General features: G+C 38.4%; 1 protein-coding gene across 1 annotated transcript; it reads right to left on the bottom strand.

The window, feature by feature from the left end:
* Positions 1–13,409: 13,409 nt before the first annotated feature.
* On the bottom strand, positions 13,410–42,103 carry NUF2 (NUF2 component of NDC80 kinetochore complex). The gene is made up of 14 exons (XM_037506601.2): positions 41,956–42,103; positions 38,186–38,327; positions 36,909–36,983; positions 35,968–36,044; positions 35,412–35,473; positions 31,532–31,629; positions 30,240–30,313; positions 28,853–28,949; positions 28,000–28,062; positions 27,036–27,173; positions 24,095–24,235; positions 22,701–22,876; positions 21,717–21,852; positions 13,410–14,064 (listed from the first exon to the last, which is right to left on the bottom strand). Exons 2-14 carry the CDS (start codon positions 38,306–38,308, stop codon positions 13,936–13,938), a joined length of 1,389 nt encoding a protein of 462 aa, XP_037362498.1. The 5' UTR covers positions 38,309–38,327; positions 41,956–42,103; the 3' UTR covers positions 13,410–13,935.
* Positions 42,104–72,089: the final 29,986 nt, after the last annotated feature.

Genomic DNA, 72,089 nt, shown 5'->3' with positions numbered 1-72,089 from the left:
AAGGGGTGATAAGGGTCAATGATGATGCCAGGGGGAAAATTTATCAATCATTTGGAATTCAGGGGCTAACAGCAGTGTTTGTCTCTGCAGAGAAGGGGATCTCCAGTAACTTTTTTTTTTAAAAGATTTATTTTATGTATCCAAGAGCTAGGGTACAGGCCAGATGAGCGGGAGGGGGAGAGGATTCACCAGAGACAGAGCAGGGAACAGAACAGGCAGACTGACGAAATACACTGCTGAGGGGAGCAGTGGGCGAGACAGGAAACGTCTGCTCGCCATGTGGGTTGCTCCGAGGCTGGTGGGGATCAAACTGGCACTGCAGAGGCTGCGGACAGCTTCACAGCACTGCGCTCAACAGCCTGTGCTACCAGGGAGGCCCCACCTGTAACTTTTTAAGCAAATGGAGCTCAGTTCTTCCCGACCTGCCCTGTGGAGGGAAAGTGGAGTTCAAGGTGTCTAAGAGTCTTTCCCACTGTCCAGCTCCTTTGACACTGTATGATGGATTTCTCTGATAGAAAGGTTATTTCAATAAAAATACTAATTCTGGGTAATACCCTCAATTTTCATTCTTCTAGATAGTTAAAGGAGTGGTAAAATGCTCATGACCCTGCAGGATCTCAATTGCCCTCAGTTTGAAAAAAATCCCTATGTGCAGGTGACACATGTTGGGGAGGGTACTACAGAGTAAATAATGAGTGTCAGGTACCATCACCTAATTTAAAAAGAGAATACTTTTTCACAATACAACCCAAACCCTTTCTAGTCTTGTCATGATGACAAGCCCCTCACTGCTTTCCTGAAATTGAAGTTTAAAACGTGAAGAGGGTACAGGCCCCGCTGAGGCTCAGACAAGGTTTGAGAACTTTATGGCAGATAGAGTGCAAGGGCTGCCTCCTTGGAGCCCAGGCCCTCTGCGGGCCAGTGGGGTTCCCTCCCACCACTACGCAAAATCCCTGTTGCCAAGTAATGCCAATGAAACTTCAAAAATCTGGAACAAGCAAGTGTAGTTTAGTACATTTTTTAAAATTCAAATTCATTACCATAAAAATGAGCCTCTTCTCTGTCACAGCTTGCAATTCTCTCTGACATTCAATTGACTGATCGGCAGACCTGTGCTTTATAGTAGGAGACTTTTTGCATTCCTCTTTGATCTGATTTCCCCCTATTTAATAGACAATTATAGGCTCTTTAAATCCCAAAGGTTCAGAGACAGCAAATAATTACCAGTAGCAATTTTAGAATAAAGCCAATCTAAATGAGTTCAGTTAAATTATGCAATACTAAGTAGTGGCGTTTTTTATTTTAAACAAGGACAGCAAACCAAAACCCCAAACAATCGTTACACTCCCTCAAATTCCTCCTGACAGCTGCCTGTTAAACTTCTGACCTGTTTGTAAAAATCTGCACACCATCTACCAAAGGGATACACACATGATTGCAAACTTCTGTTCTAAGGACATTAAATAAATTATTTCTTTAAGATCATATGGCAGATCTATAATTAATTAAACCCACCATGATATTACGGCAAAATAATTTAGCTTTTCTAAAAAGGTAAATGTAATTTGCCGATCTGGTATTTGGAAGAATGCTTTGCCCAAAATCAATTCCTTTAGTTTCTAGAGAATAGAAACTAGAGGCAATCTCATTTTAATTATATCTCTTTATTGCTAACAAAGGAATGATTTATGCAATTAAATTAACTGGCTAGAAAATTATTCTCAGCTGGGCTGTCCTAATTCTTTGCTTTCTGAATTGCAGGCTCTTACACTTTCCTATGTAGATTAATTTTTCTGATATGCAAACAATGCCTCTTGTGTTCGTCTCTTCCATTTTTTTTTTTTAATTCAAAAGTCTCCTTTTCTTCTTGCCAACGACATGAGTAATATTTGTTGAACTGCTGGGCTTTGACTAGTTGTTTTAAAATGTTAAAAAGATGAAAAAGATCTTTTCTTTCCAATCTCATTATTCTGGAACAGAGCAAGGTTTGAGGGCTTCTTATCTGCGGTACTGGAACAGCAGCAAAGACATGGAAAAATTGCAAAAATGTCAAAGGCTGCACAATTTGAAAGAGGGCTCAGCAGTTCCAGAAGTTGTAAATTAGCAAATGCTTTTAGGATCATCTGTCTTCACTGCTTCCTTCTCTCTCTTTGCCACCCCTGCACCCATCCTAGGCCCTTTCTCTCTGCCCCAATTATTTCCTACAAAGTGCAAGCAGGTAAATAATGTGCTATAAAAGCACCAGTCATTTATGGGGTGACCGAACTCAGTGAGCTGTCACGGGTATGTTACAGGACAACTCCAATTTGAAATGGTTTGGCCTGACTGTGGGTCCTCACCCATGTGCTTAAAAGGAACTTATGCAGGCTCACACAAAAAGTTTAATAAAGGGTTTTTTTTTTTTTTTTTTTTTTTTGCAAAAATGGGGAAATGAAGAAAGGAATGACTCAGGGAGAAAGAGTGAGCGATAAATTGGTAAATGTGTCCTACCAGTTCCTCTGAGCTGGAACCTCAATAGTGCGCTGAAAGCCGGCAAAAATCCAAGCATCCCCAAGGCCCACATGTCTGGTTATATACCAAACCTGGCTTCTTAACTCCACCCTCAATTCCCAGCAATCCTCCCTTGGGTGTGACGACATTATGGGATTTGTAGTCCTTGGTGTCATGGCGCTCTTTGGTCTGGGTGGGGGTGGGGTTTCTAAAACCTGTTTGTGGAGTTCGTTCAGGACATCCTTTTCCCCAAACAGGTACGGGAGGTGGGGATCACAAATGAATTTAAAGGCATCTGTCCTCTGTCTTCAAGTTGATGATCCAGGAAGCAATTTTGTTGCAATTCTGATAAATGAGGTCTATTTCTATATTGGTGGATTAAAGCTAGAATTGATGACATTATTTAGGGTCCGGTGGCATTATTCACTAACTCAGATTGTTTTCACATAATCTATATGTTTTATTATTGATTTTTTTAAGATAGGAGGTGAGAAATTGCAAATCACATAGGTTGACAGTGTAAAGAGTATAACAATGGGCCTCCCTGGTGGCCTAAGGGTTAAGTAGCTACCACTGCTATTGCCTGAGTTTTTGGACCTGTGGGCATTGCAGCCACAGACAGTCTGGAAGTAAATGAGCATGGCTGTGTTCCAATAGAACTTCATTTACAAAACCATAGGTTCAGTTGTGAATGAAACAATTGGTTTTAAGTCCATGGACCATGACTTACCAACGCTGTACTACCATCTACTAAATGCTTTTCCCTTTGTCTGAGTAAAAGAGCTCTTTCCACTTTAAAAACCAAAAATCAAAATCAAAGAGCATTTATTGGGCCCCAATAAGTACAAAGCATAGTACTAAGCCCTCAATTATAAGTGATAGTTCGCCTTCAAGGATCTCATAATTTAATTGATTAAACTTTTTAATGGATTTAATGATGCAGTGGATTTAAAGATTATATTCAGTGGAACAAAAATATAAGGAAAAAATTTTTACAGTTCTGTTGGGAGGAAAATGTGAAAAGACAAATCATAAGTGGAATAAGACATTAGCTACAGCATACAAATAATAAAAGATAGTATCCCAAATTAAATATATATGTACATATATATGCATATTATATATATAATACATATATATATCTTGAAAGTCATAAAGGGAAAAATAATCAAATGGAAAAATGGTCAAAAAATATGAACAAGGTCTTCCCTGGTGGCGCAGCGGTTGAGCGCTGGGCTGCAAAGCTGCCCACAGCCTCTGCAACACCGGTTCGATCCCAGGCCGCCGGCAAGGGTCCCACATGGCGCGCAGACCTCTCCTGCTGCCCGCTGCTCCCCTCAGCAGTGTATTTTGTCGGTCTGCCTATTCTGTTCCCACTTTGGCTCTGGTGAATTCTCTCACCCTCCCGCGCTTCTGACTGTACCCAGTGCTTGTACAAATAAATAAATAAATCTTTTAAAAAAATATGAACCAAAGAGGAAATTCACCAATGAGGAAACATGAATGGTCAATAAACATGTGAAAAGTGTTTATTCTCATTTGTAAACAGGAATATAAGAAACGAAACCCACAGTAAGATGTCATTTCACATTCGTCATCACACTGACAACATTAAGAAGTCTGGTACTGGCGATAGTTGATGACAAAATGAAGTGTCTGGAACACTCCAAAAATGCCACTGATCTTAATGAAGAATGGCAAACCACTTTAGAAACCCTTTGGTGTACATCCCAGAGAAATTTCACCAGATGTGTGTTGTCGTTTTTTGGAGTCTGTGGGTTGGGAGTGCAGGGTCCTTGGGTTCACTCTGGGAAAGGTTTCACCAGAGCTCCCGTTTCAGCGACGCGTGGCAAGTTCCCCAGGCGAGTTTCTCCATGAGACAGAGACATTGCTTATATTTAAAGAACAGGTTTATTAGGGAAAGGGACAGAAGAATAAAGGGCACTTGCATAGACACAAGTGGGCATGAAGAGCTGCCCCAGAAGGGACAAGTTTGCTAAGAGAGGCCTGCCTGGTTGCAGGCGGGCGGACTTGACAGGTCACAGGCAGGCAGGAAGCTGCTGCCCTGCAGAAGGAGAAGAATTGGTGAGAAGAGGCACCTGCATAGTCACAGGTGGGCAGTGGGATTGCTGCCCCGAGCCTATGCAGAGTCTGCACTGATATAGCCTTCTTCTGTTTGGGAGGGCTCACTCCATGTGAGCTGTCAGTTGGTTGCTAATTTTGGATAACTATATAGAATTTGAAAGGGACGCGAGATTCCACAATGGGCTCAATCTCCATATCTTTTTTTTACCTTTGGATGCGCCTGGGATACCTGCTTGGATGTTATGCTTTGTAATCAATGCGTCCCATGCCTAAGGATACTAGTTTCTGCAACTGTGTAAACTGTGTCGTCTGTGCCTGAGGATCTTGGTCTCCATAGCTATGTCAATGTGTAGGGTAAGGTAAAAGGTATCAGGATTTTCTGCCCTCCCGCCATCAGGATAGATGATGGATCCTTTCGGTCCTGAATGCATGCCTGATGGCAGGCACCTGGAATAGGGTGTGGGCCTAGGTAGATGGGATTCACCTGGGCTAAGACTGTGCTTTTAAGGGTGGCGTCACGGGGACACCAGCAGAAGCTGAAAGAGAAGCCGAGAAAGAAGCAGCGGAAGCTGAGAGAGAAAGGCTGGAGAGCCCAGATAGAGTGAAGACTTACTGGGGGCTGGGAGGCCTACGAGTCCCCCAGCACCATTGCCTGCTGTGTACCGGATAAATCCCAATAAAAAGACCTGCAAAAAGCCACTGAGGACTCCGACTCCTCCTTTACCCAGTCTGCATGGGATCCTAGAAAACCTGCCCTGTGTCCAGTCCTGCCTCTACACAATGGCTATGTTAATCTCTTCTATCCCCTCCTCTTTGTGAGCCAGATTTCTGGTCTTGTGGCACACCTCCTTTCCAGTTTTTTTTTTTTCTATTCTTGTCCTCCATCATGTGCACTAAGAAAGATATAAGAAAAAAATTATAATGTGTATCAAAATTTTAAAAAATTAGGAAGCAACTTACACATCCTTCAATAGGAGTATATGATATAGTCATACAATGAACACATACTGTACAGAAGTGAAAATGAAACCAGAAGATCCACACATCTAAACAGGGACCTAGCTCAGAAATATGCTTATTCCTTCACAAATATTTGAATGTCTCCTCAGTATCAGGCAGGCACTGTTCCAGGTGCTGTGGATATAGTTGTGAAGAAAACAAAGTCATTACTCTTAAATGCTTCCATTCAGGAAAAAAAAAAAAGCCACTTGCAGAAGAATATGGAAAAGCATGCCATTGAAAGTTTGAAACATGCAACAATACTACCCATTGTTAGGGCAGATTCATATAGGCGGTAACAGTATAAAGAAATTCATGAAAAAAATGTTTCAATTTCAGGACAATGGTTCTCTAAGTACAGTGAGGGGCTTCTCATCTGGAAAACTCTAGAAAGGGTTTTGATTGTACAACAAATGTTTTCTTTTTTAAGTGTGGTGATGGCACATGCATGCTCATCATTATTCAGTGTAGTAGCCTTGTAGATTTCTAAAATGACATCCCTTTCTTAAAGGGAAACCCGTCTTTGTGTTCAAAAGTCATGTACAGATTTTGATGATTAAATGTTACAATCGAATAAAAAAAAAAAAAAACAGAACGTCTGCTTGACATTCTGAATATCAGAATAGATGCAACCTGCTCAGGACAAATTAATCACATTGCCATTCTGCTTACACTGAAAACAGTGCTCGTGCTGCGATTTGCTAGCGTGCCACAAAAACATAACTTTCATTCATGTTCAGGTTAGGATTTCTGGGCTAGTGTAAGGGCAGGACCTGGCCACAGAGCAGGTTTTCTGATCCCATGCAGACCGGGTAAAGGAGGAGTCAGAGTCCTCAGTGGTTTTGCAGGTTTTTATTGGGGTTCAGCGGGTATGTGGCAGGCGGGGGTGCTAGGGGGCTGGGAGGCTGGCAGTCCTCCCAGCCCCCAGCAAATCTTCACTCTATCTGGGCTCTCTGGCCTTCTCTGCTTCTGCTTCGGGCTTCTTCTCTTTCAGCTTCTGCTGCTGCTGGCGTCCCCGGAACGCCGCCCTTAAAAGCCCAGTCTCAGCCCAAGTGAATCCCATCTACCTATGCCCACACCCTACTCCAGGTGCCCGCCATCAGGCATGCATTCAGGACTGCAAGGATCCATCATCTATCCTGATGGCGGGAGGGCAGAAAAGCCTGACATTTTTCCTTACCCTACCCCCTCAGGGTTTTCTGCCATATAGTCTTCATATGTACAATTTTGTCTCTTAGCAAACACAAACAATGCAGCCATGGCCCACAAAAGCAAATACATCGCAATATAACAAAATACAACAGAACACAAATAAGTCCAGGCAGGGCCCCAACCTAGTTGAAAAGACAATTATTGGTACCAGCAGATGAGCCACCAAATCTGCTGCCGAAGGCACTGCTCATACGAGGGAGGGGAAATCACACACGGCATCTGCTATAACACACCAGGAGCCGTCAGGCTTCCTGGCCTTCTCTGGCTGTAGTCTCGGCTACAAGCCACACACCGCATCCACCCCAAGGATGCACTAGCTCTGGGATTGGCGATTCTATTCTGTTGGGGGTAATCGCCAACCCTCAGGGTTTCTGTCTGCTGTCACTCCAACACTCGGCCTTCATAGCCACCAATGCTACTCGCAGACCCCTGCACTCAGGCCAACCCACTGCACAAGCACATGGGTCGGGGATCCAAACTCTACATTTGGCTTGGGCTCCACCCCCAGCCACGTTCCCCACCCGTCCCCCAAGGACGGGTTCCTCAGATCCTCACTCTCACTCAAGAATGAGCAGGGCATCACCCACAGGTGATTTTACGAGACTCACTGGTCTTCAGCATACCCAGGATGCTTAACAGCCGCTCAGGGCTTCCCAAACTTAGCATCAGCACCAGCTTTTGCCTTCTGAGTTGGCTTTTCTCCTCTGCCTGGCTGCTGGGCATACCCAGGCTGCTTTTGGCCATCAAGGCCCACCGGCCACCCCCAGATTCTCAGAAAAACATAAGCTGCCAAGGTCCTCTGCCTTCTGGCAGGATTGTCAGTCCAGTCCATCAGTCCAAGTCCATTAGGCGTCTCCCTGCCATCAGCACCGGCGAGCTCTGAATCGTGGTCCTCTCTTCCTGACGATTCTTGCTGCCCCAGGAGTCATTGGCTGGTCCTCTCGGGCATCTTCTCCATGTGAAGTCTCATCCTATAGCTTCCGGACCTTGTCCATCTCCTGTGCCGCCGTGGTGCCTCCAGCGTTGTCACAGGGAAACAGTCTGTTACTCCTTAGTCCCTCCACGTCTTCAGAGGGCTCCATACCCATCTGCATGGATCATCCTGCCGACTACACCAATTGTAAAGGCAGGAAGGACCACTGAGCAGGTTTTCTGATCCCATGCAGACCGGGTAAAGGAGGAGTCAGAGTCCTCAGTGGTTTTGCAGGTTTTTATTGGGGTTCAGCGGGTATGTGGCAGGCGGGGGTGCTGGGAGGCTGGCAGTCCTCCCAACCCCCAGCAAATCTTCGCTCTATCTGGGCTCTCTGGCCTTCTCTGCTTCTGCATCGGGCTTCTTCTCTGGGCTTCTTCTCTTTCGGCTTCTGCTGCTGCTAGCGTCCCTGTGACGCCGCCCTTAAAAAGCCCAGTCTCAGCGCAGGTGAATCCCATCTACCTATGCCCACACCCTACTCCAGGTGCCCGCCGTCAGGCATGCATTCAGGACTGCAAGATCCATCATCTATCCTGATGGCGGGAGGGCAGAAAAGCCTGACATTTTTCCTTACCCTACAGCTAGGATCCTAGGTCAGATGTTAATAATTCCTTAATAGACATTCACTTTCAGCCAGGAAAAAGAAAAAACAAAACAACATGGAGACTTTTTGGAAAGTAGCAACAAAGAGTGATTTTAGGTGTGTTTAGGGGAAACTTCACAATTTATACTTACAACCATGATTTCTAGCCCTCTGCCACTGCACCAGTGATGACCAAGCTCAGGTGATGGTCTGTTTAAAGGACTTTGAGGGGACATGTCTGCTGGGGTTGGTGGCAGCAAGACTACCTTGGAGGGCCTTGGGAGGCTCTTGAGAGACAGTCAACTATTTGGGGTGTGCTGTGTAGCTGTCAAATCACTGGTCTCATTCTGTGAGTTACTAAGTGAAGAAGGAAGCCTAACTGTGTGTACAAATAGAGCTGCATGTAGCACATGTGTATAAGGAGAACAGCCAGTCTGTTCCGCTGGGAGCTGAGGGGTTTCCGGGAATGTGGAATATTCTCTGCTGAAGCTGAGATAGAAATGCCTCTAAGAAAAATGGAAAATTAATGAGAGAGCCTACCAAGGGCAGCCTATTACACCTTTGAATATGGTGTCTTCATTTGTTCATCAAATATTCGTTTCCATCTAGTATGTGCTAAGTTCTGTAGCTACCAAATTATGGTTTCTGGCTTGAAAAAAAGCACTTATAGAAAGTTGCCTTGATTACCTAAGGACTGATTTGCTCTCCCTAGTAAAATGCAAGTTCTAAGAACTTTTAAAAAGACATTAATGTTTTTATAAGGTTTTACTTCTTCAAATTGAATCTGAAATGTGGCTTTAAGCATCTCAGTATTTTCTGAGTCCTTGTCTGGTGAAACATCTGATAGCAATAAACAACTAGTATTCTAGTGAGCCGTCATAATCATGGACACAGTGGGGTTTTTTTTTTTTTTTTTCTGGTTACATTCTATTCTTTCAAACTGAAAATTCACCTCAGCCCTGCTGCAGCCATTTTTATCACCTCTATTTCTTGGATTAAACTGCTAATTATAGCCATTTACAAAGAGTCTGAATAGTTTACATTTATTTTCTGGTTTAATCTTGATAACAACTTTGTGAAGTAAAGGCTAATGTAAACCTTTATTTATGAATGAGGAAACTGAGGCTCAGTGCCATTCTGTAATATGCCTGGTTCACACAGTGGGTGAATAGCAAACATGGATTACAAGGTGCGCTCCAAACCTACATTTTAACGACTGCACTAAATACCTCATCATTATAGTTGCTAAGCACAAGTGCTTGACTCTGTGCTCTGCGCCATGCCAAGCATCTTACCTCTGGCATCTCAGGTTTGAAGGGCAAAGAACTTGGTGATGAGAGACAGGAAGGGTTGTCAGCTGCTATTCACAGTCTGGAGTCCAGCAGCATCAGTGTCACTTATGAGCTTTTTGGAAATGCAGGATCTCATATTCCACCAAGAGCAATGAATATGAATTCTTATTTTAACATGATCTCCAGGTGACTTGCAAGCACACTGATGCTTGAGAAGCTGCCATAAACCTGTGGATAAGCCTAGGCCCAGCAGTAGGTGGATGCTGTGGATTCTTCCCCATGTGGAAGCCCCAAGCCAGCTTTACCTGGTGAAGCATCAGCTTCACCTGGAAACTTGACTGACACTTGACTCATCCCAGAGTAAGAAACTGGGGCAGTAATATTTTAATCCTCCCTGTCATTCTGCTGACCCCTGAAGTTTGAGAACCCTCTTGCCAGTGTCCTGCAAGCCTTACACCTGTGCTCCAGCCAAAAGAGGAGCCGGCAGTGACACCCTGTGGAGTCCAGGGAAGCCTACACGTTATTTTGAATACCTGCTTTTTTCCCTGGTAAGAGAAAACCATGATGATCTTTGTTCTTTGCACTAAAAACACAAAGTTGATTTCTTCCCTTTATAAACTATCTGCTTTAGGGTCTAGTGCCCATTTTGTTCAACACTAGATCGTGTAATTCAGCAAACATTTATTCAGTCATCACCAACTAGGTGTAAAGGGTTGCAAAATAGGTAGTGTGCAAGATATAAAGCATATCAAATTGGTCTCCCGAGTAATATACTCACAGTTGTATTTATAATGACACCATCTACGATTTGCGTATGGACTGTGTGACAGGTACTATGTCTTAGAGGTACCGATATATTTATTCCCGTTTTATAAGGAGGAAAACAACGAGGACTGAATCTAATTTATGCTTTTACTCATTCAGCCTCCATTCTTAAAGTGTTCCCCAAGGATCACTTGTCAGTCATTTAGTGGGCTTGTTTCAAGTACAGATTTGCAGAGACCCACCCAAAGAAGGCATGTTTAACAAATATTCCAGGCAAACTGTACACATGCTAGTTTGAGAACTACTGTACTTTGCTATGCTGCCACCATCAAACATTTCAGATCATAAGGCTCTAATCTTGAAGTGGGTTAGTATAAAAGGTTTGTAAAGAGCAAGGAAAAGTGATGATCAAATTTGTTTTAGGAATGTCTATGTAGTGGCAGTTGGAATAGACTAGAGGAGGTGGAGGTAAAGTAAGAAAAAAAAATCATACCTGATGAAAAGAATGGCACAGTGAAATCAAGGTCAGGGGTGTTCCAGGTTTATTCCCTAAGTGACTTGCTCATTGTTGCCTGGGGATCTCAAATTCTTGTCTCAGGAAAATTCAGTAATAAGACTTGCATGGAATATGAGCTAGAAATCCTGAACCTAATACTAGAATAACAGAGAAAATAATCTAAACAAGATAGTAACATAGTCTCAGAATTGGAGTTTTGGGATGAGTCAACCTTTTAGCAAAATATTAAAAAAAATGAAGATATCATTTTGAATCTATTTTGACTCTAAACAGATTGTCTCTAAGTTCTGATGCTTTTTTGTTGTTGTTGTTTGAGTTGTTACTATCACTTTAAAATTTTCAGCTTTGAGGTTCCAAATCTTAAAATGGAGTTATTCTAGCATTTGGTTATGCAGGTTGTGTTATGCCCCCTGGTGGCAATATGGATAGGAAGATGAGACATGTATTTCAATCAGAAGGAGAGAGCCAACTTAATTGAAGTACGTGGCAGGTCCTGAATTTGAAATGCAATTTCATATAAAACTTTTCTGATCTTACTAAAAATAGGAAATACCCTGTTAAACTAAAATCAGATGTATTAACTTAGCCTGCAAGGTGCATATTTCAATTTCCCTTGCTTTGTCATAAAATGGATTAGCTCCTTGAAATATGTCAGCTGAACTTGAAATTAAATATTTGCTCTACATATAGCTAAGTAGCTGGGCTCATAAAAGATAAAGTCTATATATGCAGAAAAGTAACTCTTGCTGGATGTAGGTAAACCTGGCCTCAATAGCTGTATTATTTGACAATGGGAGAGAAGAATAGTTATTCCTGATGTAAGCATAGTAAATAGCCACTAGGTGCTAATACTATGCTGTACTATCGATGTAAGTACTGAAAAAAAAAAAAAAAACATGGTCACTGACCTCAAGAAAAGTCCACCAGAGAGGAAGACATGTAAAAAAGTGACAATATGCTACTAATCATAGCAAAAATAACAAAATATTAAAAAAAGAATATCTGACAAAGTTTAAAAAAGGTATTAAAATTGTAGTTTGGGGCCTCCCCGGTGGGGCAGCGGTTGAGCGCTGGGTTGCAAAGCTGCCCGCGGCCTCTGCGGCGCCGGTTCGATCCCCGGCTGCTCCCCAGCCACCAGAGGAGGGTCCCACATGGTGCCAGACCAATCCTGCCACCCGCTGCTCCCCTCAGCAGTGTACTTCGGTCCTTCTGCCTGCTCTGCTCCCCGCTCTGGCTCTGGTGAATTCTCTCACCCTCCCAGTGCTTCTGACTGTACCCAGTGCATGTATAAACAATACAAACAAACAAACCAGCAAACAAATAAATAAAGCACGCCTCTATTAAAAAAAAAAATAATAAAAAAAAATAAAATTGTAGTTTGAATTGAGACTTGAAAATGAATATTTTCCACTTGAAGATACAAAGGGAAAACATTATAAATGAAGGAAAGAAATGTGCAAACCCTGAAAAGTATGACATTTCACACAGGAAAACACTGAAAAGGAACAGGCAGAGAATTAGGGAGCCAAGAAGGTGGCGTTACTGAGACAAAAGGAAAGGAGTACAGACAGGGAAGATGTAAAGAAGACTACACGTGTCTAGCGAATTTTGCTAATTTCTTGGTGATCTTACCATGTTCCGTGAATTAACATGGATAGAAGTAATGTCATGTGGGTCGGGATTAGGTCTTCTAGATATTTGGCTGTGAAAAAGAGCGGTAACTAAAGGTGGAGATAGGTCAGGGGTGGGGAGTTTAAATGTTTTAAACGAAAGAGAAGTTGTTACCCAGCCTCATAAACAGCACATTTTATGGATTAAAAGTCTTAACTATATAGAAAGTAGCAAGGAAGGGATGGGCCTTGCTCAACTTTGCATCCCAGTATTTTTCCTTGGATACCTAGATTTTTTTGTCGTCCCATTCCTAGGCTTTCCCATGTACTGAAAGCCAGGTATCAACTTACAGTAATATTTCATTCTCCCTGCCAAAGATAAAGCACCTGGAACTCCCGCGACTCAAAATACTAATGTTCCATATATGTGGAATGTCTCTCAGGCACTGTTCTACGCACTTTGCACGTTTTAACTCAATTTCCTCATATAAATGCCATGGCATCAAGACAGAACCAGACTACCACATCAAACCTTCTCTCTCAGATAATTAGTTTAGAAAGAATGGCATAGAAGAAATATTCCAGACTTATGTATCATACAGAGCACAATTCAAATTTGGCTCAGTTATTTTTTTTTTTTTTAAATAGAGGCATGTTTTATTTATTTATTTGTTTGTTTGTTTATACATGCACTGGGTACAGTCAGATGTGTGGGAGGGTGAGAGAATTCACCAGAGCCAGAGTGGGGAGCAGAGCAGGCAGAAGGACCGAAGTACACTGCTGAAGGGGGCAGCGGGCGGCAGGAGAGGTCTGCGCGCCATGTGGGACCCTCCTCTGGTGGCCGGGGAGCAGCCGGGGATCGAACCAGCGCCGCGGGCAGCTTCGCAACCCAGCGCTCAACCGCTGCACCACCGGGGAGGCCCTGGCTCAGCTATTTAACCTTACACGACCTTCAAGGACTAGTTTCATCTATGAAGTAGTAATAACAATATCTACCTAGCAGAGCTTGAATGAGGTGCAAAGGAGCCCCAGGCACAATACTCAGTGCTCAGTTAGGGTTCAGTAATGTCCAGCTCTGTGTGCCAACCAACCAACCAACAGCAGCCATGAAAGTTACAGAAAAATCACACATTTCAAATGCAGCTATTTTTGTTTTACTCCACCCAGTACTTACAACAAGGGGCAGAGTAGAGACATGAATAGTAGCACATGTTATTTTAATTATAAGTTAATAAGTCTACATTAAATGCATTATCTTGCAAAATAATAACCTGAGATAAATAAAAGTTAAATGAATCAATATTTGGCATTTCTAACACTTCCAGGAATTTCAGCCTAACTAATCCCTTCCCAAATATAAAATTAAAAGATGGCAAAGTATTTACAAAAAGACAGAATGTTGTTAATCAGGTTCACATTCTGAACATCTTCTTTTTCAGTTCCGCTGTTTTCTCATCTATTTTAGCACAACCATCTTCCACTGCCTTTTCAATGCCTTCATGGTACTTCTCCAGAGCAGCCTTCAAGTTTAGAAATATTTCCTAAGTGGAAAATGAAATAGAATGAAAATTATGCAATGCAACAACCTAAACTAAAAATGAGTTACAAGAATTCCAGTTTCATTCCTATTTATTAGTATTTTAAATCCTAAACCATCTATGTGCTTATACACCCATACACACAGTGCCTACTCTTATTAAAAATTAATTTTCAAAGTTGTACAGATCCACCAAAAAATTTGCTATTTTTTGAAGAATAAAACAGAGAATATGACAATGCTAGGATTCCAAGACATTAAGGACATATTTATAAGGAAAAAATTTTCTTTGGTAACTTCGCATGTTTACCAGATAAATACCTAGATTACTGTAAACAGCTATAACCTCTGCATTTGACTCTGACCATCAGTTAAAAGATATGTAAATAGGGCCTCCCCTGGTGGCTCAGTGGTTGAGCGCTGGGCTGTGAAGCTGCCCGCAGCCTCTGCAGGGCCTGTTTGTTCCCCCAGCTGCCAGCGAGGGTCCCACAAAAAAAAAAAAAGATATGTAAATAGATTTTATAAGTAATCTATAGGACTGAAAAATACACCAACATCTTTTAGAGTTGTTTTAATAGCATCATCAGGCCATTCTAGCGTGAATAATAATGTGCTTTCATATAAACCTATATGGATGTGCTAAGAATTAAGAAAAAATAAGAGAACAATTTTTATAGATTGAATAAAAGAAATTAATTAGCCTATTTACATTTTCATCTATCTCATATTTATCAAATGTAATTTGATTCTCTTTTATCATTTTTCTCATCTCAAAACTTGATACAAGAAGAAGGGGGTATTATGAAAGGTTCTAGCACTTAAAGATTGAAATAAAAACAGTAGGAGGGAGAAAAAGCAGCAAATTTTAAGTGTGGCCCTGCTAAATTTTTCTTGAATTTATAGTTTGGCTATTACTTATCTTTGTTTAAACTTTAGTGTAAATATTATGTAATGTGAACAAACTATATAGATTTGAATTTAGTAGAGTAATGAACTTATAGTTCTATAAAAGAACAACACTATTTCCAGAGACTCTTTCATGAGTGCAAGTCTGAAAACTATTGCTCTAGACTGAGCAGATATAAATAGATGCTTAAGGCTAAACATGTAATCCAAACAAAACAGAAGAGTGTGTTTAGATTTCCAAGATTTAATCAGGTATCAAATTATTACAACTAATAGAGAATATGAATCAATAGGGAAATGTCAAAGATTTTTGAAAGCTTTATATCTTAAATCTTGTAGGAAAACTAAGGTGAATTAGTTAGCTTATAAACACCATTTTGTAAAAACTCAGCACATTCTGCAGCTATAGATCAATTTAACTTCCTATTGTTACAGGGGCATATATTTATTCATACACAAAAGAAAGCTAGGCCCTCCCTGATTGTGCAGGGGTTAAGTCTCAGTGCTATCACTTCTATGGCCTAAGTTCAATCCCCAGCCAGGGAGCTAACCCACATGGTGCAGCAGACCTCTCCTGCCTCACCCGCTGCTCCCCTCAGCAGTGTATTTCAATAGATCTGCCTGTTCTGCTCCTTACTCTGTCTCTGGTGAATCCTCTCACCCCCTGCACCTCTGGCCTATACTCCAGTTCTTGTATGCATAAATAAATAAAATAAATCTTTGAAGAAAAAAAAAAGCTGAATAAATGTGGTAGAAAGTTATTATTCATGAGAAACTATTAAAACTATGTATGGCTAAATAAAGATACACAATCTGCAAATATCTAAGCCAACCATTTTAATGGACCCAAAGGAAGAGTTTCCTCTTCCTTCAGGAAGAGGAAATGCTCTCCAGAAGGAATCAAATCCTGCAAGTGTTACAATGAATGAATGAATGAATGAATGAATGAAATCTGAAAGCCCAATTCCAGGGGCACGTTCACAAAAGCAAACCAACACATGAAGTTCTAAGCCAGCACTCACAGGATGTTTCATGGTAACAGATCTCAGCCTTCACAAATGCCATATATTTTAATTCTCAATTAAATCTATAGTCAAATGGAAATTTGTAATATTAATTCATGTATAAATGACAAATAAGTCAGTCTTATTGTGATGGCTTCATTGAAGTTAAACATTTCTAAACTCAAAGTCTTGTTCTCTGGTGTCTGATATAGTGACCACCTTTAGGCAAATCACATGAAGAGCTACACGTCCATCAGCTTCACCACCACTCTTCAAGGGCTCAGCAGTCACAGGTTCTTAGTGGCTACCATACCTGAAGTACACAAAGGTCTTACTCAAAAACTAATGCTGGAGGGCCTCCCTGGTGGCGCAAGGGGTTAAGACACAACCTATAAAGCTATCCGCAACCTCTCTAGCACGAGTTTGATCCCCCGGCCAGCCAGGGAGCAACCCACATGGCACAGCAGACCTCTCCTGACTCACCCGCTGCTCCCCTCAGCAGTGTGCTTCGGTCGATCTGTCGTTCTGTTCCTCACTCTGTCTCTCGTGGATCCACTCACCCCCCCCCCCACCTCTGGCCTGTGCCCCAGCTCTTGTATGCATAAAATAAATCTTAAAAAATAATTCTTAAAAAAAAAAAACTAATGCTGGAAATGGTGATCTAGGCAATTATCTCACTTTTCAAATCAGAGAAATTTAAGATTATACAATATACAGGGAGTTTGACAAGCCAGTGTAGCCATTTATCCAACAAGGATGTATTAATTCATCAATCAAATATTATTGGGTACTTTTCATAAATAGCACTATAAGCATACAATAGACAATAGATGAACCAATCATGCTTTCTACCCTGAAGGAACACATAATCCAGACCAAATTGGATACTAAGCACTGGAAATATGGCTAGTTCAAATATGGAGCTAAATTTTTAATTTTATGTCACCGTAATTAATTTAAACTTAAATCTAAGTAGCCACATGTTACTAGTAGATGACCCATAAACAGTACAGATCTAGATTATTTGGTATAGACTTAAGTGCTATATGGCACTTGAGAGAGGAGAGAAATCAAAGATATCTAGGAGAGGTAAGAGAACTTAAATATTGGATATGACTAGCTTAGATATGAAATGGTGGAAGTCCAAGAAGGCAGGGACCATCCTTCCCAGTTTACAACTTATTCTGAGAGTCAATGGGTAAGTGAACATAGGAAAACAGGAGCTCCCGCTAAACAAGAAAGTGTAATGATGAAAATGGTGTTGCAGCAGGTTAAATTTGGCAGGATTTAGCATTCAGGGTGGATGTGATGCAGAGAATCTTGTCAAAGAAGAAACTTAGCAAAATTTTATAGTTTTCACCGCAATCCACAAGTATTACAAAATTATATGCCAAGAAATATGAATAGAAAGGGGGTCATTATATAGGGAAACCAAATGAGGGATCAGGAAAAATAACAATAGTAACAATAAAAAAACAAAACTAGCAGGCAACCATAAATAAGAGACATTCTGCGAGGGAGGGGGAGGAAAAGGGATCAAAACAGGAGAGAAGAGCACAAGGAACTACGGTGATGGTTCATGGGTGAACTGGTGGTGGGATATTTACGGGGAATACATAATGATGTAAAAGATATGAATTAAAAAAGAAGGGGTAATTATGAACAGTAGGGATGAGTTTAAACAGGTTGTAACATTAACTTGGTGACTGTCTGATGTCAGGATGATCTAAAGCAAGTACAAAATTTCAGTTCTCTAATGAAAATGTCTTTGAAGAATTAGAAGACCTATACTAAGAAACTGAGTGAAAGAGAGGAAAGAGATGGGGAAGGGAGAGAGAAATTCGGGGAAAGCAAGAGGAAAAAAAGAGGAGAGATGCTGGAAGATGTAAAATGTAATTTTATAACTCTGTGATAAGCCAGCTCATTGAAAACATCCATCAGGCAGTTAAAGAGTAGAGCTGAGGAGAGTGGTAAAAGGATTTTTTTAAATTATCTAAATAAAAGTGGTAATTGAAACTAGAGAGATGAAATTATCTATGGGAAAGAAAATTTAATAGAAAGGGGCTATGAAGATGGTTAGGATCCCACAGAATTACATAAAGAACAATCTGGCAATCTTCACATGTACTTTCATTTTCACGGAGGATGACTGTGAAGTAAGCTAAAGGTAAGTCTTTGACCAAATGTATCTTGATTACACCACAGGTTTTAGGGACCTCCTGAGCTGTTTTGGAACAAATGGCTATCACAGCATAGCATAAAGATATGGTTAGAAGAGCCTAGCAAGTTGAACAACTGTATCTGAAATTTAGACCAGTAGTTCTATAGTAGTAAAGGAAGAAATACAATAAAGCAAAGGGCCTGGGGTCTATTCAATATTGTATCTTGAAGAAAAAGTCATGCTGATCAAGTGTGAGGTGACCCAGCCATGACAAATAAGTAATGAGAACAAAACACAGATTTAAACTGATCTTGACATTTTGAAAACTAGGATGATATAAGTAAAATGAAACCCAAAAGAAAGAATAATAAAATTCTGAATTTAAAGGGCAAAGAAATAGTTGCATTAATATGATGAAAACATTTTAACTTGGCAGAACCACATGTAAAAAAGAAAGGGGTCCTTTAACAGATGTCAAGCTCAAAGCCAAGGGTAAGACACTGCTGCTAAAAACCGAACCCTATTTGACACTTTAGGCCAAGTGCTTTGGGGCTGGTTGTGCCATTATTTGAAAGACGATGTTCAGTATTGAATCCTACACTTTAAGCAGAATAATGGTATGCAGGAAACAGAGGAGAGAGGACAGTAAACAGAATAGTAATGAATCTGAAAATTAAGCTATATAAAGAATGGCTGGAAAACTGGGACTAATTAACCCAAATGAGAAGGCTGAAAGAGCCCATGATCATTATCCTCAAATGTCTGAAGTGTTATTAAGCAGAAGAGGGTATAGATTTGTTCCAGAGAGAAGATCTTGGTTCACTACATTGCAGAAATTGAGTATTTTAAACTCAAAATCAGAAATAACATTTTAACAACTAAAGCTGTCCTAGTAGACATAATGGGTAGTTATGAGCCTATAATATTGAAAACAATGAAGCAGAACATATCAGTGGTTCTTAAAAGCTGTGCTAAAAAATTCAGGTTCATGGGTTCCATTGCTGCTGATTCTAATTCAATATATTTGGGTAGGACTTGTTTTGCGTGCATTTCAATTTCTCATTGAATTCTAGCACAGACAGTTTTTTAGAAATATCTTGTTAGATGAGCCTCCAATTTTAAAATATTTACAGAAAGTATACCATATACTTTCTGTACTATACACTTTTTTACTAAGAAAAAAATGCATGATTGCTGTTGTCGAGTAACTTAAAATGTTATTGGTGAGACATACACGCACAAAACTAATATAAGGCAGGCCCATGTACTGTTTATGACTGATAGATAAAGGACACAGATAGATAAAGGACGCTGACATTAGCAAATGGTTCATTAACCAGTTAGTTAATGTGGGTCTGCCAAGTTAAAATGTTTTCATCATATTAATGCAACTATTTATTTACCCTTTAAATTCAGAATTTGACCACGCGATAATAACGAAACATTTGTTCCTTTGATTTGCTTAAAAAATAGGATTAAATGGGCCTCCCTGGTGGTGCAAGGGGTTAAGCAGTGTACTATGAAGCAATCCGCAGCCTCTGCAGCCTCTGCAGCATGAGTTCGATCCCTGGCCAGCCAGGGAACATCCCACAAGGTGAAGCAGACCTCTCCTGTCTTGCCTGCTGCTCCCCTCAGCAGCGTATTTCGGCCGGTCTGCCTGTTCTGTTCCCCACTCTGTCTCTGGTGAATCCTCTCACCACCACCCCCCCATCACTGGCCTGTACCCCAGCTCTTATATGCATGAATAAATAAATCTTAAAAAAAAAAGATTTTGATTATCACTTTGTATTGATTAGTCTTTTTCCTGGTCTCTTATTTAGGTTTTCTAAATTCGTGCTATGAGTGAGACTATCCGGTATTTTTTTCTTTCTTACTTATTTCGCTGAGCATGATCCCTTCTAGTTCTATACATGTTGCTGCAAACTGCATGTGTTTATCTTTTTTGATTGCTGAGTAATATTCCATTGTGTATATGTACCACATCTTCTTGATCCAGTCATCTATTTTTGGGCATTTTGGTTGTTTCCACATCTTAGCTATTGTAAATAGTGCTGCTATAAACTTAGGCGTGCAATAATCAAAATCAATAAGCAACTATAAACCAGAGACACACTGGGGGGGGGCGGGGGGGAGAAGAGGGAGGGGCAGGCAGAGGAAGCACTAGAGTCAAAATAAGGGGGGGTGCAATTGTATGGGGAATATAACCAAAATGAAAATGCACACATTGTACAAAGATGAAAAATGATGTAAGGATTATATAAAATAAAATATTAAAAAAAATAAAAGAGATGTGTAAAATAAAAAAATAAAAAATAAAAGTTAATTCATACAAATGGGAAAAAAAAAAGGATTAAATATCACCTAAGGTCTTTCTTACCGCCATTCTACAGATAAACGGGGAGGGTTGAAGGCTGAGACTTCGGTGAATATCCAGTTAAGGAGCAGGAAAAAGAAAAGTAGTTGGAATGCAGAAAGAAAGGGATCGAAAAAAATCAGTACAGTGTATTGTGTTGGGTAGGAAGGGAATCACAACCATTGTCTTCTTTTTCTTCCATTTTTAAGAGCCTTGAGACAATCCTCACTATAGATATATATATTTACATGGGCTGTGCTAAGAATCTAATCTTTCAGGGGGATAAATAAAACAGGTGAGGGGATTGTCTACATTGGCTCATTTAGTATTAGGAGTCTTTGCAAACTGGACATGGATGGTGGAAGGTAGTGACAGCAGTATTCAAATATTTTTGAGGTTATCAAGGGTTTTGGAAATCTTGATTTAAGATGTCAAGATAGACAAGGTTAAGAAGAATGAGTAACGAAAAGAATTTTACATAATAAAGGGCTGTTTTCAATGACTTCTGGTAGTCTGAGTCAATCTTGGGGATACAAGCCAAACTTTAGAAGTTAAGGAGAGAATGAGAGGTAAATGTATCAGAAGAGACTATCTATTTGAGACATTGGCAGTTAAGAAAAGGACAGGTAAACATTTTATGTTTGGCACCGAACTGACATTTAGGAAGATTAAAAATTTAGAAGACAATATTCCTGTCCTTATTAAACTTAAGCCTTTTCATAAAACAATAAAATACATACCCTCAAAACCAGCAAAGGATAAAAGTAGTAAGTAATTTTATCTTAATGATAAAGGTATTATTAAAAGTCCCAAAACACAGAGGGACCATCCTAAGCTATTTTGAGGTAACAACTCAGTACACTGATGACATTCTTACCAGGAAAAAATATAGCAACTATTTAAAGGACATTACTTGCAATCATTATCCAAGTCCATTTATCAAAAAAACCTCAGAACCTCTATAGAACACCAATTCTTGTTGCAAAGCATGATATTCTGCTAGGTGCCGTCAGAGGGAAAGGCAAGTAAGAAAAAGGTATGAAAGAGGAAAAATATGCAAACTATTCGAGGCTAATGGAAAGGTACTATAAATGGAGATAAAAGCAAATGACCTAAAGGATCATTTTCTACTCTGGAGAATTTGCAAAAATTTTTAAAATGAGGGAGACATGAATTTATATTTTATACTTGTGAGATTATCAGAAATTAATTCCTTATGAGCACTTACTCACCTGCGACTTCAGTTTCTCCCTTTCAGCGGCATCTTTTAGTTGTTGAATACCAGATTTAATTTTTTGGATTTCTTGATTAATTGTGGTTACTCGTTCATAGACAGCACCTCTTTTCTCTTGAACTTTATTGCAGTCTCTAAAGGAAAAGAGAAATGGTTAAATCATAATTCCTCTTAAGCTTCTAAAAGGGCAAATGTTTAACTCTAATTTTGAATCCAAAGTAATCACCTGTATTTGATTAACAAATCCAAATACTCTCAAGATATGGATGGGAACCCCAGCATGGTGCCTAACTCATGCCACAGTAGAATGGGCTCTTTTACAAAAGCTATTATTTAAAGGGAGGATTTTAAGTTACATTTCCCCAGTTGTGCTGACTCATGTCCTGTTGACGAGAATGTCAATCAGCACAACTTCTCTAAAAGGCTACAATTATAAAACCCTAAGGTCCTGCCCTTAGTCTTCCTCTTCATGAGGAAGAACAAAGGAAATCTTTAGATGATCCATAATGCATCTTTTAGAGGCTGAAACGGTGATATTTCATAGACTACCTGGGCCATTCTAAATATACAACCTTAGAATTGTGGGATGCTCTACCACAGCGATGGCTAACAACTATATGGATGCTATCATGCTGCAGACTAACTATACTAAAGATGGACCAGTCAGTGATGCTGATGCTACTCTAGACCACTATGCTAACATGCTCTGAACAAGCAGTAGCACCAGACCCTTTTGCAGAATTATGCAAATTAATTAGAATTGTGACATCTGGAAAAGAAAAAAAATACATGTACCTGAAACATCTCTAAATCTAAACACAAGGTAAAATTCATAATTAAATTATAATTCATATCAGTTTTACTTATCTAATGGTGGAATACCTTTTTGAAATTACAGTTTTGGAATCCTGGCATATGGGGAGAGATGTATTTGCTTTTCCTAATCACTTTCTAATACATTAAATTGAAAATAAGCTCATACTCAATGACTGTGCGTTTGTACTGCTTGACATCCTCATGCTTCTTATTTATTTTGAATTGTGTTGTGGCCAGTTTCTCTTTCTTCACAATCAACAGTCTTTTGAATGAGCTTTCTTCAGTCTTCAATTTCTTCAATTCTGATTCATCACTCTCAATTTGGTCCTCCAAGTTCAGGCTCTGTGTTTTTTTGAGAAGTATTCAAAGTCAATAAACTAATTAGGATTTACAAAGTAAGATTATTTTCTACAATGAGTGACAGTAAAACACAGTTTAAAAACGAGATAGAGGGGCATCCCTGGTGGCACAAGGGTAAAGTTAAGATGCATCCTATGAAGCTATCCGCAGCCAATGCAGCGCGAGTTCAATGCCAAGGGAGCTACCCACATGGCACAGCGGACCTCTCCTGTCTCCCCCGCTGCTCCTCTCAGCAGTGTATTTCAGCAGATCTGCCAGTTCTGCTCCTCACTCTGTCTCTGGTGGATCCTCTCACTCCCCACACCTCTGGCCTGTACCCCAGTTCTTGTATCATAAATAAATCTTTAAAAAATAAATAAAAATGAGATAGAACTATTTAAGCTCTGAAAACCCAGCAGAAGAATACAAAGTGAACAAAGATGACAATGGTAAGGCACCAGGGATACAAAAAACCAGGATGCGTGGCAAGGGGTTTCGATCATGTAATTTTACCATCAAAGACTGAAATAAAGATACATATTGATAAAATCAACTACGGCAGCAGGAATAAACAGAAAAGGGTAGACCTAGAAACAATTAAAAGCAGAGGAGCTCAGTTTTTTTTTTTTTGTTGACTCCTGATGGCAGTAGGGGAGCATGTTGTTGGGAAAAATACCTCAAGCAATCACCTTCTAGTCCCTTTACCCCTCAAAAAAAAAAAAAAAAAGAAAAGAAACCTTTTATCAAGTGCCATGTTAATGATGCTGGGGAAAGTCTGGATTTGGATGACAAAAATGAAAAGGATTTTCAAGTTTCTAGTTGAGAAATTTAGTAATGTTGGTGTCAGCTCTTCATCTTCAAGGCAAGGAATATATCATCAACTGCAAATCTCTATAGATCTGAGGTACAGTATTGGGCATTAAGTTGAAATTTTATGCCTACTGATTAAAGATCATTTTCAACTGTTAAAACAAGTTTAAAATTCCATTACTTTTTCCTAAAATATACATAGCAATGTACTGTTATTAATCATCTGAGGGTTAAAATGGGTCTTATTACTGCTATGTCTAAAAAGAAGTGTTTAATTCTTCAACATACATTACCAATCTACCATGGTGTAGAATTATTCTGTTTTTCTTTAGGAAAATAGGAACAAAAAGTAAATCCAAGAACTCCAGTAAACTGCATAATACAGACATAAAAATTCCACACAATACAAACCTCCTTTGAGATACTGGTTAATTTGTCCCTATTATCTGAGAGTTCCTGTATTTTCTTTTGATATAACTGCACCTCCAGTTGACATGAAGGCAAGCCGTCCACAGAGTCTCGATAGATCTCATACTTTTCCATCACTTCTTGCTTTGAAAGAAAAAAGCACAGAAACCAGTTTGTTTCTCCTTTATGCAACTGCAGTAATGTCAATTTGTTTGCTCTTAAATAACTTCTGCACTTAGTATCAAAAGTTTAAGAGTAGAGAACAATTAAGTTTTTAGGTCCATCCAAAGCACAATTACTGACTTGTGTCTAAGCATATGATTATGCTTCTTCATTACCAACTATTCTTGAGCAACGGAAACCTGTCATAATTTTACTAAATGACTCATTGAAGTACCTTCCAAAGGTTATTCATGATGATTTTAAGAGTTTATTCAAAATACTACTGATTACTCCTGTGCAATTGTATTACCAATTATAACCTTCCTATTCATTTGTATAATAACTATGTCACAGCTAATTGTTTTAAAAAGATTGCCTCCTCATCTAAAATTAGAAAATGAACACATTTACCATAATTGTAATATGAAGACTTCTTTCCTTTCCTTGTTAACCTACCCCTTCTCACCTTATTAACCAGTTGGATTTTGTCTTTAGCAAAATGTTTAATCATATTGTTGCTCACTTTCTGTTCTCTTTTTAACGCTCACGGATACATTCCTTCATCTGTCATATTGTGATATGTATTGTAATAAGTGTATTTTACTCTATAGATTTTTTGTTTCCAGGCTTAATGTTTCAAAATCTACCTCAGTCCAAAACTATACAAATGCTCTAAATTTCCAAAATTGTTAAATTTTTAATCTATATAGAATTTTTATAAAGGGTGCAAGTTATACACCCAACTCCCCTTTCTTCTCGATGAATAACCCGTTGAACAGGACCTGTTTATTAAATAAACCACTCCTCTTCTAAGCAATCAGATTTATTTCTATTCCTTCGTTCCTGCTCTGGTAATCTTTGTCTATTCCTGTGTGACAATCCTTAATTATCAGGAATGACCAGGGTAACAAATTTAGAACTAAACCAGAATATTTTTTAAATTAACAGTTTCAAAACTTTGCTTTATAAAGGATGCTAAATTGTCCATCCATTTCTACTTTTGTCTTACCCAGCCTCAATTCACCTGCCACCCTAAGCCATAATCTCTTTAAATACAAATCATATCATGTTCCAATATCCCCTTTTAAACTCGTCAATTGTGTACCTTTGCTGTTAAGAAAAAATCCAGCACCTTGAATTATCTGCCAGCTGGCTATTTTCCATTATTTCAAGCCACTTTCTTATGCACCACACATTATTCCTTGCACATACCTTACTCCCTACTACTTCAAAGAATTTGCCTATTGTTCCTTTTGTCTGAAATACTCTTCCATATACAAATTTACTACGAAAACTTCTGTTCATCACTCAGCTGTCAGCATAAATTTGTTTTCTTTTTAAGTTTTCCCCCATACCACCACCCCTTAGATCCACATGTCCCTTTCCCTTCTGTCCCTCTCTTAATCTCAGAGAACTCGAGATGTTTACCGATGCTCACTGGTTTTTGAAAGTGCTTACATTATCAAATTGTCTGCTATGTAAATGTCCAGTATTTGTTTTCATTGTTCGGACTTTGCTGCACATTATTAAAATCCCCTCCAATTTACTGAAAATGGCTGCATTTCATCATTTCTTATGGTTATATAGTACTCCACAGTATGTATATATCACCCCTTCTGTCCCAATCATCAATCAGTGCACATTTAAGGCTACCTTCATGTCCGAGCCCTTAAAAATAATGCTATTATGGGGCCACCCCTGGTGGCACAGCAGTTGAGCGCTGGGCTATGAAGCTGCCCACAGCCTCTGCAGCGCCGGTTCGATCCCTGGCCGCCGGCAAGGGTCCCACATGGCAAGCAGACCTCTCCTGCCCCACCCCCGCTGCTCCCCTCAGCAGTGTATTTCATCAGTCTGCCTGTTCTGTTCCCTGCTCTGGCCCTGGTGAATTCTCTTGCCCTCCCGTGCTTCTGACTGTACCCAGTGCTGAAAGAAGAAAAGAAGAAAGAGAGAGAGAGAGAGAGAAAAGAAAGAGAGAAAGAGAGAAAGAGAGAAAGAGAGAAAGAAAGCAAGCAAGCAAGCAAGCAAGCTATTATGAACACTGGAACATACGGGTTTTTGTGTTGATAGTTTCTTGTGTTTGGATATATGCCCAGGAGTGGGATTGCTGGGTTGCATGGTATTTCCATTTTCAATTTCTTAAGGTAAATCCAGATTTTCTATATGGTTTCACAAGTTTACATTCCTGCCAATGTAATGGTGTTCCTTCTATTCATCACTCAGATGTCAGTAGGATTTTTTCTACTTCCACCCCTGATTTCTACAAACTTAGTACCCCTCCTTACATTATTTGAAAGTACCCCATACAATTTTTTGTTTGTTTCTCTCTTGGTTGCTTTTTAAAAAAATAGACTGTTTTTTGGAGGAGTTTTAGGATCACAACAAAATTTAACAGAAGGATTTCCCAAATACTTCCTGCTCCCACACATGCACACCCCATATTTTTACACAGAACATATTATATTTGAAATTATATAACTGATTATAAAACTGTTTAATACTTTTCTCCCTTGTAACAAAGTAAGTTTCAGGAGGATAAGGAATTTATTTTGATTATCCAGGGTAAAACCTCAAAAATTTATTGCATAATTGAACAAATATCTTAAAATTATACTTATTTTCTCTATACCCACTTCAGAGGAGAGCTACAAATTACAAACAAGGGCAGAAAGCTTTAAGGGAATAGAAAGAAAGATAATCAGGAAATTAGAAAATCAACAAATGAATAAATAAGAGTTGCCTAAAAGACAGAAAGATAAAAAGCAATAAAAATTTAAAAACTCACCCTGGAATTTTTAAGCTTCTGAACTGTATCTTTCATTTTTTCTTTATAATTCTTTACCTTCTCTGGAGAATCTACAATTTTTGTTTTCAAATTCTCTTGTACTTCTTTCAAAGAAACCACTGACAATTTTAGTTCATTCTGTTGAGAAAATATTTTTATATTTAGATATGATAAGAAAATTGGTAATTTAACATGACAATGATAAAAAAGAATAAAGAAATTTGTCCATGTTTGTTGCAGTGGGGGTAATATTAAATCACAGCCACATTACTCCCCCACCAAATCAGTCTATAGGCAAGTAAGCATCTCAGCACAATATACAAGGTCCTTATTATTCTTATTCTCCCCTCCAGTCCCACTTTCCACCTTTACTTGTTTTACCTGACAATCTGGTAATACTGGTCTGTTTCCCTTAAAATGAAAAAACATTGGGCTTCCCTCATAGCACAAGGGGATTAAGCACCACAGTATGAAGCAATCCACAGCCTCTGTAGCACAAGTTCGATCCCGACCGGCCAGGGAGAAACCCATATGGCGGAGCAAAACTCTCCTGCCTCTCCTGTCTCACCCACTGCTCCCCTCAGCAGTGCATTTCAGTCAGTCTGCCTGTTCTGTTCCCCGCTCTGTCTCTGGTGAATCCTCTCACCCCGGCATCTCTGGCCGGTACCCTAGCTCTTGTAAGCATAAAAATAAATAAATCTTTGAAAAAAAAAATTAAAACATTAACTTTTTTCAATTTAAATATTATAGATGACTACTGTTTTTTAAAAAATATGAAAATAGAACTATATGATGAAAATCACCTGAAAGCTCACCACATCATATATCAATCACATTTTTCTGTGCAAATTTCCTATATATGTGTGGTTTTAAGAAAACATTTGATTATAATAATACAGACAGTTAAAATACTATCCCATACATGTTGAACCCCTAAATGCTAGTAATATGAAAAGACACTTACCAAACGCTTGGTTTTCTCTGAAATATCTGACTTCTTTTGGGAATTTCCCTCTTGCAGCACTATCTAAAGTTAAAAAAGCAAACTGCTTTCTGGTGATCCAAAACAGATTTATATTTAGCCCCTCCATATTTTCTATTAAAGGTAAGACAGAAATAGACTAGAGTAGATATTCCCACGCTTTCTCTGTCCACAATGCCCCTAGGCCAAAAGTATCTATCAGCTCCTTTTTAAGTTGTTAAATCCAAAAAAATGCACAACAACTTAGTAGCTCTTTGAAAAAGTAAAATAATTGAAAGAAAAAAATACTTTAATTTCTTTTCTTAAATAAGCACAACTACCTCCTAATTGGATGTGTGTACCTATTGGGCACTGCACAAATCCATAGACCTTGTAATCAGATTAGACAGATATTCTCATTTTCAGATTTTCAGTTTTAATTTGGCATAGCAAAAGACAAGATGCCAAGTTCACAAAGATACAAAAGGATGGGATGTGAGTTGCTGTTGAAACTATGAAGCACATTGAGCCCTCATCAGTATACGCAGTGCATGCCAGATGCTGAATATCATTGTTTTCCTAGAAAATTTAAAATCTCCTGAGGGTTTTCTACAGTCTCCAGGGTGTCTCAGTGCAGTACAGGAAGAGCAGAAGTCGACATAGGAAAATTCTAACAAATTGTAATCAACAAGACAACACATAACTTTTATAACACGGATAATCATAGAAGCATAGACTGATTATAAGGGGCACAAATGGGCACAGCAATGTATCTTATTTCTTCAGTAACTGAATGCAATATGTTTTTATCCCTTCCACACCCACAGTTTTTAAATTTTAAGGTATTTAACAGTACCGTTTTTTGACGAAACTCTTGATTCAGTGATTGTTGCAGCTCCTGAATATCATCCGAAAGCTGCTTGAACTCTGCTTGCTCTTCAACTGGAACAGAACTAACATAGTAAAATACATTACAATAACATGGAGTTCTTAACTTTGAAAGGTCAAATAACTTAAATGAAAAAACAATCTGTCTTCAGGTTCCTTAATTACCATGTTTCCATATGATAGAGATTTAAAATAGGCTGCCCTCTACTACACAGAGAAAATAAAAATCAGATAAACTCCTCCAATTTCCTACCACCAACTCTATGCATAGACTCAGCACAGACGCCTATCCTTCCCAACTCACAGCTCATCAGACGAACAAGCAACTCCCCTTCCTATGCTGATTTCTTTACCTCGATTTTAATACTCATCTCTTCACCTATTATTATTCACTACTTTTGCTCTATTACTCCTTCCTAACAGTACTTACACATGTCAAATCTCTTCCTTATGAATGTCTCAACTTTACTTTTAGAAATATGGTATAGAATTGTCATTTTAATTTTCATTTCCTGACTGCTGTGTGCTTGACAATATTTACAAGTTTTTAAATTAGTTACTTGCATTCACTCTTCTATAAATCCCCAGTTTTGGCCTAAGTTTCTAGTATCTTTTTTCCTATCAGTTGTAGCAGTCTTTGTTTATTAGGAAAATACATGTACTCTGTAATTAGAGACAGTTATGCTTTGCTGCATATGTTGCAATACTCTTTCCCAGTATGTCATTTATATTTTGACTTGTTTATGCTAAATTTGCCAAGTTAAATTTTAATGTCTGTTTTCTACTCCCAGTCTTTCCAACTTATTGCTGTCTCTAAAGGCAATTTATACCACAGCTGGTTAGAAAAGCTCTCACCTGAAATAGATAAGCTCAAGATCATCAATAAATTAACAGGGATAAAAAAACTCTTCTGTTCAAAATTATATACATAAGGCCAAGAAATCATAACCCTTAACTGACTCTTTCTACTATCCAACCTATGAGTCAGAACAAAACAAAACAAGCCTCTACTGAAGGAGTAAACATTTTAATAGAATTAACTGATTTGAAGAAAGAGTCCAGTCAGCTATGCTCACCTGTGTAAGATAAATATTCCCAAACACAATTTAGGAGTGTAAATGAGTGGCTTTATACAACTCAGGCTAACGTACTAACAAAAAAGAAGTGAAAGGATGTATTATACACAAAGAGTTCAAAAGAAGAAAAACTAGTTTTTCTTTTCTAGAAAATACATAATACACTGCTTTTTAGTAAGGAACATAAAAGAGACTTGTAGTGTACTGTGAGTTTGCAAAATACTACTTAAAAGTGTTGCATTCTGAAATTGCATTTATTTTATTTGTAAATCTACTTACTCAAGTCTTTCCAACTTCATTAATGCCTCCTGATGTGCGGTATTTAACTGCTGCATTTTGTCCACAGAAGATTTCTAAAGCAATTTTAATAATTTCATATTAGTGCTTTTCAACCTAAACAGTGACTTTTTAAAAAAAGTCTACGAGACAGATTATTAAATGCTTACTCATAGGAATTTATGACAAACAGAACTGGGAATTTCTTTACTTATTCAACAAATACTGTGTTCTTTCCATAGCTAGGCATATGGAAGGTGTCAGAATAAACCAAGATGACTAACTTATGGTTCCTAGGCTTACATAGCCCAGTTTCCTTGAAGACTCAGATACAAGAAAATAAACTATAAAAATGAAAAGAAGATAGCTATCCTATTATAGAATACATTGCCCTAAGATTTGGGCATATACTCGGGAAATAAATAACACACACAAAAAAACTACAAAACAACTTGTACTAAATATAAAGAGAATAAAGTAGAGTGACATCCAATCCAACTTGGGTAATGACTGGGGAGGAAGATTACAGAAGGCTTAATAGAAATGATAGATGCCATCTGAGCTGTGTTTTACAATATAAGGAGAAATTAGCTAAGCAAAATTGTGTTTATATGTGTTGGCAGATAAATATGTGAGCTTTGGAGAGTGATGTTTAAGAGATAAGTTTAGCATGATTTGTGCAAGAATTTATCTGTATAGCTCAGTGTAGCTAGAATTTAAGTTCACAATGTGTGGTGTTACACTGGTACTTTTCTGAGAATATGGTACCATACATTGGACAAATGGGGACAAATCACACTGATGACCTATAATCTTCTCAAATTCTTTGAAATATTGATGAGACTAGTTTCTATCTGCTAACATGGTTTACTTGGGTTGAATTTTATAATGTAATGCTGGGCAAACAACAAACAAAATGAAACAGTCCAATTAGGTCATTATTTAGACAATAAATGTAAATTAAATTATCCCAATTATTTAAAATACACTATGTACACTTTGAGGAAAAGAAATGTGGCTATATCTGCTCTTCCATTACATTTCTTAATATAGGAAAAGGAGCCTAAATTAAAAGATTAAAACCCAGCCTTCCCCTTTAATTGCCAAATATCAAAGAAAATCTTTATCCTGAGATATACTTTCTAGTAACTAAAATCTACAACTTCATATAAATATAAAAATGACTGTAATAACCATACAATAATAGACATCCATGACAATTTCAAAACAGGTTAATAGTTCATAAATAATGTTACTAATCTGGTGTGTAACCCCAAAATATTTTTAAATCTTACATATTGCCAAAGAAACTCCATATATGTCTCACGGCATGCTTCTCTGAAGTGAATAAAGTTGATAATACCACTTAAAAACCGACTTGTCCGTTTGGCTTCTACAATAGAAAGCAAGACTCTTTAAACAAATCTTTGAAATAAAACATAAAAATGAAACTTCACCCTCTCCTATCATGCTCTACTATGTGAAATAAAAGTACATATAGTCTACAATAAACTGACACGCAGAAAATCTGCTGTAACTTACGATTAGAATTAGAATAATTCTGAATAGAAGATCAGTGTAATTGTCTAAAACAGATTTTTGTATTAATAACAAAAAGGCAATCCACTTTTGATCATGAGAGATTAATAGGCAACAAACTTATGCCCTTAAACAACTAGAAAGACAACAATTATGAAGCAGCAAATTTTAGACACCTGACAATACATAATATATGATAGCAATCCCCAAAAGAAATGAGGTGATCCCCTGATTGCACTTGCCCTTGCTTAGAGTTTTCGGTTTGTACCCCAGGGAAGGAGAACAAAAGCAGAACACAGAGGCTTTGCTAAGTTATGAAAATAGAGTTTAGAGTTGGAAAGGTCAAAGAAAGTAGAATTTTTAGAGTAAAGAGAGAATTTATGAATTTTAGTTGCTTTGGCCTCTCCAAACTAAACTTGATCTTCGTGACTCAGACTTAATAAATACATTCCATTTGTTCACAAGGGTACAGGAAAGTATCACTTACTATTTTTTTAAAGAATATATTTATTTTTAAAGATTTTATTTATTTATTTTTGAATAGAAAAATTGGGGTGTGGGCCAGAGGTTGGGGGGTGAGAGGATTCACCAGAGACACTGTGGGGAGGAGAACAGGCAGATCTACTTAAATACATAGCTAAGGGAAGCAGTGCGCAAAACAGGAGATGTCTGCTGTGCCATGTGGATTAGCTCATGGGCTGGGAATCAAACTCAGGCAACTCAGGCCTTCATAGTGGGCCAAAGCAGTGGAAGCACTGAGACTTAATTCCTAGGCCACCAGGGAGGCCCAAGTATCACTTTTTAAAAGACTCAAATCAAACTTTTACAATTGTGGGAGAGGGATCAAAACAGGGGAATGAAGAGCACAAGGGACTACACCTTGGAGGAGAAAGTAAGCATTGTATAAAATGAACAATGATTTAAAATATATATACATAAAAATTATATAAAAATAAAATAAAATACAAAATAATAAAATCCTCTAATTTAAAAAAAAAAAACAAAAAAAAACAAAAACCTTTTACAATTGTAAAGTAAAATACCTGGGACCAAAAACTAACAGCAGATTAGACATAGAGACAAAAGTGCTTGGGAAATTCAAGACATAAAATCAAAACCATTTTAAATGATGGCCAGAGATAAAAAAACAAATAGACATCTCTGAATTGAAGGAGCGTCAAGCAGTGTAGTAAATGTGTAATTGGAGACTTAAAGAAGTGTGGAAAAAAACTTTTATGAAATAATGGAATATTTTCCAAATTTGATAGAAACTATAAACATATCCAAGGAAGTGAGCAAATCTAAGCAGAAGAATAACAAGGGAAAAGAAAATCTCCAAAAAGCACATTATAATCAATTGCTGAAAACTTGTGATAAAAGCAGAATCTTATAAGCAACAGAGATAGCAAGAGAAACAAGAGAAAATGACTCCAGGCTGAGTAAGCAGTGGTTTGGGTTACTAACTTTTATGTAGGGTCAGGTGATGGTGCCTTGGGTGCAAAGGACAGAGGGAATAGGAGTAAGATTCCTACAAGATGTGGGACTTTAAAAAGACTGTATTCTTAGAGAAAAGGTATATTAAGAAAAGAAAAAGCACTCATACAGATGGAGAGAAATAACAAAGCTGTTAGTGTCCCTTAACCTTGTTTCTGATGAGAAAACAAAACTCTCTGAAAATTCTAAACCTACCCCTACATGGAATTTTAGTTTGATTTAAACTACACGTGGTTCAAGAATTATCAAAATTAAAAACTAAAAAGGGGGTTTAGCCAATGATAACCCTGATATAACTGTCAAAACCAAAAAGTATCCCCGGAGTGATGTGGTTTCAACCCCAGAATCAAGACGACCACACAGGACTGCCCTGCTGAAGGTGAGTTTAAATGTGGGTACTCACATGTACACAGGGATGCACACACGGAAGAAACAATCTAGACTGTGGGATGCAGCTAAATCAGCGCTAAAGGAAAACTTATAGCACTGAATACCTATAGAAAAGAACTCAAACTAGCGGCCTCAGTTTCTACCTTAAAGTTATTAACAGAAAGTAAAAGCGCAAACCCAAAGTGAGCACAAGAAAAAAAGGAATATCAGTAAGCACAGAAACCAATAAAATAGAAACCAGAAACAAAATATAGAAAAATTAACAAAACAAAAAGCTGGCTCTTTGAAAAGATCAACAGAATCAATAAACTTCTAATTAGACTAATCAGGGAGAAGTAAAAATGAAGAAACAAATTACTAATGTCAGAATGAAAGAGAGGTCATAACTACTGAGCCCAGAGACTTAAAATGATACAGGAAAATTATGAAAAACTTTGTAATAAATTTGTCAACTTAAATGAAATGGATAAAATTCCCTTAAAAACCTAAACTACCGAAGCTAACATAGGAGCAATAGCAAAAGAAAATCTTCAGTTCCAGATGGATTCACTGGTGAATTCTATGAAACATTTAAGGAAAAAATAATACAAATTTTACAAAAATTATTCCTGAAATTGAAAGGAGTTCTTTCCAAACTCATCCAATGAGGCCAACAATACCATGATATCCAAATCAGTGACTCTGGTGCATTACCAGAAAATCACAGCCCAACATCCCTCATGAACAATGACATAAAAACACTTAACAAAGTATCAGCACATCAAATTCAGCAATGAATTGAAAATATAACATGTCATAAACAAATTGGGTTCATCCTGAATACAATGCTGGTTTATCATTCAAAAGTCAAACAATCTATTTCACTAGATTAAAAAAAAAAAATGCACCATGATTTTTACATTAGTTGCAAAAAAGCATTTAAAAAAATTCAACACCCATTTATGATACACACGAGGAAGAGAAGTTGCTTACCCTGATAAAACACATCTAAGAAATCATAAAACTAACATCAAGCTTAATAACAAAAGACAAATATTTTCCCCTTAAGATCAGAAACAAGGTAATAATGCCAGCTCTAGCCATGTCAATTCAACAAAATACTAGAAATCCAAGCAGTGCAAAAAGCAAGAAAAAGAAATATACCATATATAGATTGGAGAAGTAAAACTGTCTTTATTCTCAGAAATTATGGCCATCAATAACTTGTAGAAAATCCCATGTCAACAACAAAAAAGTAGATCACAAAGAGGATAATAAATTTTTAAAGAGCAAACCAAATCCCTTGCAACAAAAAATATTATATAAATTTATGTGTATCAAATAGTCAAATGAGTTAAAGGATAATTAAATGCAGTTAAGAGAAATTTACATTCTAACACATCACGACTTGCTATTTGTGAAAAATCTTTGAAAAATTGAAAGACTGAAAAATCTTTTCTTTGGTAAAAGGTAATTGTTACTTGCTAAAATTAGTATCATGACTCCTCTGAATAACATCACAGCTTATATAGTATTCGTATTCACAGCCTCAAATTTACAGAGTGTTTTGCAAAATGAAAAAAGTTACAAATAATGAGAAAAACTGGATCTACAAAAGAAAAAAATTTCAATAAGATATAAAAATTCATCCTCAAGAATAGGATACATGTTCTAAAGTCAATTTCCTGTATTTCTTTTTTCACATCTATTGATGGAAAGGTAAAATTTTACACTGAAGCCAGATATTAAAAATTGTTTTAAATTCCCACTTACTTGGATATAGAATATCAGCAATCTCAAAGTCATTCACCCGACATACAGGCATGAACGAGTCCCTGGAAGATGGAGTGGAGAAAGCATATTAAAAATACATTGTAAACTATATACTAAGTTATAGGATAGAAGCATCTTAATTTCAGAAACAAGATTACTGGATATGTTTCTTAATGTCAAAGGATCAAGTCAGAAGTCTACTACAATGTGTGATTATCTAGCACTGAAATCTACTTTTTCTGTATATTACTCAGGTATCTATGCAACACCAAGGCACAGTTATACATTCTAATAGACAGCAAACACTCTTGGAGGCACTAGGACTCTTTAAGAATTCAAAACTCACCCAACAATTTAGATTCAAAACATCTTAAAACTTCAATTGAAAATACCAGAGGGAGGAAGCTCTACTAGTGGACATATATAATTTTTAATGTATATGGGATAGAGTGAAGAGAGAAATGGTACATTCCTTCCCAGTGAAAACCGTATTTGAATAAAGTATAATGTGCAAATATGAATGCAGACTAAGAAAACAAAACCACTTTTTACTCACAGATGAATAAATAGATTGCTGACTGGTAAGAAGCCTTCCATAATGTGTGGATACATGACTTCAGAGTTCACTGGAAGCTAAATGTAACAAATCACAAAATCTACATTACACATTGATTAGAAAAGTAAGAAAATCTTCAATCTCAAGACACCTTCTTAATCATAGATTAAGCAAAATATAGTTACTTACTATCATTAAATAAAAAAAAAAAAACCTTAGCAAGCAATACAGATCTAACACAAAAATAGCTGTCATCAATATTAATGTGAGGTTCAGAGTAGATGAGCCACAGTTTTTAAATGATTAGTACCTATTAAATATCAGGAATTTGTGTTAAGCATTTTACATATATTCTCTTTTAATTATTTAACAACTCTAGTGTGTTATCCCTACTTTACAGAGAAAGAAACTAAATCTTAACAAGGTTTCATAGCATGTAAGAACAATCTTTGATTTTTAAACAATATGCAATTATATTGATGATATTCTAAAGATACATTTTCAGTACATCTTCAGACAATTCCATGATGATTTAACAACAAAAGATCATGAAAAATGATCTTTCCTTCCAGAAATTTCAAATTTACTAGTAGCTCAATTATTTTCAATCTCAGTGCCTATCTTCTCTCAAATTTGGGAGTCTTTTCTGAGAAGAAAACAGTTACTTATTTTTATTACAGTCTGAACACAAACCTATAAAACTGAATAGATGCATAAAATCAATATTTTGTGTCACTTAACTCTTTTACTATAGTTTTGATCTTACTAATGCTACCAGTAAACCATTATTATGCTTAAATTTCTTTGCAGTGACATTAGTTTTCTATAAGTCTTTGATTTTGTTAAAAATAAAGTAGGAACTTTATATCTTGAAAATAGTATGTAATATGAACAGGGAAAATGCAGCAAAAGAACATAATTTTGCCTCATCTTAAACCTACCATGTAAAAGTGTTCCAGTCGAATTCCATAGACCATTTGTAAGGCTCTCATGTAGATCATGTGCAAGACTTCAGGCTACAAGAGAAAATCAATTTTTAATACTCTGATGCATGTATCACTCTCATCATTACTGTCCAATCTTGTAGCTGATGAATGCAAAAGAAGGAAATAGTCACAAAATTACTCTTGAATTAGTTCTTAATTTTTCCAAATTTTTACACAACTAATGATACCAGTTTGTTCATATGCAATAATGGTCGATAAAATCAGTTGCTTAAGATCATATACCGAATGAGAGCATATATATCCAAATCCAATCCAAGCAATCCATTCACATTAAAGAATGGAAAAGAGTTATTAGACTTTCAAAACAGGTTGTCAGGTATGTGGCCAAAATAATGGCATATTGAGGGTGCACATTTTTTTTGAGGGTGCACATTTTTTAAAAGACAATGGGAAACTTTGTTTGATGCTTTTGATGTTAATGTTCCCTAGATGTTAAAGTTCAGTGATATGGGGGAATAATTTAATAAGATAATATGGGATTTTTAAAAATTGTATCTCTTAAATAAGCAATACCAAACATTGACCTGCAGAACCTGTTTTGATTCACAAACAAGTTCACTTATTCTGAGATTATTCCTTCCATTTTAAGGAAATAAAGGGGCACAGGGATAAAAAAGTTTGAGTTGTACAACATTAAAGTAGATTTTATTATGTATGCTTCAAGAGCAATACAAGAAACTGAACGGAGACTTTGGGATTTTCTATGACACATAAATAGTTCATTTTTGCATTTAATAACTAAAGAAATAAAAAAAAAAAATGCCTGTCAAAACAAGTCAATTCCCCCTAGGGGCATAATGCAAGAAAATTAATCTGCAGGCTTCCAAAGAAAATTGTTTCTAAGCACTTTTTGTGGTTGGAAACCACTTGGAATGAGTTCTTTTAAGCCCTACCAATAACTGATAACCTCAGACAGCCACTCCATATTAATAAAAAATTTAATATACTTTAATGTCTATGGTTTAAAATCCATACATTATTAGTTTAAGAAAACAATCACATTAAAGAGTTGAATTCCTAAAGGAAATGCAGAAGTTGCCCACATATAAACTTAATGTTATTTTAAAATTACACTAAGTGAGAGATTTTTCTCTAGATTAAATCGATTGGTCTACATCAAATAATACATTCCCTTTTCCCCATACTCTACACCTAATAGCTTACTTTGTTTTCAGTACCATCATCCACCTGCAAGCACAACCACTTTTTACCTTTGGATTTGGATAAAGATCATTCTTGGAGAGGTTTTTACCATCGGCTCCTGTTAAGATTTTGTTGCGAATATGAACCACAATCTCAGCTACATTATATCTGGGGAAAGACAGGGTTTCCATCTTGGAGTCTCCTGCTAATCTGAAGGAAGAAAAATACAAAGATCAGAAACATGGCACAAATGGCAGACCACATTATCTGGAAGCTGATAAATATAAGGACAAAATTCATAAACAAAAACTAAACAATTCATGTTAGTGCCAGCTACTATCAAACAACCTTGTAGGATAACACAAACAGAGATATCAACATATATCCTAAATAGAGATATCAATATACATCCTAAAATATTGTAGCTTTCATTCTAAAGTAACAAAGTCATTCTCTGATTGTTGTTTACTTTTCTACAGAAAAGATGACTTTGGTTGAATAAACACAAGAGAAACCATATTATCTTTTTTAAATTGGGGGTATGGGTGGGGGGAGAGGTCTTGGGTTCAACAAGAATAGATCCTGAGGATTAATCATCAAGGCAAGATAAACAGGTAATACGATCAATAGCAGTTACACATAAAAAAAATGGCAAAATAGGCTGACAGTAAAACCACTCCGATTTGACATCCTATTCAAAGTACACATAGTAAGATCACCAGCAATATTTAAAAGGCAAGTAGAAAGATTGAGAGAAAAAAGAATAGAATACTATAGTCAGCAGGAACTCCAATCACCAGTGAGAACTTTAAAAAAAAATACACTTCCTACAATGTCTTCAAATAGTGAGATATTCCCACCTATGTTGCTGTACATCAGAAGTCCGCACAATTATGCCCCCCAGAGAACATGTGGCAGTGTTTAGAGACCTTTTTGGTTGTCAGACCTAGAGTAGGGTGCTGCTGGCATCTAGTGGGTAGAGGTCCAGGGTGCTGTTAAACATCCTGTGTAGGACAGTCCCTCACAGCAAAGAATTATTTAGTACAAAATGTCAATGCACCACAGTAGTGCACTCAACTCTTCTATATTTGCCACAGCGTGTTGTGATTATATTTATAAAATTCTGGCACTACATAGTGAGCACCCAGTGAGCTAAAACCTTTTCACTGTCTTCCTATCAAGTTGTGCCTAGCGGAACAGCACTAGCTATAGCAGAAGGAGAGCAGCTTTAGCAGAAAGAGAGCAGCATCAGCAGCCCCACCTCAGTCACTCAATATATATATAGTCAATTTTTGCAAATAAACTGAAATGATCCCCCGTTTTGGAAATTTACTTAGGCTCCTAATATTTATTAGACTATTAAGGTTAACAAGAAACCTTGGCAACTTTCCTTATGCCTGAAAAATGTAGGAAGTAATTCTAAAAATAATTAACAAATACCTTCACAGTTCTGCTTGAATACCTGCAAGCATCACAGTACTTACTAACTCACAAGGCAACTATTTTCCACTTCAGCATGACTCTAATAATTACGTATCTCTTCCTCATATTGTGAAGAAATCTGTTGTAACTTTTACCTACACATACTATTTCTAATCACTGCAACTATTTAAAATATATTCATCTGTTTACTATTTACATGACAGCCCTTTCTAAAATGTGGAGAGTAATGATGTCTCTGCCAACCCCTCTCTTTAAGTAGAATTTGAGTCACTCCTTATCTGACCTTGTTTTAGAACTTTTGTAGTCTACTCATTTTCTCCTAAAACTATTTTGTCAATGTCTTTTTAAAATGTAATGCATTCTCCTAGGGCAGAGCTATAATCCAGTGGGCAGTGGCCTCTGCTGCTCAACTGGTCTACAACTGCAGCACTTACTGACATATATATCTCAAACTGAAACTTCCAGGATTTCTTCAATCCAACCAGGACTTCTACATATTCTTACAGTTATTTGAAGTTTAAGCAAGGATTTGCTTTTCTTATTATTAACTTCTGCAATTCCAGGCTTTCATTCTACAGTCAGCATCTTCTTGAACTCAGGTTCCAATGCCCCATATTTTAAATGCATTTTTTCAACACAAATACACATTCTATATTTCCATCTAAGTCATAGTTTTTAAAATCACTGCTGAAAATACTTAGACAAAGAAAGAACACAGAAAAAGGCACTTTCTCAAAACAAGCCACAGTTTGGATCAGAGTGTCAAAATAAAGAAATGTGAAGGATAGTCATAATTATCATCACAATATTTTTCTTTTTGTGTGTCTTTATATAGCCCTCAATGCATCATGTAACATCAAATACTTAAATTACTATCTCTACCCACCAAGTCAAATTAAAAGTTTTCTTCTTGGTTTCTAAAACTCCCACAATTTAATAATGTAATAAAGTTTTTGTTTCAAGAAAATCACCTCCAAGATGTTTCCCAAATTTCAAATGCTGGCTGTTGGAATCACTGCCCACATCCAAGCTCATTTCTTTCTTTGACAGAACACCAATTATAGTTCTTATTCACAAGTGTGTGGAGAGAGGCATGGAGAAGGGACAAGGGTACCAACTAGTATACAATTTGAGCTCTTTGATGGAATAAAGTATATAAATCACCTCACAGATGTAAAATGATCCCGAGGATCCCATAGCAAGTAGCTGAAATACGAATCACCCCCTTAACTTCTCATTTCTATGCAACACAACCATACCAAGCCAAGTAGGTACCCAAGCCCTACCTTACCACTTGGCTTTGCATTCCTAGGTTTCAATTCCCAGGTGGTTAATCCCCTTCCAAAAATATTATCTAAATTTAAAATTTCAAGAGACCAAACTCACATAACCTTTATTACAGTATATTGTGCGTGTGTGTGAGAGAGACTTGGTACTCTCAGGGTTTCTGGCATTCACTGGGTGTCTTGAAACATTTCACACCATGGATAAAGAAAGGACTACTTTATTTAAAGAATACTTGTTAAGTTTTACACACTCCATTAGCTAAAATAAACCAGTTCGTGGAAATCAGCATTCCAGGAAGAAGAGACGAAACAAAAAATAAGTAGGAATGCGTCCCTAGCTCAATAAATAACGTAAAAAATCTCCTGACTCATTCAGGGAAAATGATCATGTCACAAATGCAAGTACCACACACACCCCCGCTCTCTTCTTTTAATTTTTGGATTAAGTATGTTAGTTTTGCCTTTTATTTTTTTTTTTTAAGATTTATTTATTTATGCATACAAGAGCTGGGATACAGGCCAGAGATTGGGGGGGGGGGCGGGGAGGGGTGACAGGATCCACCAGAGACAGAGTAGGGAGCAAAACAGGCAGACTGACTGGAATACACTGCTGAGGGGAGCAGCAGGGGAGACAGGAGAGGTCTGCTTCGCCATGTGGGTTGCTCCCTGGCAGGGGATCGCTTCACAGTGAGGTGCTTAACCCCTTGTGCCACCAGGGAGGCCCAGTTTTGCCTTTTAATTCTTGGTTTTGGATTTGGTTACGTGATGCCTGAGCAAGGGAGAGCTACAGAAAGTTGACGAGCACCTACATCCGCGTCAACTTCTAAATAAATGAGCTAAAACATCGTGAACACAAGCTTAAAATGACCACGTACACCCTAGTTTCTTCTCCCCCAGCCTATGCTGCACCAGACAACACCCATCACTTCGATAACACTTAAGGTAGGAACTGAGCTCAGACTGTTTCTGCTGTAAAATGAAAGGTCGTAGGGGCTCGCTCCACCTGCTCACTGGGTGCTCCACGTAAACACTGGGCGGCCCCGCGCCCCCGGGGGGACAGGGAGCACCCAGTCTCCCCATTTCCATCGTGCGTGTCCGTTTGCACTCACCTATCACTCCAGCCGCCCACTGGAGGGCGGCGAGTTCCAGGAGTAACTGGAGAAGAAATAAAAAAATCAACAATCAGCGACCGTTGTCACTTTTCAAACTTGCCGCCTTCTACAGGAAGCCCGGCCCCGAGCAGCCCAGCCCACTTCCTGCGCTACGGGTGCCCGCTGGACTCTAAAGACGCGAGGAGGCGTGGCGGCGGGAGCGCTGGGCGGAACCTTTGTTCGTGGGGTTGGCGTCTAGTCGGACCGTGACCTCGGCGGAAATGGGAGCGCAACGATTTGGAGGCGGGTCCTGTAGTTGTTCCTGGGTTCCTGGGGCGGGTTGCTCTGGGGTCCCGCACGCCTGGAGCGCAGTCGGGGTCCCTGGCGAAGATGACAAGCGAAGGGAGGGGTGCTAGAAACTTGAGGCAAGCTCGCGATGACAAGGAAGAAGGGACGTGGGCCTCCGCGTGGGTCTGGGTAAGGCAGAGGCCAGAGTAATAGCAATACCGTTACTTTGGAGCATTGACTGTGAGCTTCAGGGTCTGTGTTCTGTGTTTGAAGCTGTTTTCTCATTTAGCCGGCATTAAAAGCAGGAAAGACAGGGGACAAATAGATACTGTCAACAGTGCGGGATCTATATCGGCGGTATTGGGCCTCCCTGCTGGCGCAGCGGGCTGAGCGCAGCGCTGTGAAGCTGTCCGCAGCCTCTGCAGCCGGGTTCGAGTCCCGGCCGGCCGGAGAGCTATCCACATGTCGCGGCAGACCCCTCCTGTCTCGCCCGCTGCTCCCCTCAGCAGTGTCCTCGGGTCTCTCTGCTCTGTCTCTGGTGAATCCTCTCATCCTCCCGCGCCTCTGATCTGTACCCCAATTCTTGTATAAATAAATCTTTAAATATATATATATGGGCGATGTTATGCAAATGGTCGTCCAAAGCTGAGTACAGAGGTTTACAAATAGCTGTGTTGAGACACAGATCCTAATGTGTCCCAAAACACGCGTTGGAGAGGTGGAAAGAATTAATGGTGCATCTGGTAAAATCCTCGCATGTATAAAGGCCCCAAAGTATACAGAAGTGGCAGTGTCTAGAATGGAACCTAAGTCGCCTGCTCTTAGATCTCCCTCTCTTTATCATTCCTCCAGTGGAGGCAGGCACCCCAGGTGCTAACCAATACCCAACTGTTTCCCAAACCTGCACATCCCCAAACAAGTTGCATTTTTCAGATACTGGGGCACTTCACACGTGATCACAAGTTAGAATATTCCAGAAGAAGACATGACTGACTTCCTTGTCGGGGAGAAATCATTGAAGTTTTATTGTGGATTGAACATAGAAGACATAATTGTCTGCTGAGGGGTCTATGTTGTGTGGGTGGCTGAACTGAATAAAGTGAAACATAATGCACACAATTTACATGTGTCAGATTCTTGTCTCCAGCTTCATCTTACCCCATTCATTTTTCTTAAGTAACACTGGTTTATAACTATATATGTTTTTAGTATATGTCACTATACCAACCTGTGTATAGACTACATTAAGTTCACCACTAAAAGTCCAATTTTATCCTACACCATACAATTTATCCCATTTACCAGATTCCCCACTCCCTTCGCCCCTTCCCTTCTGGAAAACAATAATTAGTCCTAGAGTCTAAAAGTTTATTTTTGTTTTATAGTACACATGTTAGCGAAGTAATGTTTGCCTTTCTCCATCTGACTTATTTCACCTAGCATAATGCCCTCTAAGTCCACCCATGCTGGAAATGGCAGACTTTTATCTTTGTTTTTATTATTTTTTGTTTGTTTGTTTATACATGCACTGGGTACAGTCAGAAGCGCGGGAGGGTGAGAGAATTCACCAGAGCCAGAGCGGGAAGCAGAGCAGGCAGAAGGACCGAAGTACACTGCTGAGGGGAGCAGCGGGCGGCAGGAGAGGTCTGCGCACCATGTGGGACCCTCCTCTGGTGGCCGGGGAGCAGCCGGGGATCGAACCAGCGCTGCAGAGGCTGCAGGCAGCTTCGAAACCCAGCGCTCAACCGCTGCGCCACCGGGGAGGCCCTATCTTTGTTTTTAAATAGCTGAGCAGTATCCATGTATATCTATAGTACATCATTATTCAGTCACGGACAGTTGGGTTGTTCCTATCTCGTAGATGTTACTTACAATGCTACAAGGAACATGGGTCACCCCCTAATTCTTCACAATTCTTCAACCCATACCCCTGTCTTAAACTTTCAGTGATTGCTCACAAACTACTGCTCTCCTCAACCCCTTCCCTACCCTCACCTGCTCTTCTTATTAGGTTACCAGGGTAGTCTAAATGGTATTTCTCAAGCACTTTGCACACATTCACGTGGATCTACAGTTTTTACCCCTGCTCCTTTTCTAATTTGAATGTGTCATTCCCTTTCTAGATTGCACTTTAGAGGATGAATGATGTACCTGTAAACACTGAGCAGATCTTTCAGTGGCAAGATGGGCATGCTCAGTGAGACCATCACAGCCTGCAAGTGCGACTTGACTTTAATGCAGGGGGTGTTCCTGGGCTAGCTAGTACTTTTGGTTAAAATTAACAAATCTCTTAAAATTCAAGCTGTTGTGTAGCATATACCTTATCTTCTTGCCTACCAATTTCTCTCTGCCACATTTATCTGCCTCTTTTCTCTCTCAGAAGATGAAAAGTATCTCTGCAGCCTTTGCTGTTGACCAGCTCTCATTTTTCTTTTGGAGCAATCCTGCACCCCAGGGACAGCCAGCATAGCCTCCTGGGCTGGGTGCAGACTGCCCTGCTTCATTCCCCACCCCTTGGAAGTAGCAGCACAGCATGGGACCCAAACTCCAACCCTGACTTCTGAAAAGGAGGGAAAACTGGGCACAGTGCAGTATCACTGGGGAGGCAGCCACCCCTCTGTGTGGCTACTTTTCACACCACCACCACCATCCTTGCTCTCCCACTTTAGTAACATCCTTTTGCCAAACCTTGCCACCTGCTTGTCTCCTGTATTATGATTCTTAAGGACCTCTTTCTCTGCCTATCTTTAAGTAGTAATTCCTAACCATGTTTTTTTCCCTGTTATGTCCCCTCGGGAGTAGCATCCACTCTCATTGTTTTAATGTTTGCTCATGGATCCCCGAATTCTTCCTTGAGTTTCTTACTTTCATTTCCTTGCCTTTTAAATAGATCCATTTGGGAGAATTCACGGGTGCTTCAAACTAAATTTTCCCTTCCATTCATTTCAACTACTCATCTAGCTCACTATTGCCTTCAGCCTTACCACCCCACAGTCCACCAATGATCAATCTCAGTGATCAGTCCAAATATAAATCTGACCATTGCACTTGTCCATTGTAAACTTCTGAAGATGCTCCCCCACCTCATCACCTCTAAGATAAAGTCCAACTCCATAGCCTGGCTTGCTGGTACCTCCATAATCTTGGTACTGATGATGTTCTGGTTTCATCTTCCCATCATATCCATTTCCTGGTTGTGAGGCAGTTTTATACTTTGAATCTTTCTTCATTCTTGTTGACTCTCCTGGCATTCTTTGCCTGATTTATCCTTCCTTACTTTTCAGATGTCTTCAGGAAGCATTTTCTCTACTCCACAGTCTGAATCAGTTGACTTTCCTCCAGGCCTCCTCGGCATTTATTTATTCATTAAAAATATTTATTTGTGCCAGACACTGAGCTAGACACTGGTAATTAATTGCAGAAAAACAAATGTGGTAATAACCAGTCTAATAATTGACCTTACAGAGCTTATATTCTCATAAGGGAGACCATAATTTAAAAAAAAAATTCATTTTAATCATATTGTCTCCATTCTTGAGAATAGCTACAAAATGGCTAATGGGTGGAAACAAGTGTCCCAGATAAAGGTAACAATTCTTATGAATTCTCATATGAGATGAGCAGTCTAGAACAGAGATCCTCAACTCAGGCCTAGTGGTAAATAGGTACCAAATCATAAAGAGTGTTAATCATGTTAAGGAGTTTGAACGATAATATTATCCTTCTGAAGGATAATATTAAGTTTGAAGAGTTCCAACATTATTAGGTTTGTATTTTAATGACGATCTGTTAATGGTGAGAAGATGGAACTGAAGAATGGCATGACCACAGGAAAGGAAAGCAGTTAGGACATCACTGTGGAAATCCAGGGCAAGAAAGATGGCAGCCTGTATGATGATAGTATTGGCAGTGTGGATGGAAACAGGTTCCAGAGGAATTTAATAAGTGAAAGTGTCAGGCTTAATGACTACTTGAATTGAGAGAAATCAAGGATAGAGATCCATGAACAAGTTTTAGTGAAGACACGACTACCCTATCTGTTCTCATATATCCAGAGCTCAGCATTAGTCCTTAGACAATGCATAGTCTTGATAAGTATCTGTTTAGTGATTGAGAGTTTTCTGCCTTGAGCAGCTACATAAATGGGTACCTTTCTCAGGTTTAGGTAGAAGGTGAGATGACTGGTGATTGCGTTTGGATCTGTTTAGCTCAAGACACAGGTGATACATATGAAAATGTCCAGGTATTTGGCAGTTAGGAGAAATCTGAAGTGAATTGTTTGCATACTTAAAAGAATAAAGTTTATATTATATTGAAATGGTCTGTATTCTGTGTCTCTGCTACTACATAGGGATGGTTCTTAATGACTTGATTCCTTACACCTAACACCATGTCTGGCACAAACTCCACTTTTAAACATGATGCTTCTCACAGGAGAAATTAGTTACAGCACTACATTCTGAAGAGGAAATGGAGGGTCAGAATGACAGGGAGACCTTTGGTTCTTTATACTTGTTTTCCCCATTTGCTTATATTACCTATGAAAAATAAAAAGTTGGCTGAAGAGTATTCATTTTGTATGAACTGAAAAACAATACACCAACTGTGGTCTGATTGATAAAAGTAGGGTATTCATCCTATGTCAGATCAGGGATCACATTGGCATTGTTGACGATATCACATTATTGATTGATTTATAAATTCTATGGTTGCATCATTGATACCATTATCCACTTATATAAATCTTTAATGATATTTACTTAAAGATATTTAAAAACTGACTAAACTGAATAATAGGTTGAAGTGAAATGATGAACATGCATTTATATAAAGGGCATCAAAAAATCTTTTAAATTACATATAATGAATTGCAGATAAAATCTAAAGCAAAGGGCTATATTAATTTTATAGTTGTCTGACATTTCATGAGAGAAAAACTCATCTAACAGTAACATTACCAACAAAAGATAACTTCTAATGTACAAAACTAATTTTTCACAAGTGTTGGACTATCTTTTGCATGTTAACTGTAGTTAGTTATAAATGAATAGAAAAATATGTACAATGCTTTTATATTTTCTTGAATTAATGTTTTAGTGTAAACTTTTATATAAAAGGTTGATTCTCTACATATACTGAAAATGCACTAGTCTGAAATGGTAAACTATTAACAGTTTTGTATGCACAACATTCACTGGGTGGCGCTGTTGCATTAAAGTTCACTTTACAAACATGGAACGTTTTATTTCATTTCCTTTTACATAAGTAAACAGAATTAGATTGATAAAACATTGAACACATTGTCCTACATGGAAAAATTAGATTCTAAATTCATTGGCTTTACAACACATGTTTAGGGTTTAGAAAGAATACAGCCTTGAATTCAAGGTAGCTTCCTTTTTTTTTTTTTTTTTAAACACCTTTTAATTATTCTGGACTTGTTAACATGCTTCATTTCTCAACTATGTCCATCTTTACTAGTAGACCTGGGAACTGAGCTATATATTTGCAATTCTTTAAATAGAATCTGTGTTATGAACTCAAATTAAATTTTTGGTTTGAAGCCATAAAATAAGTCTTTTGCTAATTTGTGATGAGCTGTAAACCAGATCAAAGGAAACAAAATTTGGTATGGTATATTGTAATATTTCACATTAAACTATCTTATTTTAACATAGTATTGAGAAACTTAGGATTTAATAGCCCAGAAAATTGGGTATTGATAGAAACATTTGTTCAATATGCCTTTTTAAAAAATACAATTCGTATACTCTAGGGATTTCCAGTATTAGTATTAAAATATCCTGTGGTGATTCCAGTTTTCTGAAGGAAATTAGTGAGGTTCTCAGGGAAAATGTTAATATTAATGAGCACTTGTGTTAAAATTAATCATAAATTTTGGGAAAAGGAAGTTAAAGTGAAATCAGAATGACTCAAAAATTAGTTTTATTTTGTTCACATTTCTAGTAGGGGTTCTACAGTTCCTACAGGTTCTTTTATTCTTGTGATTTCTGTTTCCTAGAGTAAATCTTCTAGTATGGACTCAATTTTATAAACCCCTGGAAACAGATCACTTCTAAGTTCTCGGCTTCTTTTCATAGCCCCTAATCCTGTTTTTCAAAATGGAGACTGAGTGTTTCATCAAAATATTTGTTCATAAGTACCAACTAGTAGTATTTAATTTCTTTCTCAGTAATTGGGGTGGGGGGATATCCCTCAATTTTCACACACTACTGAAAAGATTCAGCCTGGTAAACAAGAATTTGAGCATATATAAATTCTAAATTGACACTTACATATTGTCTTAAGGTAACCCATTAAGATAATTTCCATTTATATACTTTCTGCATATGGTACTTAAATAATAATAATAATAGCACATTCACAGAAGATATAACTGGTGCTTGGTCCTTTCCATGTACTACCTTAATTCTCAAAACAATTGCTTGAAGTTGTTTTCAAATGAAAAAACAAAATCCCAATCACTAAAGAAAGCAGTTTGCTCTCATATATCTAGGAAACCAGGGAGCCAACATTTGAATACAGCTAGAAGCTATCTTTAGCTACTCTCCTGGCAACCTCACCTTGACCCAGCATACTGGTAAGGGCAGCGTTAATATTTGTAAACTGCAATTGACCCTGTTCTTTCTATGTTTCATGGGTTATGCCCCTGGATCCTTCTAGCACGGTATGTATCCCCAGACACCTTCCACCCCTCCACTACTTCCCTGCAAATACACACACACACACATAGACAGTACCTATGAAAAGAGAATTATGAAGCACTCACAGTTCTCTTGGGAAAGATTTTGTTGATTGGACCCTTTGATCTAACTAGTTTGCTCCCTTATGTTATTTAAGGGAGTCTGTCCCGCTTTAGGCCGTTAAGCAGGCTGGCCATCTCACAAGCACATTCTCGGCCTTCAGAGATGTCCTGTGTAGCTACTCTCACTTCTAAACCTCTTTTCCCATGATTCAGCAGATTTCACAGTCTGTCCCAGGCCCTGTTTCCTTAGCAGCTATCACCACTTCAAGGAAAAAGAATAAAGTTGTGTCCTTTGTCATTTTTTCATGGTCAGTTTCTGGTTCTGCTCATTGGTGCAGCCTTCCCTAAGGTCTTTTCCTGGAATTATAGTAACTAAAAATGAAACACATTTAACAAATTTGCTCCACCTTGAGGATTAATTTCCATAAGAAAACCATTATTTGGTATTCATGAGAAAGTCATAATCATAGTTTTAACATGTTGACCTAAATTCTTAGTAATAAACCAGGCTATATTAGGCTAAGAGATCAATCCTACCCTGAGTAACAGTGACTGACTTATTTCAATCTCTTTGTTTCTTCCCTAATCACAGCAGGGTATAGTTCTATGAGGGAACAAGGACATTTTATTTTACCCCTGTTATGTTTTCATTTTAGACTTGGATACAGAAAACAGAAATGCAAAACTCACAGATGGGTGGCTAAGTAGAGAACAAATATTCGAACTAAGATTCTGACCCCAGGATAAATCAGACTTGACAAGTATTGGGAAGATTTTTTACGGGGTATAAATATAGTGGTCTTTATGATATCAACAGGAATTCATTGAATACGAGTGTGTCACACACTATTTTTAGTAGTATCCCCAAAATAGGAAAAATTACTGGAGCAAAGTAATGTTTTAACTTTGTATTCTCCAGGTGAGTGAAAAGGAAAAACTTGTTTTTCCCCTCAACACTTTATTCCTTGGTCACCGAATGTGTGGATATTGTCCCACGCCAAACCAATTCTCTGGCACTATCTGGGTGTCCTACAATTCAGTTTGGACATTATCTGCCTGGAGTCGGTATATAAGCCTACAAGTTAAGGATTCAGTCTAGCAAGGCTTCCCCCACTTCAGATGCCAGGCTGTCACCTGTACTTCTAACTGATAGACTATAAAATACATTTCCCACAAACTCCTCCTCAGGTTCAGTGAGTTGCTGAAATGGCTCACAGAACTCAAGGAAACACATTTGCCAGTTTATTATATAATAAATGATATAATAAAAAACAAACAGCTAAACAAGCAGATGAAAAGATTCATTGGGCAAGGTCTGGAAAGTTCCCAAGTATAGGTATTTCTGTTCTCTTAGAATTGGGGTGCCTCAATATCCCTAAGGGTGAATGTGTTCACCAACCCAAAAGCTCTCCTACCTTGTAGTTTAGGGATTTTTATGAAGATTGCACCCTGTAAGTATGATCTATTACAAAGTCCTTCTCTAACCCTTCTCCCCTTTCCAGAGGAGGGGGTTTGGGGCTGTAAGATCTAAGCTCTTAATTATAGTTTGGTCATTCCGGTGACCTAACCCCATCCTAACGCTGTCCAGCTGTCCAGTGAACAAGAGTCACTTCATTAGATCAGAAGACACACCCATTGCCCAGGAAGTCCCAAAGCATTTAACCTGTGTCAGGGAATGGGGTCAAAGACTAAATATTAGAATAAATGATGTTCCTTGCATCATTTAGAATATCACTTAGAATATTAGCAGCTCTGGCCAGTAGCAAGTGACAAGAGCAAATATTTATTTCTTATTATAGCACAATATCACAGAGAGAAACCACAGTGCCCTTTAACCTACTGAAATTCAGATTCCTGTCTAGTAGTCCACTTCTCACATCATCACAACCCACTTCTCTTATCCAACCTAATTTCCCACTACTCATTACAGTATCTCGTGTGTTCTAATCACGATAGTCTTACAACTCTGTCTTACATCACTGTCACCTTCCCTACCTTACTTCCAACTTGTGTATTTTGCTCCTTTTCATTTAGGATTCTTTCCCCCTGCTTTCCAACCTTGCCAACTTCAGGTCAGCTACCTCTTTCCCTAATCCTTCACTTCCTGCTCCAGTTCATAATTGCATGTTATTTTGGTTTTGAATCATTCCATGAGGCAAATTTGATTATCTCAAACTGCGATGCCCTTAAAGTCAGGGACTAAGGCTTCCTATACACTCACATTTGGTTTGTAGATGGGGTTTGATTCATAGACCTGTTTTTTCCTTATGTAGTGCTATCATTTCAATGAGAAAAATAAGGACAGTGTTCATAGTGACTTTTCATAAAGCTAAATTAATTATTTAATATATCCTTTCTACATTTTTGTGTCAAATTGCCATGTCATTTTCAAGATGATAATAGGTGGTTATTTTTTAAGCGTTCCTGTTTTTCAAAGTACAAACTGTTAACCCCATGGCAGCAGCTCACTTTTGCTAGCATTGGTTCAAGTGATCCTGAACTCAGCCCATGATTCTTTGAAAGATGTACACTGGTGTAACATAATAAGAATAGAATGGTTTAGTTGCTTTAATTCATGTTGCATGATCTCTTATTCAAGAAGCTTTGGTTGAGTACAACCTCAATTTAAAAGCATTAAGTATTAAATGTATTGAAAACATCTTGGGAAACTTTGAAATGGGGAAGGGTTATTTTTATTTTATTGCAGAGTAGCCCAACCACTCTGGAAATTGACTGATCTCAACTAATATGTAAAAGATTGGGCCTCCCCTGGTGGCGCAGGCAGTTGAATGTAGCACTGTGAAGTGGTCCGCAGCCTCTGCAGCACCGGTTTGATTGTGGCTGGCCAGCGAGTTTCCCACATGGCAAGCAGACCTCTCCTGTCTTGCCCGCTGCTCCCCTCAGCAGTGTATTTCAGTCAATCTGTCTGTTCTGTTCCCTGCTCTGTGCTCTGTCTCTGGTGAATCCTCTCACCCTCCTGTGTATCTGGCCTGTACCCTGGTTCTTGTATAAATAAATAAATAAATAAATAAATCTTTAAAAAAAAAAAAGATGAAGACTTACTCTCACAGAACTTTTTAAAACATGACCCTCAGCTGACTTGTGTCAAAATTCTGTGTTGAAACACAACTGCTTGGATCAACTTACTTAGGACCTCTGGATTTAGAAGCTTTGAACTTTAAAGCTATTCCCCAAATAATGGAGTGCAGAGAATCCATGGAGGAGGAAACAACTGCTCACCTAGCAGGTTGATGACAGATATGGGTTCAGAACCCAGTTCTGCCTGTTACTAGTAATTAGAAACCATTAGAGATGGTTTCTAGCCATCTCTAATTCTCAGCTCACTCACCTAGAAAGTATGGTTAAGAAGGTTGCTGTGATGAGGGTTAAATGAGATAGTAAATATAAAAAGTGACACAAAGAGGGAGGTCAGTAAATATTTGTTTACTTTTCCTTCCTTTGAAATCCCCCCACACTTCAGTAAGTAGTATAGAGAATTTATGGTCACTTATTGGACATTGCTCTTGACGGCAAATCTCATTATTGAACCAATTATATTTGTAAAGCTCCTCCTTCTCCCCCCCTATCATATTACCATTGAAGCCAAGGTCATCTCATTTGTTGTTAAGCTACAGGAATATTGTACTGTCTTAATGTTCAGGTCTCTGCTGCTCCCTCTCTTACAAGCAAGGGACCAAATGGGAAGATCACTGGTCTAGAAAACATTAGGTGCTGTTTTTTGTTTGGGAAAAACACATTTGTTTCTCCTTAACTCACTCTGTATTGCGACACCAGGTATGTGGGCAGCAGGGGATTTTTCCACATATAAGGCAATTCTTCCACACCATCTGGTTGTCCTGCAATTCAGTTCAGTTCTGATACTACCTACCTAGAGTTATTGTCAGATCCCACAAATTAAGGGTTCAGTCCACCACATTGCCCCTTTCAGATGCCCATCACAAGTCCAAGACTGTCACCAGCACTTCTGACCAATCATCTATAAATGGTGTTCCCAGACTCCTTGGGTTTGATCATTTGCTGATATGGCTGGTAGAACTGAGGGAATCGCATTCACCAGTTTGTTGTAAAAGATGTAATAAAAGATTCATATCAATGGTCAGATGAAGAGATACATAGGGTGATATCTGAAAGAGGCCTGAACCCAGGAGTTTCTGTTGCCATGGAGTTGGAGTATGTCACCCTCCCTATGAATAGATGTATTTACCAACCCATAAGTTGTCTGAACCCCAGGATTTTTGTGGAAAATTCATCACTTAGGCCTGATCAATCATTAATTCCATTTACTATCCCTCTCTAGAGAATGGGGGAGAGGCTGAAAGTTCCAAGCTTCTAATTATGGCTTGGGCTTTCTGGTGAACAGACCCTCCTGAAGTTGTCCAGACACCACCAAGAGTCTCCTCAGAATAAGACACACACATTACCCAGGAGATTCTGAGATATTTAGGAAACCTCTGTCAGGAACTGGATCAAAAACAAACATTTGAGCAAAAGATGCTGTTACTGCTCTTATCACTTAGAAAATTACAAGGGTTTTAGGAGCTGTGTTCCGGGAACCAGGGGGAGAGATCAATTTACTTTTTTTTATTATTTTAGTTTCCTACTTGGTAAAATAGAGGCTTTTCCCAGATGATTTGATAGCTCCCTCATGTTCAAAAAAAGAAAAAACGAGACAAAAGATGTTCATTTGTATTTCACAAATAAAATTAAAAAATACCTCAATAAGTTCTATTTACCTCCTTTGCCAATGAAAGGAGAAAACTATTCCTTTTCATAAAAAAGAACAAGTAAAGAATATGTTAGAATTAATTTTTCCTAGATAATAACAGCACTTTGGTTCAGCAAGGGGGTGAGGTAAAGAGATAGCAGGGCTAGAAAGGTAAGGGTGGGAAAAAATCACACCTTGAGGGGACTGTCATTTCAGAATCTCAGGAACTTGTCCCTTTGTGTTAGCTTCACACCTTACAGAAGTTGCTCCCAAAGAGATGAGTGCTCTTTGTATAAGAATTCATTAATTAATAGACTAGAAAAATTCTAGTTTGCTAGGGCTGTGTAACAAGTACCACAAACTAGGTGTCTTCAACAGCAGAAACTCACTAATAGTTCTAGGTAGTAGCAATCCAAGGTCAAGGAGTCACCAGAGCCCTTCTGCTGGTTCCTTCTGAGGGCTACAGAGCAGAACCTGTGCCAGGTCTTTTTCTAGCCTCTGCTGATTTCTTGGCCATCTTTGGTGTTCCCTGTAGATGGACCCCTCCCTCCCAATCTCTGCCTTCATCTTCACATGACATTATCAGTATCTGTGTCCAATTCCTCATTTTTATAAGGACACCATTCAAATTGGACTAAAGGCCCCCTAATGATCTTATTTTAATTTGATATCCTCTATAAAGACCCTGTTTCCAAATAAGGTCATGTTCTGAGGTTTGGAGCATTATAACTTTAATATATTTCTTTTGGAGGACATAACTCAGTCCATAAAGCATGGTTCACAACATCATAAACCAAAGCCTTCCTAAACAGGATCTATAAATAGCCTGTGCGTTCAAGCCAGGACAAATGTGCTGCTCCCCTCACATCAGAGTACAGCCCCTGAATTTGTACACTTTTTTATCATTGCGCACTAATTACTTATTTTTTTCCTATACTAGTAACCTGTGACTGCACCATGCTGAGTACCCATGATTCATTTTAGTTTACTTAGAAACAGCTCTTAAAAAGCACTGTCTGGATATCTTCAGAGGGAACAGAGTTAATTGAATCAGTGACACTTTGGGTCCCTGTTACAGAGAAAGTTCAGTTTTTATTCAACAAAATAAAATAAGGATTATACTTATTTGCCCAAAACTGATTGTGTCTGTGGGTTCTAAAGCTTTATGCTTAGTGAGTATACAAAAATAAAAGTGAAAGCATCATCATAGGAGAACAGTTTTCAAACAACATTAAAAATGTGCACAAAGTCCAAACTACCAATAACATCCCAGTTGGTCACGGGTGGAAAGTTTGTTTTAGTATGTAATGCCTGCTTTCGTGTTTTTCGGTGTTGCAGAGTCCTTGTCAGTTCTAAGTTACCAGCATAGAACCACAGTTCTACAGCACAACTCACAGCTGACTGGCTGGGGACCTAGGACCCTGCTTCAGGAAAGTGGACAGAGGATAGTGAAGGGAGGGGGCCAGCACTGGAGGCCGCAGAGAGAGGTAGCCAAGCCCACAGCAGGGAGAGCTTGTTCCCTCGCTCCTTGTCCTCTCAGCAGCTGCAGCCTGCTGTCATGCTCCCCTCTGGACACAGTGGAGTGTGGGGAGAGAATTCGTATGAAAGCTTGATAAGGATTTCAAGCAAGAGTGTGTTTATAAAGCTGGAATACTTATTTCTTATTTAGATATTCTTTTTTTTTAAGGTTTATTTATTTATGCATAAAAGAGCTGGGGAACAGGCCAGAGATGCGGGGGTGAGAGCACTCACCAGAGACAGAGTGGGAAACAGAACAGGCAGACCAACCAAAATACACTGCTGAGGGGAGCAGCAGGTGAGTCAGGAGAGGTCTGCTGCACCATGTGGGTTGCTCCCTGGCCGGCCGGGGATCGAACTTGTGATGCAGAGGCTGTGGATTGCTTCATAGTGCAGTGCTTAACCCCTTGTGCCACCAGGGAGGCCCTTATTTAGATATTCTTAAAGGAGCAAGTATACTAGTGTGGCCTGTACATGTACGTCTTAAAAGCACCACGTGGGTTGCTTGGGGAGAGAATCTATGATTTGGGGGCTTCATGTGAAAGTACAGTGGTCAGGGTGAAGGGATAGGATCTCTAGAGCAGCTCAGGGCCAAGGGAGGGAGCCTCCACCCCTAAAATATTACAACCAGGCTGGTCAGAGACTGACCTTAAAACAGCCAAACCACTCTCCAAGAATCTGAGCCCTTTATCCCCCTACAGAGACCACCAGATCAGCAGAAACCACCAGCAAAGGACAAAGCTATTCCAAGTCAGGCTGATTCCAGAGGTGCCTTACACCTAGATCTAGTATGCACAGGGTTTTGGGAGATAGCCTTTGATTCTCCTGTCCCTCCTTCTTGGCCCCAACTTCAGAGAAAAATCAGCCTAGAAGGAGGGAGGGAAGCAGTGAAAGAGCATGCCATGCCTTGCCTTCTTTTCAAATGGAGGAGCCAATGTTTTAATCATTACAAGTGACCACAAAGTTAAAAAAACAAGCAAACAAACAAACAAAAAAAACAAGTGACCACAAAGTTAGGGACTCTATCGAAGATGTTACTATAGAAATTCATGAGAGTAACTCAATATAGCATAGTTGGAGGTAAAAATTAGAATAAAACAGTTTAATTTTTATACTGCTCTGATTGAAACACTCCTGAACTAATAATAATCCATTCTTAGAATAGTTCATTCTTCAGGACTGACTGCTAGACATAGTTGAAAACTATTTGTTAGACCTCCATACTTTTTAGAAAAGTCTCCCCCTTTGACTATTCTCTGTTTGACCCTCTAAACATTAGTTACTCCATCGACTATTTTTTTATATCTAGTAATCCCTTGTTTAAATAAATTTATAAAAAATGTTCTTTAACTGGGCCCTCCCCAGTGGCACAGTGGGTTGAGCGCAGGGCTGTGAAGCTGTCCACAGCCTCTGTAGCGTGGGTTCGATTCCTGGCTGGCCAGGGAGATTCCCAAGTGGTACGGCAGTCCTTTCCTGCCTGGCCCGCTGCTACCCTCAGCAGTGTATTTCAGTAAATCCACCTGTTCTGTTCCCTCTTCTGTCTCTGGTGAATCCTCTCACCCTCCCGCACCTCTGGCCTGTACGCCAGCTCTTGTTAAAAAAAAAAGAAAAGAAAAGAAAAAAATGTTCTTTAACAATGCATACTGATTGTGTATTATTAGACAGTGCTATATAAGGTGTTGACAGTATAAATAAGGAGGTATTGTCCCTGTCCTTGAAGAGGTTAATGTGCACATATGTGTATTTATAAATAGCTAGTTATACGTCAACAAGAGAAGTACCATGCTAGAGGGTTGATAGAAATGTGCTGGTAGCTCCCAGGAGGAAGCAGTCCCCCTCCTGGGGAAATTGATAGTCTTCATAGAAAGTAAGATATTTGAGCTGGCTCTTGGAGAAGGTGCTTATTAAGCCTATTAAATCCATGTCAGCCCTCAACACCTTGTTCAGAATAGTTTATCAGATTTTTTCCATCTGACAGTGAGATGAGAGCAGGGCATGCAAGTCCTGATGGAAGAAATGAAAAGAGCAGAAAAAGAAAAGCTTGAAGGAGAGAAACCTGGTGGGCAGGGCACCCCGAATCTCCTATGGGTGTGGCAGGATATAAGAGAACAGCCCTGCCCGAAGTAGCAGGGGGACCCAAATTATAGCTTCAGCCTTTACTTAGCTCTGTCCTGATTTTATTAACCTATTTCAGGGTTCTCTTATAATCATGTTTCATTAAGCATGCAGGATTGGTCAGTGGCCAAACACAGGGCAGTTAGTTATTCAAAAGGTGAAATTACATGGGCAAGTGTGTGGAGAAGCATAATGCACACCTCAGAGATACTGTAGGTTCTGTTCCAGACCACAAACTGGCATGAAGTATATTTTGAGTTCAAATCTGCATCCCCCTCTTTGAAAGGTCTTAAGTTATTTCCTCTCTGAAGCATAGTTTTCTTATCTACAGAAGAAACTGGTAATGCTTGGAGGTTTTGAATAAATACCAACAGATATCTGGGCCACAAGTAGCAGCTACTAGATACTAATTAACTAAGTGAGTTCTTTTACTTACTGTTTATTGTCCTTTAGCCTTCAGAGTACATTATTTCATTGTAAGAGGTGAAGATAGAAAATAGCCTTTTAAAATAATAATTTTTTTCCATATAGATAAATAATTCCTTTTTTTTTTTTAAATAAAGAACATAGCAATCTGAACTGGGGGAAAAAAAGAACAGGAAGAACCAAGAATCCAGTTTTTGGAATATTTAGGTTAAATATTGAACAAAGACCAAAGTAAAGCTAGATGTCCTTCCTAACTGAACTGCTGTTCCTGTTAGAACAGGAATCCTTGTAAAATCTGGACAGTCACTCTAATGATTATGTGGAGGCAGGCATTTGAGCTTAATTCTCTATGACCTAGTCAAACCATGTAAAAGTTACAGCTCAGTAGGAGCACAGAGTCCAGTACTGCTCAGGACAGACGCAATAAGAGTGCTTGTGATTCTAGCCTCTGAAAGCCAACAGGAAGGGAGGGAGCTTAGAGCAGGAATAGGACAGTTTATTCCTTGTAAACATGCATTCAGAATAATTCCTCATTTCTGTCCCCACCCCAAACCCCACCCCCATCCCAGCAAGATTTGGTGATAAATTTGTCTTTCTGAGAAAAAGGACCTGGAGGAACAGTTACCCAGAGTGCCACATCTAATCTCCAATAGCCATCATTGCTAGAATTGTATGTTTACATATAGTGCCCCCCCCCAACACACACACCATTTGGGCTTTTATCTTTCAAAGTGACTTATCCGGGCCTCCCCCGGTGGTGCAGCGATTGCACGCTGGGCTGCGAAGCTGCCCGCAGCCTCTGCAGTGCCAGTTTGATCCCCGGCCACCAGTGAGAGTCCCACATGGCACACAGACCTCTCCTGCCACCAGCTGCTCCCCTCAGCAATGTATTTCGTCAGTCTGCCTGTTCTTTTTCCCCCTGCTCTGGTGAATTCTCTCACCCTCCCGCGCTTCTGACTGTACCCAGTGCTTGTCTAAATAAATAAATTTTTTTTTAAGTGACATATCACCTTTATCCCTACCTTTTCTTCTCAATCTTTTTTTTTCTTTCCCCCTATTTCTCTGTGTCTAAAATAGATTTGTAGGGCCTCCCTGGTGGCACAAGGGGTTAAGCACATCACTATGAAGCTATCCGCATCCTCTGCAGCACAAGTTTCATCCTGGCCTGCCAGGGAGCTACCCACATGGCGCAGCAGACCTCTCCTGTCTCACCTGCTGCTCCCCTCAGCAGTGTATTTCAGTAAATCCACCTGTTCTGTTCCCTCTTCTGTCTCTGGTGAACCCTCTCACTCCCCGCACCTCTAGCCCGTACCCCAGTTCTTGTATGCATAAATAAATAAATCTTTTAAAAAATATATAAAATAGATTTGCAGCTGAGAAAAACTGCTGTTCCCTGTCTTTCCCACCAGGCTGCAGTTTGCTTCCACACTCATTTCTATGCACAGCACAATGTGAGCTATGTCCTCTGTTCATTCTCAGACTTTGTATTCGGGGTCAGTAAACTTGGTGAGAGTGCAGCTGTGACACAGCAGGATTCCTACAGGATTTAAGCAAATGTACCTGATCTTACCAGTCCCAGAAGAGTAATCCTTGAGTGATTTGCTTGGGTAACATTTTTTGGCAGTGCTTCTTTCTTTGTTTTTAATAATGTTCTGGTTTCGTTTTGGTGAGCCTCTCAAATTTATTTCCAATTAGATAAAGGTGACCTTCCCTCCCCCAAGCCTAATGGCTCCTGAGACTCATGAATCCTGGTAAAACCTATGACAGTTGTCATTAGCTAACTGTTAGTGCACCTTCAATCTTAAAATAGCTGACAGAAAATAAGACTACAATGCCAAGGGAGAACAGAATGGTTGGCCACGTCATACATTTTCAACAAGTAATTTGGTTTAGGACTTGAAAACCTGCTTTGTGCTTGAGCATTGAGAGACATTTTGAATTTAAAGTAAGATGGAGAAACTGAAGGAAGCTTGGTCATGGGGCATAGAATTAGGATTGGTGAGGTTCACGAATGAAGCATATCGCCTCAATGCCTGTGAACACCAAGCAGACGAGGCTGTAGTAGAATCAAGCTCTTCTGTCTGGAATCTCCATGGGCAAGAGTACACTTTCCCACCCGAAGAGGTGAGGATCACAGGATGTTGAAGTCCATCCCCGCTCTCCCACAAGCCTTAATCCCCTTAGGACTGACTGACGTCAGTTGCACCTCGAGGAGATATCAGAATGGTCCCCTCCTTTCTACTAATCTTTCTGCCTCTCCAACAAAGAGACACTTTTGCTGCTTCCCTTGGGAAACATAAATGTTAGATGTGATAAATGGAAATGGTTGAAGCCAGCGTTGGACTCTACAAAGTTGAAAGTGGAAACTGATGTCCTGGAGTAATGAGTACTCTGGTTACAAAAATATATCTGTCAGTTTAGAAAGGTTAGTTCCTACTCCCTCTTCAAAATCTTCCCAAACCAATGACCAAGTAAAATTGTGATGAAAGGCACTAGAAGAATAACACATACAAAGGTCAAAATCATAAAATGGTGAGATTTGCTGAGGAGTGGTAGTACTGGCCTCTAGGAAACAGTTATAGCTCAAAATTTTTCATCCTCATAACTGGAAGTTTCTCTACATGAGAAAACACCATGTTTTAGAGTCTCCATCCACAAAGAGCAGTGGCTTGTACATGTAAGGTGCTTCTAGCTTTTCAAGGCATCTTATACATGTTGCAGTAATAGCCCCAGGCTGCAAAGGAAAATTACCCAAAGTAAATTATAAATGGAGAAGCAAAACTAAAGAGAAGTGCCTGATTTCCCTCGGAGCATATTCTCCAGATTACTAATGCCAGAAATTTTATGCCAACCTTGGACTAAATGGTAAAAAATAGATAATACCAACATGTTCTAGATGTTGCTTTTTCAGAAAAACCTGGTAAATGAAACCTGGATACATGGTACTTTATCTTAATACCATTTAGGAAAAATAGTATTCACATCACAGTTTGTCTATATGTCAGTCCCATATGTAAGATCATTATACTATAGCGGGCTTACTGACAATTCCAGATTTTATAGAATAATGAAGAGGGAAGTAGAAATGAGTCTAACACTAAGTGTTGTATAACATCAAAATCATTTCCATTTAGGCTTAAATGAACTGTATGGAATATGTATATACCTTGTATATCCCTTGTATATACCATGTATATACCTTGGAATTTGCAACACATTAAATAAAATAATGAAATTATGCTAAAGATTTGACATAAAGTAGCAGATAGATTTTTTTTTTTCATTTACTAAGGGGGCCCTATTTCTTTTCAATGACCTAGTTTCTCTTTCTCATAGTGGATGTCCTGAAATGTCTGCAACAATGGAAATCCACATGGTATCAAAAGAAAACTCAATACATATGGTTAAGTCAGTTAAACTCTTGGAATGGGAGGGCAACCAACAGTATGAACTCTTCTGTTATTTTTAAGTTATTAAATTCCTGTGGCTGTCACTTACAAGCATAAATTTGGTCTTTTCTCCTTAATCATAAAAAAATTTTGTTCAAATGAATCTTGCCCATATAATAGCCATTCTTAGTACTGTGTTTTGTTATAAGTAGAGGTTTTAAATTGGGTTGATCTCACATAATATCAGTTGGGTCCTTTATTTAGTGAAAACATGAAAAGAGGAACCAACAGAAGCTCCTTTCTGATATTTGAATGCCTATCTTTCCTCTTCCAAATATGGAAGGCCTAAAGTCCAAGATTGTTGATGGCTCCATTAATCTTCTGTTTATGAGCTGCAGGTTTCTTCTGGGCAAGACACTTGAATATGGATTTATTGCCAGGAGAAAGGAAGAATATAATATTAATATTGTGTGTATTAGAAGAGGATAAAAAACTTCTGGCAACAAATAAAGGTATAATTAGATTATTCTAAAGAGACATCTCTATAAATACATTGGGCTCCTTAGTAAACAATGAAGAAATTTTATGTAATAGCTCTGGCAAGAGTTATACAGAAGGAGATAATGGTCAGATGCTATTTGTGAGATTTAATATGAAATGGGCTATAGTTACACTGAGCCAAAAGGTAATAGAATTATATAATCTGAATTTTCAATCAGGTAGGGGCCTAAAATATCAATTAACTCAACTCTAGCATTTTAAAGTATGAGCAATAAGGCTCTGAAAGATGGATATTTTCAAGGTCAGTGTCTATGTCACAAAAATCATTTAATACAAAAGAATTAAGCACTTACTACATGTCAAGCACTGTAGAAACTGAGGAAATAAAGATTTTTTTTAACAAGGCAAATTTTACTCTTGATCTGATTACTTGCTATCTGATTGGACAGCCAAACATTCTCTAGATTGAAATATTGGGCATGATATCATAAGTGCCATGATAGAGGTGTACAAAATAGTGACTTGGAGTTTCTGAGAAGCATGTCTAGAGATAATGATACACGAGTCAGTCAAGCCATGAAAGGCAGAAAGAGCATTCCAGGAAAAGGGACAAGCAGGAGCAAAGATGGGGGTTTTGCATATATAGGAGTGAATGAGCAGAAAAGTGTGGAGGCAGAGTTGGTGAGAGTTTTGCTAGGTAAGAATAGGTCTTTTAGGTCTACAGTGGCAGACACTTGAATTTTATCCTTTAAGACAGTAATGCAGGGCATTCAGAGTTTTAAGCCTGAGGATATTAAGAATGTGAATTTATGTGATAATCTTACTGTTGTGTGGAGGAAAACAGACCAGTTAGGAGAGGATTAAAGCAGCCCAGGCAAGATGTGATGAGGTCATGATCTAGAACAGTGATTAAACCAGAATATGGCAATATAGGAATGTGAATGAGGGACAGGTTTAGAAAATAGAAGGATGTAGAATTTTCAGGAGTTTGGAGTCTATGGCAGCTTTTGGGTTTTTCTGGTTTGAGTGGCTGCATGGTGATGGTGCCTCACTACTGGAACAGAAGGAGTTTGTGCTTGAAATTTAAAAAATGAATTCAGTTTTGAACACATTGAGTTTCAGCCACCTGTGCGATATCCAAATTGATATGTCCAAAAGAATCTGGTAATCTAGAGTTCAGGATAGAGTCAAACTAGGATGACATGTGGGAACTATTTATCTGTAGGACATAGTTCAAATGATGAACATGGATAAGATAAGAAATTGCATAAATAACAAATTTATTTGAATCATTACTGAATAATGAATCATTAATAATGATTAAAAACCAATAGCACACAGACAAATTCAACTATCTTGAAATGGCTTGAGAAGAAAAAAAAGTGAATCAAAAGAGTGTTGGTGTAAATAACAAAGGAGAGAGTTGAATTTCAAGAAGAGATCTGTCAACAGTGTCAAATGTTGCAGTGAGATGTGGAGATATAAGGCTTGAAAAGCACCACTGGATTTGGTCAGAAGGTCATGTTTAATCATCTTTGCCAAAACTAAGGTTTTGGATATCAGATTCGAGTGGAATAACAAATAATTGAAATGAATCAAGTCCACAACTCTTCCCACTAGATGACAGTCATAAGCTTTCAACTTTCTTATCTCAATTCTCTCCCAAGTACAGTAAGTCCACACTTAATATCATCAATAAATTGCTGGAAATTGTGACCTTAAACAAAATCAGATCTTTGAATAATGTTTTGTTTGACATTGGCTAGGATTTTGGGTTTTCTTTTCTCATCAACATTATAACAAAATGATGTTGGACAATATCATGTAATTCTACAGGATCTACTGTACTCAAAAATCCACTTGCAGACTTCTATTATATGTTTTGTTTAGATGCAGTAGAAAACTGTAGAAAGTAACTTCAGACTTAGAGGTTCAGTCAGTTCTTTCTTAGATTTATATTTACAAGTTCTCCTGTGTCTATTACTTGAAAAGAAAGTGAAAGGTATTAGGATCAAAGAAATGCTTATAAAAACTGTGTGCTTTTAAATTTATCTAATTCCCAAAGCAAATATTTAGTCTATTTTCTGACTATGGCTTACAAGATGGTCAATTATTAGGATGATCAGAAATATTGAAACAGACTTGGAGACTTCAAGTTACCATGGCAGATTACAGGTCTCCTTCAGGAAATGTTGTGAATACAAGAAATACTAAAAGTTAGAATAAAGCCCCACCTTTAATAAACCTTGGAAAATGACATAAAAAAGCCTTAAAACATGAAGTCAATCCATTCAATTCCATAACATTTGGACAAATTAATGAGAAACCTGTGGAGGTTCATGCCGTAGAGGATATGTAGGATATATGTGACATCTTGCCCATCCAGAAGGCACCTGGAAGGAATTTGCTGAGTTTGGCCATTGGCCCCTAAGGACTTCTCAGAAGGCTCCTGCTTGTAGCCACAAGCTTTAGCATATAATCCAATGACATGGGCCAAACAGGTCCACTCAGAGACCAAGAGAGTATAACCATTATGTTACATACCTGCCACTGTATGAATCTGTTGTAATTTTAAAATAAATGGTCTATCAGTGAGATACAGGAGTGTGGGTGTTCCAACATGTGTTAACCTTAAAAATATTTTGATACATGAAATGAACTACATGCACAAGAGTACATGTTCTGTGATTCCATTTATTTTAAATGGTCAGAAAAAGCAAAATTATAGGGACAGAAAGCTGGGGCTGTCTGGGGCTGGCTGGAATGGTAAAGAGAAAGTAGACTGACTGTAATTGACCATGAAGGAAAATTTGGGGCGGGGGGGGAATTTTAAAAAGAACTAAAATAGCTTAGTGACATTGGTTGTAAAACTGTAATTTTACTAAAAATCATTGAATTATATATTTATAGTGGGTTGATTTTATAGTACTTAAGTTATACCTCACTAAAGCTATTTCTTTAAGTCTCAAAAACCATGAGGTATGGTTTTTTAGCCAAAGACCAAGGTCTCTGCTTAAATCTGGCTTGATATATTTAGATGAAGACTGTGCTGCACAATATTTATTTTTCTTTCTCATTGTCTGATTTTATCCACTGCTTTCAACAGTAAAAATTTATGGGAAATTTTAATGCTTAATTCCCTAGAGAACTTTGACTTTTCTGTTATCCTCGGAGGAAAAACATCCAAATAACAGATGCATGAATTTCATTAATGATGAACTCTGTAGAATGTAAAAAAAAATATTTTCCAAGACATTGTCAGTAGTTCTGCTTAGGTGCCACATAATCTCTTGTCTCAATAGGTAAATTCACTTTCTGAAGTCCCCACAGACTAAATTAATTATAGGACTATATATTAGCCAGTTTGGGCTCCTGTAACAAACACTTTGGACTGGGTGGACCAAATAACAAACATTTATTCCTCATTGTTCTGGAGTCTGTGAAGCCCAAGATCAAGATTCTGGCCATTTGGTTTTTGGTGAGGAAGCTATTCCTGGTTTTCAGAGGCAACCTTTGGCTATATCTTCAAAGAGCAGAAAGAAATCATCTCTCTGGTATCTCTCGTTAAAAGGGCATTAATCTTATTATGAGGGCTCCATCCTCATGATGACCTCATCTAACCCTAACCACCTCCCAAAGACCTCACCTCCAGATACTATCACTTCAACACACGAGTTTTAGAACACAAAATTCATTCCATAACACTATGTGAATGGAACTTTCTAGAATTATAAAGTGCTCCATTGTCGCAGCTGGTGCAATCTTCAACTTTTTTTACTATGTAATTTTACTGTATAATTTTATGTATTTACTATATAATTTTATACTATATCATTTTATTTTTATTATATAATCTTATTTAGTACTATAATTTTTACTAGATAATTTTACTCATCTTAAGCCTCTTAGGTTTCTAGCTCTTTCACTTATTTCTTTAAAAATGCTTATTTAGAACAAGGTATTTTCCAGTCACTATCATAGTTATTAGGAAAATATCATTGGATAAGATATGCCTCTATTTTGTGAGGGTTTGCTATTGTTGTTATTTTTGTCTTTGTATTGCAACCTAGAGGAGGAGGTAAGTGTTAAATGCAATAAAATATCAAATATACAGAGAAGTCCAGACAAAGAAAATTAGTAGAGAAAATGACTCATTTTACCAGAAGTTGCTAAGAGAGACTGAGGGGTGGAGGGTGTGGGTAAGACTTCACAGAGAAAAGTAGGTTTGAACTGAATCTTTTTTTTTTATTTAATTTTTTTTTTCCCTAGAGGCATGTCTTATTTATTTATTTATTTATTTATTTATTTATTTATTTATTTATTTATTTATTTATTTATTATTTGTTTGTTTGGTTTATACAAGCAGTGGGTACAGTCAGAAGCGCGGGAGGGTGAGAGAATTCACCAGAGCCAGAGCGGGGAGCAGAGCAGGCAGAAGGACCGAAGTACACTGCTGAGGGGAGCAGCGGGCAGCAGGAGAGGTCTGCGCACCATGTGGGACTCTCCTCCGGTGGCCTGGGAGCAGCCGGGGATCGAACCGGCGCCGCAGAGGCCGCGGGCAGCTTCGCAACCCAGCGCTCAACCGCTGCGCCACCGGGGAGGCCCTTGAACTGAATCTTAACGAATAAAGAAACAATTGACAAGCAGGTTTCAGAAGCATGAACATTAAAATAGAGACTTCCTTAAAGTGCGTTATGACTTTCAAAGGGATTTGGACTTTATTCTACAAAAAGTAGGGATCCATAGAAGAGAAACGCTATCTTCATAAATATTTTGGCAGGGAGGTGAAAGTCCAGTGTAATAAGAAAATTTAGGTGACAAGTGCAAGAATGAAAAAGAGATTATGAGAGCCTGAACTGGGTAGAAGCAGTGAGATCCATGTGGCTATAAATACAGTAGTACTGACAACCGGACATCTCTTTAATCCAGTGGGTGAATGAATGTGAGGAGAGAAATAAAAAGGGGGAGACCTGAGTGAATCCCAGTTTTCTGGGTTAGATCACTGGATATTTCCATTAGTTTAGTTATAAAAGGAAGCAAAGATTTAGGGTTCAGTTAAAGATCAAAAGTTGAAGGAGAAGACTTAAAAAAAGAACTAGTTTTCATCATGTTTATACCCACTTCAGGAGCATTAGAAACAAAAAGGACAGTCTATACTAAATGGAAGAGGACACTAAAAGGTCCAAGCTCCCCTTGGAATAGGGGATAAAAGATCAGGTGCAGGAAACATGTAGAGAAATTAGCTTTGAACTGAAGAAGGAAAACCTCTTCCCTTGATACAGAAGCAGAAACCGTAGGAATAATATACATTTCAACAGCTTTTACAATTGTAGGGTCAGAGGTAAATTGGTAAAGAAGTTCATGTATGGAAAAAAGTCTAATTTTTCCTCATAAATTTAAGATTTATGATCATGCTGAAGTTGCAAGAGAGACAGAGTAAGGATCTGTGACATATAAAGAAAGCATGAGCTAGCCCTGTGAGGGACCAACCAGGGACTGAGCAGGATCATGTAAAAGATTTGTCAAACAGGACAGGGGCCACTGCTGAGTCACAGTCCACAAATGTCTAGTGGCAACAATACACACAGGTAGGTAATATCCTTTAGCAGTGCTCAGCAATCCAAATGTGGGAGCAGAGAGGCTTATGACTGGGTTTCCCAGTGATTGTGAATTGACAGGGCAGATGCAGAGGTGCATGGGACTAAGAATACCGAAGTGCTTGTGAGAGAGACATTTAAATGACTCACTATTGATGTAGGTCTGAGCCGAAATAGCAGGAAAATCATCAAGCAAGTGATGAATTTAAAGAAAACAGATATAATTTAAGGAACAGTTTCAGGAGGGTTAAAGAACATTTCAACATAAGAGAAGATAATGGCCATCAGAATGAGAGATAATAGATCTTGAATATTGAAATTTACTATTCCAGAGAAAAGGGTGTTGTAAGACCCAAGTTCAGTCATTTGTTTGGGTTATTGAAGTGAAAGACACACTTTGGGGTTAAGGAACTTAAGATCAGGCTGTTGAATGGACATCCATATGCATGATGCAATCATAAGCGATCTTGGCAGGAGCTTATGAAGATTGTGAGTCAAATGAAGATTGTGAGTCATTCCAGAATGCCAAATGATGAGAGGTGTGGGATATACTATAGGGTAAATAATGAACAGACGCGCTTTCATTCAACTCAAAGTTTACAAAGGGTTATTCATAGATATTATTTTACTTAATCTGCACAACATATGACATAAACATGGCAATCTCATTTTATAGATAAAGAACTGAGATTTAGGTTGCCAAACAAAAATCAGCAAGTGACAAAGCTGGGATTCAAGCCCACATTTCTGACTGTAGTTCTATTGTTTTTTGCAGGAAAATATGCTTTCTTAGTGGAGATAAAATTTTACCCTTAGCCACAGAGTTTTCCCAGAGGTGCTCAAAAGATATAATGCCTTAATCTAAACAAAGATACTAAAATATGGAATGTTAGACCCATTAGGTGGAAGAAAGTTTTTCCCAGCAGTTGAGGAAGTGTTTCTCCCAGTTTGTACCAAAGAAAACAAAAGATTACGTATATGCATTAGTCGTAACCCCTCCTGGGCTAAAGATAAAGGTAGAGTTGATCTTCTGCCTTGGCATAAATGCTTCTGGGTGTTCAATTTAACTCAGTTAGACCTGGATAAAAATGTCAGATGAAAGGGTCAAAGCTGAGAGATGGAGCATCTAGTTTGCTATTTAAAGTATTTGCACTTAAAAATAATACAAAGAAATGGCTGGATCAGTTCTTACTGTTCACCTCTTTTTAATGACTTTCATTTCCTTTCACAGATCAAAGTACTGATAATTATTTAAAAATAAAACATTTCTAAAACCTCTCTTTTCTGGGAGCAGAATCAGAGCACTTATTTTTTTTTGACAATGTTATGATCTATATGATTTATAGCTTCTTTTTGATTCACCATAACTAAAAAAAATGCCTTCATCTTTCCTACTTTCTTTTAATTTCTGCATCCAAAGATTCTACCGTGAAGGAACGAGGTCTTTGGGAAGCTCCTTCCCTACCCAACAGTAATGTCTGGAATATGGAGGTGCCTGGGAAATTGTAGCTACTCAGAGTGACACAAGAAACTTCAGTCAGGGGCCTCCCCGGTGGCGCAGCGGTTGAGCGCTGGGTTGCGAAGCTGCCCACAACCTCTGCGGCGCCGGTTCGATCCCCGGCTGCTCCCCGGCCACCAGAGGAGGGTCCCACATGGCGCGCAGACCTCTCCTGCCGCCCGCTGCTCCCCTCAGCAGTGTACTTCGGTCCTTCTGCCTGCTCTGCTACCCGCTCTGGCTCTGGTGGATTCTCTCACCCTCCCGTGCTTCTGACTGTACCCAGTGCTTGTATAAATAAATAAAACAAAATCTTTAAAAAAAAAAAAAAAGAAACTTCAGTCAATGGAGATTCCCTTGATGAGAGGGAATTTTGATGTCAAAATTTCCAATGATGGATAAAGACTGAACTGTGTGAGTCAGAGTGAGGGCTTCTACATGCAGTGGAAGTCATGACTAGCAACTGAATGAAGAGGCAGGACAATGTCTAAACAATGCAGGGATGGAAAATATGCTTATTAAATGTACCTTAAAATATCACGATGTTATAATAAAATACTGTGATAATGTAAGCACTTAATAAATAAATGATAATTATGAAACAATATGAGCTCCCTTCCAAATATCTCTCACAGGTATGCTGGTTGTTCATAAAGAAATGAGATTGGAAATGAGATATATTAAAGAGTGAAACAAAATTTTAAGGAAATAGAGGGTGCCTTCAGTGTTTTCTTTTTGAATTCATACTTGACCACAGTCCCTAGCCTCTATCTGTTTTCCATTCCTGGCAGAGGAAGTAGCCAGTCTGTTACCTAAACATAGTCTACTCTGACCCCCTGCCCCACTGGCATGCCCCCAAGCAAAACTCTGCCCTTCCTGCTAGCCACTCTGGATTTGTTGGTGGCATGTTCTCATCCACTTTCCAGCCCCTGGAACTTTTCTTTCCAAAATAATCCTCTTTCTGATCAAGCATGTGTGACTTCTCAATAGATTCCTGAAAATTACCTAACTCTATGAGTAATGAAGAACTTCTACAGCTCCCAGAAATTATATGATAGTAATTCCTCCTGACTGTAGGAGTCAGACATTGCATGCCCCTTACTTGTCTCTAGCTGTGCTACTATTCTTCCATCATACTTAGTGTTCCCTCCGTTACAATAACTAGCCACACTGTATTGCAGTAATCCATTTACAGATCTGTCTCCTCGGGGGTTGTGAATTCTTTGAAGGCTGAAACTGTCTTACTTTGTCTTTTAGCTAAGTGCTGGGTATAAACTGGGAGTTCAGATATTTTGTTCAGCAAGGGAGGGAATAAACTACCATCATCAAATAATATGCTAAATAAGTCAAGGTGTTTGTATCTAAAACAGAAACTTATCAGGCTAAACCAGAGAGGGTGGGTGGGGAAACTTTTAGCAGGTAGGGCTTTGAGTTTTCTCAATCACATGTACAATAAATGTCCCACATTTTTCTACCTTTATGGAATGCCAATTTTGGCTTTGAGATTATGAATAAACCATGTAGAAAGACAAAGATCGAGAAGGGGAAGACTTTTCCGCTATTAAGCCATCTCTTTTTATTCCAGGTATGTCCATCGTCCATCCATCCCCAGATAAATTCTATAAAGAGAATTATTTTGTTCTCATGACAATCTGAAATACATCTTCCTGAAACTGAAAATTTCCCAGTATATCCTGAGAAACTAGTTGGAATCTTTCTCTAATAACATTCAAAACCATCACACAGACTCAAACCACAAAGGTTGTAAATGGCACTGAAAGAAGTCAAGCTGGCTACATCCTTAAGTATTTCCCTCAATGTGGATTGCAAGTTGCTTGCATCTCAGCTCTGCTGCAGAGACCAGGGCTGGTGGGAATGCAGGGACAGCAATCCTGAGCTTCGTGTCTCCCTGGAGAGGACTGTCTTGTAAGGTACAGTAAGGATAAATTAATGAGGCCAACCCAAGGTCCTCAGGTCACATCTGAAAGCGGAAACAACAAAATCTTCATGGGAAAATTACAAGAAAATGAAAATAGCGAGAATATACAAGAATTATCTGGCACCCTAGGGAGATTGTAAGTTTAGCCTGAAAAAGAAAAAATGGAGGGATAGTTTGGGGAGAGAGAGGTTATAAAGTATAGCCTGAAAAAGAAAAAAGGGACAGAAGGATTACAGAGAAAGCTGGATTTAAAGTTAGTCGTAACTGTGTCAGAATATTCTAGTGTTTGTGTCACTACCTTTCTCTGGACCTCAGTTTTCTCACTAGAAATGTCACTCCTGGTTACATTATGTGAGATACTTTTCTTTTATTATTGAGGTAATATTGGTTTAAAAGATTGAATGTTATTCAGAGGGATAGGATCCCACCTCTTCAGATATATCACCACACCACACCCACCACCAATTCACCCATAGTCCTCCACCAGAGCCCATTGGTCCCATTCCCACTCTGGTAGCTTCAGTTTTACAATAGTTTTTCTGCAGTTTGTTTTGGGGTATGTTGTTTTTATTTGGGGTTTTTTTTTTTTTTGATCCTTTATTTTGTTTCTCTATATTCCACATATAGAATGTATAGAACCATCCACTATTTATCTTTCTCCTGCTGACTTACTTGACTTAGCATTATCCCCTCCCATTCCATTCATGTTGTTGCAAATGGCAAGAGTTAATCTTTTTTTTTAATAATTGAGTGTTATTCCATTGTGTATATATGCCACATCTTTTTAATTCACTGCTCTGTTGATGGGAATTAGGTTGTTTCCATAAATTAGCTGTTGTAGAAAGTGTTGCAATGAACATAAGAGTGCATATATACTTTCAATTAGAAGGCTCTGAAGGGTCATTTAAACACACCCAATACACAAATTACCCTTAGTTTGGCTGCTTCTCATCAGAATCATTTCATTACAGATGAGACACACATCTGCAATCAACTGGTGTATTGGTGTGAGCTAGAATAACATTAAGTTTGCTTTAATCCTTTCATTTTTATACATGCAGATATTCAAGTCCAGAATGGAGTGGCTCATCCAAATTCACACAATTGGTTGCAAATCTAAGATTAGAATCCATGTCTAATCCTTCTCTTTTAGCAATATAAAGTCTTTTACCAGTCAGCTTCCATGGTAACTAAAATTCTGATTTGTTTTTAATTTGCCTCTAGAAAGCTTCTGACAAATAACTACATGCAATGAGGAACTGTGGTACATTCTCATAACACTCGGTACTATAAATTTGGTTTCCAGATTAGTCCTAACCCCTAGGCCCTGAGAGAATTGGGTATTTGCAACCCACATATTTGAAAAAAACTTATCTTGTATGTCTAAAGAAA

The sequence above is a fragment of the Talpa occidentalis genome, unplaced genomic scaffold (assembly GCF_014898055.3).
Source record: "Talpa occidentalis isolate TD23 unplaced genomic scaffold, MPIMG_talOcc4v2.1 talOcc4.12, whole genome shotgun sequence".
NCBI classification, from domain to species: Eukaryota; Metazoa; Chordata; class Mammalia; order Eulipotyphla; family Talpidae; genus Talpa; species Talpa occidentalis.
This window is presented reverse-complemented; position numbering and strand designations above follow the sequence as displayed.

Bases quoted from the DNA above. Each gene is read 5' to 3' on its own strand.
- NUF2 (XM_037506601.2), bottom strand. From the start codon at position 38,308: ATGGAAACCCTGTCTTTCCCCAGATATAATGTAGCTGAGATTGTGGTT. The intron at 28,950-30,239 runs GTAAGTAGATTT...TTACTATGTTAG, and splicing joins ATGAAGTTGGAAAGACTTGA to TTCTGTTCCAGTTGAAGAGC. The intron at 14,065-21,716 runs GTGAGTAAGTGC...TTTTCCACTTAG, and splicing joins GGGAGAAACTGAAGTCGCAG to GAAATATTTCTAAACTTGAA.